Source organism: Rana temporaria, chromosome 3, assembly GCF_905171775.1.
Source record: "Rana temporaria chromosome 3, aRanTem1.1, whole genome shotgun sequence".
NCBI classification, from domain to species: Eukaryota; Metazoa; Chordata; class Amphibia; order Anura; family Ranidae; genus Rana; species Rana temporaria.
This window is the reverse complement of record NC_053491.1, coordinates 463,505,941-463,578,029: the sequence shown is the minus strand read 5'-3', so window position 1 is coordinate 463,578,029 and position 72,089 is coordinate 463,505,941. Positions and strand designations below refer to the sequence as shown.

The following is a 72,089-nucleotide window of genomic DNA, read 5'->3' as shown; positions in this document are numbered from 1 at the left end:
TGGTGGAACTGAGTTCTCCCAAGTTCCCCCTGAAGAAAAGCCCTGGTCTTTTCCATTCCATTGTGCCTTTTTGAATGTTATGCTTTTGTGATCACAGGGGAGATTTTTTTACTTTATGCAATACATCTTGGAATCTATGTAAAGCATTTTTATTCCAAATAAACCCATAACCATACGGTTTTTCACTATGTGGAGGCTTTTTTTTATGGATGCTGTTAACTATAAACCTACCAATAGGTTCTGTTGTGGAAGGAGGATTTTTACCATCTGGGACATTGCCATCCTGATCCACATTCTCACATGCCGGGTCGAGGCTGCCTGAGGTAGCTCAGCTGAGGAGGAGGAATTGCACCACTCGCTATCCAGAGTTTTGATATCATGTCCGATTGATGCCACCTTCTGGTAAGTGTATTTCATTTTCTCCCCTGTGTGGTGGATGGACACACGGTGGCGACTCCTTTAGTCCTACACTCCTGGATTCCTTCCCATCAGTATATACTAATGGATTCATGTTTTAATCACCAATGGGACTATACTACCGATGTTGATTTACAATTTGCTGGTGTAATGCCCTGTACACTAGATTGGACCTTTGTCCGACCAAATTCACATCGGAATTCTGACGGAATTCCATCGGAGGAAAACAGAACATGTTCTTTATGTAATCTCAGATGGAATTCATCGGAATTTCCGATGGAATTTCTCCGATGGGGCATACACACGGTCAGAATTTCCGATGGAAAAAGTCTGTCTTACCTTTTCTATCGGAAATTCCGATCATGTGTACGAGGCCTAATGCCGCGTACACACGACCGTTTTTCATGACAAGAGAAATGCAATTTTTTAAATTGGTCATTAAAAACGATCGTGTGTGGGCTCCAGAGCATTTTTCTCGACCTGAAAAATGGGAATTAAAAATTTAGAACATGCTCTAAATTTTCTCGTCGTTTTTCAAGTCGTTGTTTTTCACGTCGATGAAAAACAGTCGTGAGTAGGCTTTAACGACGGGAAAAAAACGTGCATGCTCAGAAGCAAGTTATGAGAAGGGAGCGCTCGTTCTGGTAAAACTAGCGTTTGTAATGGAGATAACACATTCGTCACGCTGTAACAGACTGAAAAGCACAAAGACTGAAAAGCGCGAATCGTCTCTCACCAAACTTTTACTAACACGAAATTAGAAAAAGCAGCCCAAAGGGTGGCGCCATCCGCATGGAACTTCCCCTTTATTGTGCCTTCGTACGTGTTGTACGTCACCACGCTTTTCTCGAGATTTTTTTTTTTCACGATCATGTGTATGCAAGGCAGGCTTGACAAGAATCACGTCGCGAAAAACTTTGTTTTTTTCATGACATTAAAAATGGTTGTGTGTACGCGGCATTAGAGTTTTTTATACTAATCACAATTTATTTTGTATATCACAGTATGTTGATATGTCAATACTCAGCATTTTACCATTGAAAGTACCCCTGTGAGGCCCTGTACACACGTGCCAAACACATCGAGTTCCTCGTCAAGTTCTGTGTTGAAGCCGCCGAGGATCTCGGCGGGCCAACTTTGGACAACGAGGAAATAGAGAACATGTCTCTATTTGGCCCGACGAGTTCCTCGTCGGCTTCCTCGGTGAAAAGTGTACACACGACCGAGTTTCTCGGCAAAATCCAGCTCCGATCGAGTTTCTGGCTGAATTCTGCCGAGAAACTCGGTCGTATGTACGGGGCCTGAGTGTTGAATGGTTTGTCTGAACCCTCTAGCTGCCAGTTTTGCTGGATATCTTGGTCTGTTAAAGGTTGAAAAGTTGAAGTTGAAAATCAAAAACATATGCTCTCCCCCCCCCCCCCCCACACACACACACTAAAATATGATAGGCAGCAACAGAGTTATTGCTCAAACAATAGACCCATGGCTAAAAAACATAAAATTATTCCAGTCAATAGCTGTGTGTGCTGATAAAATGGGTTAATAATGTTTGATCTATTTGAACGGAACTATAGAAAAAAAAATCTAAAGTTATCCTTGCGGTGGGGCCCTCTTGCACTGCTAGGGTTAAATTACATATTTTTTGGCTAGGGTAACATTAAAAAGCAATTAATCTTAATTTCTCTCTTGCTCCCCTGAAATCTGGAGCTCTCCTCTTCCCTCCAACGTGGTCAGCCCACCACGTCCTCACAAATCAGGACTGCTGGTCCTGCATTATATGTGATGACATCAGAGGGTCCGCAACTGATGGAGCACCAAAGAAAGCGGCTTTGGGCAACCAGTCATAGTGAGGAGGAATCAATTTAAAATTTGATAAAGTAGTGATGGTGAGTGCATTATTTAAGCTTATGAATATCAAAATGTTTCCTGGCATTTATTTTTGTTTCTCTCTGAGGCCTTGTACTCACGGCAGGACATGTCCGATGAAAACGGTCTGCAGACCGTTTCCATCGGACATGTCTGGCCGGGGACTGCCCGGGGACTTCTGTTCGATGGCTATACACACCATCGAACAGAAGCCCGCGCGTAAACATTACGCGGGGCGTGTCCGCGGTGTCGCCGCGTCGATGACGCGGTGTCGCCGCGACAATGACGCGGCGACGTGGGCGGGCCGCCTTAAATATGCTTCCACGCATGCGTCGAAGTCATTCGACGCATGCGAGGGATGCGGGCGGCAGGACATGTACGGTAGGTCTGTACAGACGACCGTACATGTCCGGGCGGACAGGTTTCCAGCGGACTGTTTTAAAACAAGTCCGGGAAACAGTTGTCCGCTGGAAACCTGTCCGATCCGTCCCAAAATGGTCCGCTCGGGCCAACACACGGCCAAACATGTCTGCTGAAACTGGTCTGCGGACCAGTTTCAGCAGACATGTTTGGTCGTGAGTACGGGGCCTTACAGGGAATACATTGCATCTTACAGAGAATACATTGTGCCTCCGCGATACATTACTTGCAGCTTATGTCGGGCTCAAAACCTTCCTAATTCTTTTATTTTCAGCACTGGTTGCCATCTATGTGTACAAAAACTGATGAAATCAACAGAGTGACCTTTAAGCGCAAGAAAGTATATCTCATCTATCTAGCCAAAAGCTTTTGACCATATAACCATCGCCCCTATGCTTGTTGGACGTCCCATTCCAAGACTATGGCTTGTTGGCCCCCCACTATGTAACCATAAAGCCCTGTACACACGATCGGATATCTGATGGAATCTAATCCGATGGATTTTTTCGACGGATATCCGATGAAGCTGACTTTCATCAGTCTTGCCTACACACCATCGGTAAAAAATCCGACCGCGTCCAACGCGGTGGCGTAAAACACTACAACGTGCTGAGAAAAATGAAGTTCAATGCTTCCGAGCATGCGTCGGCTTGATTCTGAGCATACATGGATTTTTGACCGATGGACTTCCACACAGACGGTCGTTTTTTTCTATCGCTTTTTTATCCATAGGAAAGTTTTAAAACATGTTCTATTTTTTTCACCGATGGAAAACAAACTGATGGGGCCCACACACGATCGGTTTGTCCACTGAAAACGGTCCATCGGTCTGTTTTCATCAGACGAACCGATCGTGTGTACAGGGCTTAACAGTCTTCTGGAAAGACTTTTCACAAGATCTTGAAGTGTTTTGTGGAATTGTTTCCCATTTAGCCAAAACAGTATTGTGAGCTCATGTAAACAGAAAAACAAACAAGGTGCCTCTAAGTGCAGAAGTATAACATTTTTAATATCCCCTAAAGGGGTTAAAAACACTTACAAGATGGTGGATGAAACAGGCATGTAGCAGGTAAGTGTGTCCAGAAGATGTTCCAGTGGCAGGGCAGTCCCAGTCTGATGATAAAGCTTCCAGGGAAGTCCACAAGTCCTTGTGCTGTAAGTGTTCAGGGGACACAATAGTGCTGGAGCCTGGGGATGATGTCGGAGGAAGCGAGACAAAAACCAGCATGGAACACAAACAGGAAGAGGACAGGAAGTGTGTCATAGAGGCGGGATGCGTTTCGGAACAGCTCATTGGTTCCTTCTTCAGCCATTGACGTATGATGTATGGGGGATGTAGTGGAATGGGGGGAGAGGGGGGATTCCTTGTAAATGGACCTTGTTTTTTTTTGGCTGTCTGTCTGTTTGTTTGTCTTTTTGTGGCTCGGCTGTTGTTATTGGGTTATGTATTTATGTAGACCTGTTTTGTTATTTGTTAGACGGTGGGGGTAACTTAGGAGGGGGGATAGAGACAGATACCGTATTAAGAATACGGGAATAGATTAGGACTATAGATACATGGCCAAAGGTAAACGGATACCGGGAGAAATAAATAAGGGATTTATTGTAAATACAAATAAAATGATGAGACTGTGAAGTAAAGTCTGAAATATAATTACTATTCTGATGGAGAAATAGGCCAATTATGGGACTATGGGCCAGATTTACGTAGAACTGCGGCGGCGTAACGTATCGTAGATACGTTACACCGCCGCAAGTTTTCATTGCAAGTGCCTGATTCACAAAGCACTTGCAATGAAAACCTACGCTGGCGGCCTCCGGCGTATGACCGCGTAATTTAAATGGGCGTGTGCCATTTAAATTAGGCGCGCTCCTGCGCCGGACCTACTGCGCATGCTCCGTTTCGAAATTCCCGCCGTGCTTTGCGCGAACTGACGTCATTTATTCGAACGGCGACGTGCGTATCGCAATTCCGTATTCCCGGACGTCTTACGCAAACGACGTAAATTTTTAAATTTCGACGCGGGAACGACGGCCATACTTTATACCGCACATACGTGTGCTGTGTAAAGTTAAGGCACCCAAAACGACGACTAACTTTGCGACGGAAAACTAGACTAGCAGCGACGTAGCGAACACAAAAAATCGTCGTGGATCGCCGTAACTCCTAATTTGCATACCCGACGCTGGTTTACGACGCGAACTCCCCCCAGCGGCGGCCGTGGTATTGCATCTTAAGATCCGACAGTGTAAAACAATTACACCTGTGTGTATGTCTATGTGTAACTGATTCTATGAATCCATCGCATAGATACTCTGAGAGATACGACGGAGTATCTGAGATACTCCGTCGTATCTCGGCTGTGAATCTGGCCCAATGTTACTATAATGATGTATGGGAGATTTCTTGAGACTTACCTTCCTTTTTTGTTGTCTTTTCCGTCTTGTTGAAATAAAAAATAAATAAATAAATAAATACATTATTTGCAGCTTATGTCGGGCTCAAAACCTTCCTAATTCTTTTATTTTCAGCACTGGTTGCCATCTATGTGTACAAAAACTGGTGACATCAACAGAGTGACCTTTAAGTGCAAGAAAGTATATCTCATCTATCTAGCCAAAAGCTTTTGACCATATAATCATCGCCCCTATGCTTGTTGGACGTCCCATTCCAAGACTATGGCTTGTTGCCCCCCCCCCCCCCACTATGTAACCATAACAGTCTTCTGGAAAGACTTTTCACAAGATCTTGAAGTGTTTTGTGGAATTTTTTTGTGGTGTTTTGTGAAATTTTGTATTTCCGAATTACCGAAATTCCGATTTTTGGGGGGAAATTTCCGAATTTTCGTATTTCCAAATTTGTTTTCCTTTCCGAATTATTGTATTTCCGAATTTCGGATTTTTGGATATTTGGAATTCGAAAATTCAGAATTAACGAATTTCCGAATTGCACATGTCTAGGATTAACTCTGTGTGGCAAGACTGGGCACAGATTATATGAAATCTTATACTCTACATTGTGACATAAAAAAAATGAATCAAAATTTTCGGGTTTACATCCATTAAAGAAGGCAGACCATCATTCTGTGGTGTTTTGTGGAATTTTGTATTTCCGAATTACCGAAATTCCGATTTTTTTTTTTGGAAATTTCCGAATTTTCGTATTTCCAAATTTGTTTTCCTTTCCGAATTATCGTATTTCCGAATTTCGGATTTTTGGAAATTTAGAAAATTCGGAATTTAGAAAATTCGGAATTTCAAAAATTAAAAAAATTGAATTTCAGATTTTTGGAAATTCGGAATTTCGAAAATTGGAAAATTAAAAAATTGGAAAATTAAAAATGTTTTAATTCGGAATTTGAAAATTAAAACGTTTGAAAATTAAAACATTTGAAAATTAAAACATTTGAAAATTAAAACATTTGAACATTTTAAAATTCGATATTTTGGAATTTCGTAAATTTTTCGTATTTCCAAAATTCCGAAATTCCGAATTTTGGAAGTTCCGAATTTCAAAAATCCAAATTTCCGAAAATCCAAATATCCGAAAATACGAATTTCTGAAATTCGGAAATAAAAAAATTCGGAAAAACAAAATTTCGAAAATTCGAAATTTCGGAAGTGCGAAAATTCGCAAATTTAAAAATTCGAAAGTACGAAAATTCAGAAATTCGAAATTTCGGAAATCCGAAAATTCGGAAATAAAAAATTTGGACATAGGAAAATTCGGAAATTAACGAATTTCTGAATTTTCGTTAAAAAAATAATTAGAAACTAAACGAATTGCACATGTCTAGGATTAACTCTGTGTGGCAAGACTGGGCACAGATTATATGAAATCTTATACTCTACATTGTGACATCAAAAAAATGAATCAAAATTTTCGGGTTTACATCCATTAAAGAAGGCAGACCACCATTCTGTGAGGGAGAAAAATGGAGATCTTGTGTTGCTAAGCAGAAACACGGATATCTCTTTTCCTCCGGTATCAGCATTCCCCCCACAGTTAGAAAGAACTCCCTAGGAGCACACTTAAATCGGAGTTCCACCCAAAAATGGAACTTCCACTTTTTGGAATCCTCCCCCCTCTGGTGTCACATTTGGCACCTTTCAGGGGGGGAGGAGGGAGAAGATACCTGTGTAATACACCAGGAGGATCTAATTACATTTGTAGCTGCTGACTTTAAAACATTTTTTTTTTTGGTGGAACACTGCTTAACCACTTAACGCCCGCCGCACAACTATTTACGTCCGCAAAATGGCACGGACAGGCAGATGGGCGTATATATACGTCCTTGCCTTTCCGCGGGTCGGGGGTCTGATCAGGCCCCCCCCCCCCGCTGCGTGCGGCAGGCGGCTTACCTCGGGGAGCGATCCGGGATGATGGCGCGGCTATTCGTTTATAGCCGCTCCGGCGCGATCGCTCCCCGGAGCTGAAGAACGGGGAGAGCCGTATGTAAACACGGCTTCCCCGTGCTTCACTGTGGCGGCGCATCGATCGTGTCATCCCCTTTATAGGGGAGACACAATCGATGACATCAGACCTACAGCCACACCCCCCTACTGTTGTAAACACACACTAGGTGAAGCCTAACACGTTCAGCGCCCCCTGTGGTTAACTCCCAAACTGCAACTGTCATTTTCACAATAAACAATGAAATTTAAATGCATTTTTCGCTGTGAAAATGACAATGGTCCCAAAAATGTGTCAAAATTGTCCGAAGTGTCCGCCATAATGTCGCAGTCATGAAAAAAATCGCTGATCGCCGCCATTAGTAGTAAAAAAAAAAATGCAATAAAAATATCCCCTATTTTGTAAACGCTATAAATTTTGCGCAAACCAATCGATAAACGCTTATTGCGATTTTTTTAACCAAAAATAGGTAGAAGAATACGTATCGGCTTAAACTGAGGAAAATGTTTTTTTGTATATGTTTTTGGTGGATATTTATTACAGCAAAAAGTAAAAAATATTGCATTTTTTTCAAAATTGTCGCTCTATTTTTGCTTATAGCGCAAAAAATAAAAAACGCAGAGGTGATCAAATACCACCAAAGCTCTATTTGTGGGGGAAAAAAGACGCCAATTTTGTTTGGGAGCCACGTCGCACGAGCGCGCAATTGTCTGTTAAAACGACGCAGTACCGAATTGTAAAAATGCCTTTGGGCATTTAGCAGCAGATTGGTCCGGGGCTTAAGTGGTTAAGTTGGGTTGAATCTTTATACAGCGTTGTCATTTACCCCGTAGTGCTTACATACACATAATTGGGACAATTTTTTTAGACAGGATACGATTAACCGTCTTTTACATGTCTTGGGAGGGAGGAAACCGGAGTACCGAGTGGAAACCCACGCAGGCACAGGGAGAACATGCAAACTCCAGGCAGATGGTGTTGTGGTTGGAATATGAACCAGCAACACTGTTGCTGCTAGGTGAAAGTGCTAACCACTAAACCCCTGTGCTGCCCCTGATGTTGACCCCCTTCCCTGCCAGTGTAATTTATATAGCGATAGTACTTTTTTTTCACACTGATCACTGTATTGGTGTCACTGGTGTCACTGGTCACCAAAAAGTGTCACTTAGTATCAGATATGTCCGCCGCAATGTCGAAGTCCCGCTAGAAATCGCGAAAAAAGGACCACCAGGGAAGCACCCAACATGTGGATGGCCAGGTAAGTCTCCCGAAGCCTATATACGTTCAGGAAGAAGCTGAAGACCTGGCTATTCTGCCAAGCATTTCAATCCTAGGCCAATTTTTCTTCGCTGATTTCTTGTCTTTTTCTCCCTTCTCTTTTATTTATACTCCCCTCGCCAGAACATCTGGGCTATTTTGTCACAAAGCGATTTGGCACCACCGACCGGTGGTATATGCGCGCTTCCCAAACAAATAGTAATACATAAATAAATAAGTCCCCATGGCCATCCACATGTATAAATGTATAAATAACATATGCCAATCAGTGCCCACAAATGGGCACTGACTGGCACCATCATGGCACAACAAAATTTGTGATGCCCAGCAATGCCACCCACCAGTGTCATCAGTGCCACCCACCAGTGTGCATCAGTGCCACCTATCAGTGCTCATCCGTGCCCATCTGTGCCCATCAGTTCCCACCTATCAGTGCCCGTCCATGCCACCTATCAGTGCCACCCATAAGTACCCATCAGTGCCAGCTATGAGTGCCCATCAGTGCCAGCTATGAGTTCCCATCAGTGCCACCTATGAATGCCCATCAGTGCCGCCTATGAGTGCCCATCAGTGCCGCATTCCAGTGCCCATCAGTGACGCCTTATCAGTGCCCGTCAGTCCCGCCTTATCAGTGCCCGTCATTGAAGAAGAAAAGGTACTTATTTACAAAATAAATTAACAGAAACAAAGAAAAACTTAGTTTTTTTTCAACATTTTCGCAATTTTTTTATTTGTTGCGCAAAAAATAAAAATCGCAGAGGTGATCAAATACCACCAAAAGAAAGCTCTATTTGTGGGAATAAAATGATAAAAAAATAGTGTAGCATGACCGTGCAATTGTCATTCAAATTGCGACAGCGCTGAAAGCTGAAAATTGGCTTGGGCAGGAAGGTGTATAAGTGCCCGGTATGGAAGTAGTTAAAGGAATTTTTCATTTTTTTTTCACGTTAAGCATCATTAAAACCACTGCTCCCGAAAAAACTTCAGTTTTTAAAACTTTTTTTTCCATTGATACATGTTCCCTGGGGCAGGGCCCGGGTCCTCAAACCCGTTTTAGGACAATAACTTGCATATTAGCATTTAAAATTAGCACTTTTGATTTCGAACGTTCGAGTTCCATAGACTTCAATGGGGTTCTAAAGTTCGTGCGAATGGGGGGGTGTTCGGCTCATCCCTATCCACCACTAATATGACAAACTCCACCCCTAATATTACATTATACTCCAACCCTAATATTACATTATACTCCACCCCTAATATGACATTATACTCCACCCCTAATATTACATTATACTCCACCCCTAATATTACATTATACTCCGCCCCTAATATGACATTATACTCCACCACTATTATGACATTATACTCCACCCCTAATATTACATTATACTCCACCCCTAATATTACATTATGCTCCACCCCTAATATGACATTATACTCCACCCCTAATATGACATTATAGTCCACCCCTAATATTACATTATGCTCCACCCCTAATATGACATTATGCTCCACCCCTAATATGATATTATACTCCACCCCTAATATGATATTATACTCCACCCCTAATATGACATTATACTCCACCACCAATATGATATTATACTCCACCCCTAATATGACATTATACTCCACCCCTAATATGATATTATACTCCACCACCAATATGACATTATATTCCACCCCTAATATGACATTATACTCCACCCCTAATATGACATTATACTCCACCCCCAATATTATATTATGCTCCACAAATAGCAAAGCACACCTCTGTAACACCTCAACACATCTCTGAACCCCCAGCACATCTCCAAATCCACATTTTATGCTTGTACCCCCCAGGACACCTCCATACCCCCTTGCTCATCTCTGTACCTCCCCCCACAATCCTCTGCACCCCTAATATGTATCCCCAAGTACACCTCTGTAACCTCAGCAAACCTTTGTATCCCAGCACACCTCTGCACCCCCACTCCCAGCACACTTCTGGACTGCACCCTTAAGTTTCAGCACCCCCAGCACACGGATCTGCACCCATAAGTCTCAGCACCCCCCAGCACACTTCTGCACCCATAAATCTCAGCACCCTCAGCACACTAATCTGCACCCATAAATCTCAGCACCCCCAGCACACTAATCTGCACCCATAAATCTCAGCACCCCCAGCACACTAATCTGCACCCATAAATCTCAGCACCCCCAGCACACTAATCTGCACCCATAAGTCTCAGCACCCCCAGCGAAGCTGCATATATGTGTGTGTGTACACCCCTGTTATACTCACAGTAGAGCCAGTGCAGTGCCTGTCCCGGTTAAACCCCTCCCCCTCCACTGACACACACACTATCACACCTGTTATACTCACAGTAGAACAAGTGCCTGTCCTGGTTAGATGCCCCTCCCGATCCACTGAACTGTTGCCCGGAGATGTAAACAGAAATGCCAGGCGCCACAGATCTTCTTCCCACACAACGCTGTATAGGAGGCTCCAGTCCTCTCCCGGCTATCTGCCTCCCTGCACACTGCTCGGTCTCGGTCACACACCGAGCCAAGGAGCGGAGCTGGCAGCCCGCTCCATGAAGACGGACTACTAACAAAAATATTAGAAAAATTACTGCACGGTTGGGTCTGCACCCCCCTCAATGTGTGGCACCCGGGGGCGGATCGCAACCCCGCCCCCCCTTGGTACACCTCTACTTCAAAACATGGCTTCGGACATGGCTTTTTGGCCAGTCAAAGCCTGTCACTAAATAAAATGGTCATCTTACAGTCCTGTTTACACCTTGCTTTTTCTTTGCTTTGGCTTTGCTTAAAAACTGATACCCCATGACGCTTTAGTGCTGCTTCAAAGCATCTTCATAGCCGCCTTAGAAGTCTAGGACAAAGCTCGCTTGAAGCACCTGCAGCATTTGAGAGGCTTCAGCTTCAGCTTGAATGAATGAATGAATGAAAAACTTATATAGCGCAGCACATGCAAACCAAATCGCCTCTGGGCGCTCGTTGTTCCTGTCTCCTTTGATATCAAAAGAGATGAGTTTTGATCTTTCTCCTGAACGCTAAGTGATTTTCCTCCAACCGAGGAATTTTGTTTTAGAGAAATTGCAGGTACTGTATGAGATATCAACACACACACACAGGGCATCTGACAAGCTTCATAAAAGCTTAAAAAAGCACCACTGAAGCATCATTGAAGCACCACCGAAGCATTAAAAACACATCAAAAAAGCATGTTGAAGCGGTAGGCGCTTTAATGTGTGTTGAGGTGACCGTGGAAGCAAGTGTAAATGAGCTCTTAGACCCATGGGAGATGGGGTATTGAGTTTAAAGATCCAAAAAGTCTCACGCTCACATCATTTTTTGAATCTTTCAGAAGGGTAGGTTTTAATTTACCAGACAAACAGACCATCTGTGCAACCATTATGTTTTCCTAGAAAATGTCTAGGCACACTGCGGGCCGCAGTCTATGCTTACCTCCCGCTGTGCGGTCCAGTCATCAAGAGGCCACACTTCCTAAAACATGAAGCCCAGGGACCACGGCCCACCGGGAAAACGCCAGGTGTGCCCTATGGCCAGTCCGGGCCTGGTGACAACAGTGGACCATGCTGTGTAATGTGTGTGTAATGTGTGTTGAAATGACCACATGTATCTTAAATAAACTAAAGGAGTTGGTAGTTTTCTAATGGTGTGAAAAGCAAATTCCTTTTTACTTGATCTGCACATGATGGGGTATTCATAGTTCATAATTCATGGTATTCATAGAGATCATATTCGTAATTTACTTTTCACAAGACTAGATAATTAAAGAGAATGGGCCAGATTCAGTAAGGAGATACGACGGCGTATCTCCGGATACGCCGTCGTATCTCTGAGTTGCGGGGTCGTATCTATGCGTCTGATTCATAGAATCAGTTACGCATAGATTTCCCTAAGATCCGACCGGCGTAAGTGTCTTACACCGTCGTATCTTAGGCTGCATATTTACGCTGGCCGCTAGGTGGCGCTTCCGTATATTTACGCAAGGAATATGCTAATTAGGTATATATGCCGATTCAGAAACGTACGTCCGTCCGGCGCATTTTTTTACGTCATTTACGTTAGGCTTTTTTCGGCGTATAGTTACCCCTGCTATATGAGGCGTATCCTATGTTAAGTATGGCCGTCGTTCCCGCGTCGAGTTTTGAAAATTTTACGTCGTTTGCATAAGTCGTTCGCGAATAGGGCTGGACGTAATTTACGTTCACGTTGAAAGCAATGACGATTTGCGGCAGAATTTCGAGCATGCGCACTGGGATTTTTTTCGCCGTTGGTAAAAAACGTAAAATACACGGGGTCACAGTTAATATACATAAAACACGCCCACATCATCCACATTTGAATTAGGCGGGCTTACGCCGACACAGATACGTTACGCCGCCAAAACTAAGGGCGCAAGTTGTTTCTGAATACAGAACTTGCGCCCTAAATTACGGCGGCGTAACGGATCTGAAATACGTTACGCCGGGCGGATAGATACACCATTGTATCTGAATCCAGCCCAATATTTACACAATTTAGTTAAGATTTGTAACTTCTTTAGTAAATCAGCCTAGTTGTACTCGAAAACTAGAGATGGGCCGAACACACCCCTGTTTGGTTTGCAGCAGAATTCCCGAACAGGGGAAAAGTTCTAACCCGAACAGCAAACCCCATTGAAGTCTATGAACCACATTTTGAAGGCTTATATGCAAGTAAACTGGGCATAAAAGGGGTATGGGGGTCTGGGAACTGCCCTGGGGGACATGTATCAATGTAAAAAAAAAAAAAATGCCTTTAAATATAGTGGCGGGGTGGGGGTCCCCTCAATCTGTCTGTAAAGTGGTGCATCTGTAGCATGCATAGAACATGCTGCACCAAAAATGAAATTTCTAAAGCAAAAAAAAAGGAGGCAAATCACAGCTATTGAAAAAAAAGAAAGAAAAAAATGGCATGGGGTCCCACTCCAGTCCATACCAGACCCTTCATATGGATCTTAAGTGGAACCCCATGCCAAAATTTAAAAATGGTGTGGGGTCCCCCCAAAATCCATACCCTTATCCAAGCATGCAGCCTGGCAGGTCAGGAAAAGGTCTCATGAACCATACCAGGCCACATGCCCTTAACATGGGTGGGTTCCCCCCACCCCAAAGCACCTTGTCCCCATGATGTGAACAAGGGTCTCTTCCTCACAACCCTGGCCGGTGGTTGTGGGGGTATGCGGGCAGGGAGCTTATCGGAACAAAGGGGCCCCCAGATCCTGGCTCTTTTTTTTTGTTCTTTTTCGGGTGTGGCGGCAGTGTTATTGACGATGGATTTACATCGGGGGACACTGTTTTTTTATTTATTTTTAATAAAGAAATAGTCAAAAACTGTCTGTGTTTTTATTACTTTTTGACACTTTTTTGGTGAATGGGTAGGGGCATTATGTACCTCATACTCATTCACATGGGGGGGGCGGAATCTGTGTGCTCTTTAATACTTTTTTAAACAAGCTATATTTTTTTTAATATCTCTTCCTTACATTAGGCTCTGATGGATTTTTGGAATATGAAAGTTTAGTATGTGAGTGTTGCCAGTAGGTGTCATAGTTGATCAGGTTAAGCTAAACATACATGGCATGGCATTAGTACAGGGGTATTGAATTTTTTTATTTTTTTTTCCACCTCAGAGAACTCTATCAGGAGACTTAATCAATTTTGCGTTCATTCGCTGTCTCCATCTTAGTTCATATCATTGTAGGAAATTGCTTTGTAGCATTTGTTTATTACGTGCATGTGTATAACTATAAGAAATGTAAAAATTCCTAAGGAAAAACCAAAGGAAAACACTGCGCTAATACGTGATACTAAAAAATGATGATAAGTGACAAAAGCAGCTGGTACCTATTGCTCAAAATACCCAAAGCAAAAAAACGTACATACAAAAGAAGGTACAGCGCTGATGTAAATGAAATAAATTATGAATGAACCAGATGAATTGTGAAATGTCAAAATAATCTGTGACTTGATGAACAAAACAAATTAATTAGTGAAAAAAAAACCCTTATAATGTCCAGAAGTGAAAAAATAAATATGCTGATCCTCCACCAATCAATGGTTGAATGTAGGTGATAAATAGCAATAATAGTATAAATCAGTGAAAAAAGTCCAATGGTAAAACAAACGAGATTCCTAGTCTTCCACCAAGAGGAAACACCCGTGTGATGATATTCCAATCTGCTTACCAGATTCACTGACCGTTTGTGCGGTCAGATAGAGCCCAGAGATCTTTTAAAGTCCTCTCAAGTGGACTGTATACCAGCAGGTTACACAGATCGGATCATCTACTACTTCAAAACTCCAGATGTAATGAGGATGCGCTCATGTATTCAAAGAAAAAGAACAAGAAATAGCTCCATGGTGAAGTACTGTATGTAAGGATTTTTTAATGAGGAAAAAATTTCACTTACAATTCAGTCGATATAAAAAAGCCTGTCATGGATCCCAGCGCATGCAGCGCGTGCTGACAATCAAATCCTGGTGGCTGTGCTCAGTGTGTATAGCTCTCTCCGTGCGAGCGATGACAAGGTACGCTTAGGCCACTGAAGTAGTAGATGATCCGATCTGTGTAACCTGCTGGTATACAGTCCACTTGAGAGGACTTTAAAAGATCTCTGGGCTCTATCTGACCGCACAAACGGTCAGTGAATCTGGTAAGCAGATTGGAATATCATCACACGGGTGTTTCCTCTTGGTGGAAGACTAGGAATCTCGTTTGTTTTACCATTGGACTTTTTTCACTGATTTATACTATTATTGCTATTTATCACCTACATTTAACCATTGATTGGTGGAGGATCAGCATATTTATTTTTTCACTTCTGGACATTATAAGGGTTTTTTTTCACTAATTAATTTGTTTTGTTCATCAAGTCACAGATTATTTTGACATTTCACAATTCATCTGGTTCATTCATAATTTATTTCATTTACATCAGCGCTGTACCTTCTTTTGTATATAACTATAAGAAGCCGATACCGGGCCTTAGAATAAGAGTACTAAAATTTTGAATAATCCAATAAAAATATATTGAAATAAAAAAAAAAAGAATAAGGCCCAGATTCTCGTATATGGGCGTAAAACTGTGCGGGCGTAACGTATCTGATTTACGGTACTGCGCATGTGCCGTCCGCAAAATATCCCAGAGTGCATTTTTTCAAATGACGTTGCAAGGACGTCATTGGTTTTGACGTGAACATAAATGGCGTCCAGCCCCATTCACGGACGACTTACGCAAACAACGTAAATTTTTAAATTTCGACGCGGGAACGACGGCCATACTTAACATTGGTTGCCCCTCATATTGCAGGGGCAACTTTACGCTGCGCAATTCTAACGTAAATGTCGTAACTTCACTGCGTCGACCGCGCGTACGTTCGGGAATTCGCGTATTTTGCTAATTTGCATACTCGACGGGGGAAAAAAAAATTGCATTTAAGATCCGACAGCGTAAGAGCCTTACGCCTGTCGGATCTAATGGATATCTATGCGTAACTGATTCTAAGAATCAGTCGCATAGATACGACGGCCCAGATTAGGATTTACGAAGACGTACATTGCGTTGCGCCGTCGTAAGCCCTTTGAGAATCTGGGCCCATGAGTACAAAAATAGAATAAGTGCTAGAATTACCAAGTTATAAATAGTCCCCCCCGCCCGAACCCACCTCCCAAACCACTCCCCCCCCCCCCCTACCCACACAGCCACCTCTCTCCGAACAACCATCTCTTGTCGTGTCTCCTTTTGCTTATTGCACTTCCTGCTCTATACCATTCTGTCTACATATCTCTGTGACTGCTTATATTTAACCCAATCCTGCCATTTCTGATTAAATCCCCCTTCTCCTTCCTCCCCCATAAACCTAAGCTGTTCAGTGTAACAAATATCATTTATTTTACAGAGCCAATTCCTCACCGTTGGGTTAACCACTTAGGGACCGGAAAAATTTCCCCATTAATGACCAGGCCATTTTTTGCAATTCGGCACTGCGTCGCTTTAACTGACAATTGCACGGTCCTGCGACCTAGTACCCAAATATAATTGACGTCCATTTTTCCCACAAATAGAGCTTTCTTTTGGTAGTATTTGATCACCTCTGCGGTTTTTATTTTTTGCGCTATAAACTAAAAAAGAGCGACAATTTAGAAAAAAAACAACAATATTTTATACTTTTTGCTATAATAAATATCCCCCAATTTTTTTTTAAATTGAGCGCATATTGATTGGTTTGCACAAAAGTTTTATCGTCTACAAAAATAGGGGATAGATTTATGGGATTTTTTTGCATTTTTATTATTATTATTTTTTTTTTTTACTAGTAATGGTGGTGACCTGCGATTTTTAGCTGGACTGCAACGGACAGATCAGACAGATCAGATCAGACAGATCAGACACTTTTGACACATTTTTGGGACTATTGACATTGACATCTGTGCTATACAAATGCTCTGATTACTGTGTAAATGTCACTGGTAGGGAAGGAGTTAACCACTAGGGGGCGATCAAGGGGTTAATTGTGTTCCCTCATGTGTGTTTCTAACTGTATGAGGATGGGACTGACTGGGAGAGGAGACATATTGCTGTTTGTAACTACTAGTCCCCTAAGATCAAATGATTTTATTGTACCTTACTAACTACGAGATTTTACAGTATCTAGAATTCTGGAGGAGGTTAAATTCATACCAAATTTCACACATTTGGATGGCTGTTTTCAAATAAATATTTCAGTGTTATTTTTAGTGATATACATTTTTCTCTCCTGGGAGAAAGGAAGCAAATGTTGCTCCAAAGGCTCTTCAGAATCTGGCATTTAGTGGTGGTGGTAATGTCTGTGACACTTACTGCCACACCAGACAGGAAGGTAACAGAACAGTTACAGAAAATATTGTGAAAGGTGTGTGTTCCCATTAAAACATGCCATGGTCACTACTGTTTGTGTGTGCAAAAGGGTAACTATGTAGATAACTGAGTTATGTGACAATTCCCCCCAGTCTTCTGGCATTAAAGGGTCACTAAAGGAATTTTTTTTTTAAGCTAAATAGCTTCCTTTACCTTACTGCAGTCCTGGTTTCATGTCCTCATTGTTTGTTTTTGCTCTGATGTTGCTGTAATTCTGCTCTGTTCTGGACACTTCCTGGTTGTCTGTTTCCTGATCACCACAGTACTGGGAGATTCTAGTTTCGTTTTCCTAACCATCACTCTTTATGGCTCTGTCTAGCACAGAGGCATTAAATTACATGCAAAAACTAAGCTAGCTGCAAAAACGAAAGTGAAACTGTAGGCACATTATATGATTGATTTTTATCTATTTTTAATCGTTTTTAAAAGGAATCGGTTAACTATTATGTCTCTATACCCTGTAAACAGTCATTTCAGCAAAAAAAAATTTTTCCTTCAGTGACCCTTTAAGTTTGTTATCCCATGAGCTGGAAAATCTCAGAGTGATGCCGAGAGTGCGAACAGAACATTCTGATAGCAGTGATGGGATTTTAGACTGCATTCTACACATACTGTATTCAGTGGTGGGCAGGGGCGTATCATAAAATGAGTGGGCCCGTTTGCAAGATAAAAAGTGGGCCCTAAGCAATTGTAAAAACAAAACAAACGTGGCATGCATAGCGTGGGCATGGCTTAAATTGTGCTACATATTGGGTGTGGCTTAAAGGGGGTGTGGTTTAATAGAGTCTGAGATGACTTACATATTGCAGAATGCAGTAATGTTAAATAAGGAATGTACAGTGTGGAGTGTATGGTGGTGGGCGCTAACCTGCACAAGTTTACTCTGCTCAGTTATCAGAGGACACAGGAGTGATCGTTAGCTCTCTGTGTACAATTCAAAAAAGAAAGGGGCCAGTAAATGACATATTTACCGCTCCCTTCCTCCACTCTCCATCCTGACACATCCCCCGACAGCATCCAGTCGGGGAGGAGAGGAGGCAAGCCGGCCGCGAGGCACGAGAGGGGGTGGAGGAGGAGGACAGGGAGCCACAGGAGGAGGACACCGAGGGGGACCAGAGGGGGAGGACATGAAGGGGAACCAGAGGTACGACCAGAGGAGCACATAGGGGACAGAGGGGGAGGACATGAAGGGGAACCAGAGGTACGACCAGAGGAGCACATAGGGGACAGAGGGGGAGGACATGGAGGGGGACCAGAGGTAAGACCAGAGGAGCACATAGGGGACAGAGGGGGAGGACACGGAGGGGACCAGAGGTATGACCAGAGGAGCACATAGGGGGCAGAGGGGGAGGACATGGAGGGCGACCAGAGGTATGACCAGAGGAGCACATAGGGGGCAGAGGGGGAGGACATGGAGGGGGACCAGAGGTATGACTAGAGGAGCACATAGGGGGCAGAGGGGGAGGACACGGAGGGGGACCAGAGGTACGACCAGAGGAGCACATAGGGGGCAGAGGGGGAGGACACGGAGGGGGACCAAAGGTACGACCGGAGGAGCACATAGGGGGCAGAGGGGGAGGACACAGAGGGGGGCTGTAGGAAGAGGACACAGGGAACAGCCGGGATGATCAGTGAGGCAGAGGGACAGCTGTGAGCACCGATCTCCCTGCATGGCTTTTCAGCTGACAGCCACAGGAGGGAGAGGAGGAGAATCAGTTGTCAGCTGGAAAGCCTTGCGCTCAGATTGGTGCTTGCAGCTGTCCCTCCCGATCATCCCTGGCTGTGAACCAGGGGACCATCCATGTGTGCAGGGTGGGTCACAGTGCCCCCCTGGGGGTCCGTGTGCAGTGAACACTCTGCACACATGGATGATATGTCACTGCTAGTGGGATTTGAAACTGCTGCTGTCACAATATATACACTTTAGTAAAGCATAAAGAGACCATATTGCAATTGCAATTTTCTTATTATTTGACATTATTGTGAGTAATCTACTTCAAATTTCCAAATTTCTAGAGAAATTAACACTAAAAGAGGAAGTTTTCTGGTATTAAGTCTTCCTGTGCATGATGAAGATATATAAATATATATAAAAAAGTAAGTTCCTCTTTATACAGTATATCTTGTAATCTGCGCAGCTTGTCTTTAGTTTAGCTACAAATCATGATTTCACCTATGCTGGTCCTGCTCATGCTGTGTCTATGGGGTATGTAGTATATATACAGTCTGTAGTATTATTATATACAGTGTACTGGTCAGGCTCATGCTGTGTCTATGGGGTATATAGTATATATACAGTCTGTAGTATTATTATATACAGTGTACTGGTCCTGCTCATGCTGTGTCTATGGGGTATGTAGTATATACAGTTGTATTCAAAATTATTCAACCCCCACTGAAATTGATTGTTTTGGCCAGTTTGACATTGATTTTGATCATCCTGTCATCCTGCTTACAATTAAATCAAAGAGGCACATGTAGGTCAGACAAATATAACATAACATTTATAATGAAATAACCACAAATGTCTTTTCTGTGCTCACATCATTATCAGTTTTATTCAACCCCCAATTGACATTCAATCTTAGTACTTAGTACAACATTCTTTTACAGTTATAACAGCTTTTAAACTTGAAGCATAGCTTGACACAAGTGTCTTGCAGCGATTTACGGGTATCTTCGCCCATTCGTCATGGGCAAAAGCCTCCAGTTCAGTCACATTCTTAGGCTTGCGCACTGCAACTGCTTTCTTTAAGTCCCACCAGAGGTTCTCAATCGGATTCAAGTCTGGTGACTGCGATGGCCACTCCAAAATGTTCCAGCCTTTAATCTGCAACCATGCTCTAGTGGACTTGGAGGTATGTTTGGGATCATTGTCCTGTTGAAAGGTCCAACGTCTCCCAAGCCTCAGGTTTGTGACGGACTGCATCACATTGCTATCCACTATCTCCTGATACTGAAGAGAATTCATGGTACCTTGCACACGCTGAAGCTTCCCTGTACCTGCTGAAGCAAAACAGCCCCAAAGCATGATTGACCCCCCACCATGCTTCACAGTAGGCAAGGTGTTCTTTTCATCATAGGCCTTGTTCTTCCTCCTCCAAACATAGCGTTGATCCATGGGCCCAAACACTTCTAATTTTTTTTCATCAGTCCACAGAACACAATCCCAAAACTTCTGTGGTTTGTCCACATGATTTTTGCATACTGCAGTCAACTCTTCTTATTCTTTGGAGACAGCAAGGGGGTGCGCCTGGGAGTTCTGGCATGGAGGCCTTCATTACGCAGTGTGCGCCGTATTGTCTGAGCAGAAACTTCAGTACCCACATCTGACAAATCTTTTGTCAGTTCCTCAGCAGTCACAAGGGGACTTTTCTCCACTATACGCTTCAGGTAGCGCTCAGCAGTCGAAGTCAGCATCTTCTTTCTGCCACGACCAGGTAGCGTTTCAACAAGTGCCCTTTGGCTTGAATTTGCGAATGATGCTTCCTATGGTGTCTCTTGGTATGTTTAACATCTTTGCAATCTTCTTATAGCCATTGCCCTTCCTGTGAAGAGTAATCACCTCTTCTCTTGTCTTCCCGGACCATTCTCTTGACTTCACTATGTTTGTAACCACACCAGTAAATGTCTAGAAGGAGCTGAGTATCAGTCATTTTAAAGCTGCCTGATTGGTGCTTATTAGGCTTTATTGCTGCTCCCTGACATCCACAGGTGTTTTCAATACCTGATTGAAAACACTTCAATGAACCTCTGTTCTTCAGAGTGGTAGTCTTTAAGGGGTTGAATAATTGTGTAAATGAAGAATTCACAAAATAAACATTTACTACTGTATTACAAAACCAATTGATGTCATTTTAGTTGCATATGGTTCTTTAAGAAGTCCTTGTAGGATTTCATTCTGAATACAATTACAAATGTACACTAAATTCCCTAAAACCCTTTACAGCATTGGGGGTTGAATAATTTTGAACACAACTGTATATACAGTCTGTAGTATTATTATATACCATGTACTGGTTCTGCTCACATTTTGTCATGTTACAACCAAAAACGTAAATGTATTTTATTCAGATTTTATGTAATAGACCAACACAAAGTGGCACATATTTGTGAAGTAGAAGGAAAATTATAAATGAGTCAATACTTTGTAGAACCGCCTTTCACTGCAATTGCAGCTGCAAGTCTTTAGGGGGATGTCTCTACCAGCTTTGCACATCTATAGAGGGACTTTTTTTCCCATTCTTCTGTGCAAAATATCTCAAGCTCTGTCAGACTGGATGGAGAGCGTCTGTGATCAGCAATTTTCAAGTCTTGCCACAGATTTTCAATTGGATTTAGGTCTGGACTTTGGGCTATTCTAATGCCGCGTACACACGACAGTTTTTCATGACGTGAAAATTGTGTGTGGGCTCCAGAGCATTTTTCTCAACATGAAAAATGGGCATTAAAAATTTAGAACATGCTCTAATTTTTCTCGTTGTCGTTGCCGTTGTCGTATGTAGGCTTTAACAACGGGAAAAAAACTAGCATGCTCAGAAGTAAGTTATGAGATGGGAGCACTCGTTCTGGTAAAACTAGCATCTGTAATGGAGATAGTCTATAGGGATGAGCTCCGCGTTCGATTCGAACGTATGTTCGAATCGAACATCGGTCGTTCGATCGTTCGTCGAAAATCGAACAAAACGGGTCGTTCGCGCCAAATTCGAATGACACAAAACGTCCCATAATTCACTGGGGCGTTGAGCGCTGATGATTGGCCAAGCATGCTGTATGTCCCGCATGCTTGGCCAATCACAGCGCTCAAAAAACGAAGAGCCATAATTGGCCAAAGCCAGGGTGGCTTTGGCCAATTATGGCTCAGGGGGATTAGTACACGCCCCCCACTATAAAAGGCAGCCTGCACGGCTGCCTAGTGTAGTGTGTTGGCGGTTCTAGAGAAGATCAGTCAGTCAGACAGAGAGAGATAGAGAGATAGAGACACAGTGTCTTAACCAGATAGATAGATAGATAGATAGATAGATAGAGTAGGAAGTGTAGTCAGTATAGTTAAAAGTACAGTTTGTAGAGAATATATTCACATCCTTAGGTGTTGTCAATATATTTATAAACTGTACAGCTCAGCTAGTTTATCTATTATTATCTGTCAGGCAGGAGATTGTTCTACATGCAGCGCTCTAACGTGTTGTATTGCCTGCATTAGGGATTTACTTTAAATATAATTATTCTGTGTTATTTAACGTGTGCTAGTTAATTGCACACACAGACGCATTACCTGTTACTGCACGTGTGCAATTTATTTGCACAGAAGCGCAGTCGCTGTTAATGCAACTGGGCTATTGAATTGCACAGAAACGCAGTCGCTATTACTGCGTGCGTGCTGTTTAATAGCAACTAAAGGCAGTTGGTGTCACTGCGTGCGTGCTGTTAAATCGCATTTGACCGCAGTCGCTATTACTGCGTGCGTGCTGTTTAATAGCAACTAAAGGCAGTTGGTGTCACTGAGTGCGTGCTGTTAAATCGCATTTGACCGCAGTCGCTATTACTGCGTGCGTGCTGTTTAATAGCAACTAAAGGCAGTTGGTGTCACTGCGTGCGTGCTGTTAAATCGCATTTGACCGCAGTCGCTATTACTGCGTGCGTGCTGTTTAATAGCAACTAAAGGCAGTTGGTGTCACTGCGTGCGTGCTGTTAAATCGCATTTGACCGCAGTCGCTATTACTGCGTGCTGTTTAATAGCAACTAAAGGCAGTTGGTGTCACTGAGTGCGTGCTGTTAAATCGCATTTGACCGCAGTCGCTATTACTGCGTGCGTGCTGTTTAATAGCAACTTAAGGCAGTTGGTGTCACTGAGTGCGTGCTGTTAAATCGCATTTGACCGCAGTCGCTATTACTGCGTGCGTGCTGTTTAATAGCAACTAAAGGCAGTTGGTGTCACTGCGTGCGTGCTGTTAAATCGCATTTGACCGCAGTCGCTATTACTGCGTGCGTGCTGTTTAATAGCAACTAAAGGCAGTTGGTGTCACTGCGTGCGTGCTGTTAAATCGCATTTGACCGCAGTCGCTATTACTGCGTGCTGTTTAATAGCAACTAAAGGCAGTTGGTGTCACTGCGTGCATGCTGTTAAATCGCATTTGACCGCAGTCGCTATTACTGCGTGCGTGCTGTTTAATAGCAACTAAAGGCAGTTGGTGTCACTGAGTGCGTGCTGTTAAATCGCATTTGACCGCAGTCGCTATTACTGCGTGCGTGCTGTTTAATAGCAACTAAAGGCAGTTGGTGTCACTGCGTGCGTGCTGTTAAATCGCATTTGACCGCAGTCGCTATTACTGCGTGCGTGCTGTTTAATAGCAACTAAAGGCAGTTGGTGTCACAGAGTGCGTGCTGTTAAATCGCATTTGACCGCAGTCGCTATTACTGCGTGCGTGCTGTTTAATAGCAACTAAAGGCAGTTGGTGTCACTGCGTGCGTGCTGTTAAATCGCATTTGACCGCAGTCGCTATTACTGCGTGCGTGCTGTTTAATAGCAACTAAAGGCAGTTGGTGTCACAGAGTGCGTGCTGTTAAATCGCATTTGACCGCAGTCGCTATTACTGCGTGCGTGCTGTTTAATAGCAACTAAAGGCAGTTGGTGTCACTGCGTGCGTGCTGTTAAATCGCATTTGACCGCAGTCGCTATTACTGCGTGCGTGCTGTTTAATAACAACTAAAGGCAGTTGGTGTCACAGAGTGCGTGCTGTTAAATCGCATTTGACCGCAGTCGCTATTACTGCGTGCGTGCTGTTTAATAGCAACTAAAGGCAGTTGGTGTCACTGCGTGCGTGCTGTTAAATCGCATTTGACCGCAGTCGCTATTACTGCGTGCGTGCTGCTTAATAGCAACTAAAGGCAGTTGGTGTGACTGCGACTATTTTGTTACTTTACACTTGAGCCAAGTCGCTCTTACTGTGTGGTTGCTGTTTAATACCATCTGAACGCAGTTGGTGTGACTGCGACTATTTTGTTACTTTACACTTGAGCCAAGTCGCTCTTACTGTGTGGTTGCTGTTTAATACCATCTGAACGCAGTTGGTGTGACAGCGACTATTTTGTTACTTTACACTTGAGCCAAGTCGCTCTTACTGTGTGGTTGCTGTTTAATACCATCTGAACGCAGTTGGTGTGACTGCGACTATTTTGTTACTTTACACTTGAGCCAAGTCGCTCTTACTGTGTGGTTGCTGTTTAATACCATCTGAACGCAGTTGGTGTGACAGCGACTATTTTGTTACTTTACACTTGAGCCAAGTCGCTCTTACTGTGTGGTTGCTGTTTAATACCATCTGAACGCAGTTGGTGTGACAGCGACTATTTTGTTACTTTACACTTGAGCCAAGTCGCTATTACTGCGTGCGTGCTGCTTAATAGCAACTAAAGGCAGTTGGTGTGACTGCGACTATTTTGTTACTTTACACTTGAGCCAAGTCGCTCTTACTGTGTGGTTGCTGTTTAATACCATCTGAACGCAGTTGGTGTGACAGCGACTATTTTGTTACTTTACACTTGAGCCAAGTCGCTATTACTGCGTGCGTGCTGCTTAATAGCAACTAAAGGCAGTTGGTGTGACTGCCACTATTTTGTTACTTTACACTTGAGCCAAGTCGCTCTTACTGTGTGGTTGCTGTTTAATACCATCTGAACGCAGTTGGTGTGACTGCGACTATTTTGTTACTTTACACTTGAGCCAAGTCGCTCTTACTGTGTGGTTGCTGTTTAATACCATCTGAACGCAGTTGGTGTGACAGCGACTATTTTGTTACTTTACACTTGAGCCAAGTCGCTCTTACTGTGTGGTTGCTGTTTAATACCATCTGAACGCAGTTGGTGTGACTGCGACTATTTTGTTACTTTACACTTGAGCCAAGTCGCTCTTACTGTGTGGTTGCTGTTTAATACCATCTGAACGCAGTTGGTGTGACAGCGACTATTTTGTTACTTTACACTTGAGCCAAGTCGCTCTTACTGTGTGGTTGCTGTTTAATACCATCTGAACGCAGTTGGTGTGACAGCGACTATTTTGTTACTTTACACTTGAGCCAAGTCGCTATTACTGCGTGTGTGCTGCTTAATAGCAACTAAAGGCAGTTGGTGTGACTGCGACTATTTTGTTACTTTACACTTGAGCCAAGTCGCTCTTACTGTGTGGTTGCTGTTTAATACCATCTGAACGCAGTTGGTGTGACAGCGACTATTTTGTTACTTTACACTTGAGCCAAGTCGCTATTACTGCGTGCGTGCTGCTTAATAGCAACTAAAGGCAGTTGGTGTGACTGCGACTATTTTGTTACTTTACACTTGAGCCAAGTCGCTCTTACTGTGTGGTTGCTGTTTAATACCATCTGAACGCAGTTGGTGTGACTGCGACTATTTTGTTACTTTACACTTGAGCCAAGTCGCTCTTACTGTGTGGTTGCTGTTTAATACCATCTGAACGCAGTTGGTGTGACAGCGACTATTTTGTTACTTTACACTTGAGCCAAGTCGCTCTTACTGTGTGGTTGCTGTTTAATACCATCTGAACGCAGTTGGTGTGACAGCGACTATTTTGTTACTTTACACTTGAGCCAAGTCGCTATTACTGCGTGCGTGCTGCTTAATAGCAACTAAAGGCAGTTGGTGGGACTGCGACTATTGTGTTACTTTACACTTGAGCCAAGTCGCTCTTACTGTGTGGTTGCTGTTTAATACCATCTGAATGCAGTTGGTGTGACAGCGACTATTTTGTTACTTTACACTTGAGCCAAGTCGCTATCACTGCGTGCGTGCTGCTTAATAGCAACTAAAGGCAGTTGGTGTGACTGCGACTATTTTGTTACTTTACACTTGAGCCAAGTCGCTCTTACTGTGTGGTTGCTGTTTAATACCATCTGAACGCAGTTGGTGTGACAGCGACTATTTTGTTACTTTACACTTGAGCCAAGTCGCTATTACTGCGTGCGTGCTGCTTAATAGCAACTAAAGGCAGTTGGTGTGACTGCGACTATTTTGTTACTTTACACTTGAGCCAAGTCGCTCTTACTGTGTGGTTGCTGTTTAATACCATCTGAACGCAGTTGGTGTGACTGCGACTATTTTGTTACTTTACACTTGAGCCAAGTCGCTCTTACTGTGTGGTTGCTGTTTAATACCATCTGAACGCAGTTGGTGTGACAGCGACTATTTTGTTACTTTACACTTGAGCCAAGTCGCTCTTACTGTGTGGTTGCTGTTTAATACCATCTGAACGCAGTTGGTGTGACAGCGACTATTTTGTTACTTTACACTTGAGCCAAGTCGCTATTACTGCGTGCGTGCTGCTTAATAGCAACTAAAGGCAGTTGGTGGGACTGCGACTATTTTGTTACTTTACACTTGAGCCAAGTCGCTCTTACTGTGTGGTTGCTGTTTAATACCATCTGAACGCAGTTGGTGTGACTGCAACTATTTTGTTACTTTACACTTGAGCCAAGTCGCTCTTACTGTGTGGTTGCTGTTTAATACCATCTGAACGCAGTTGGTGTGACAGCGACTATTTTGTTACTTTACACTTGAGCCAAGTCACTATTACTGCGTGCGTGCTGCTTAATAGCAACTAAAGGCAGTTGGTGTGACTGCGACTATTTTGTTACTTTACACTTGAGCCAAGTCGCTCTTACTGTGTGGTTGCTGTTTAATACCATCTGAACGCAGTTGGTGTGACAGCGACTATTTTGTTACTTTACACTTGAGCCAAGTCGCTATTACTGCGTGCGTGCTGCTTAATAGCAACTAAAGGCAGTTGGTGTGACTGCGACTATTTTGTTACTTTACACTTGAGCCAAGTCGCTCTTACTCTGTGGTTGCTGTTTAATACCATCTGAACGCAGTTGGTGTGACTGCGACTATTTTGTTACTTTACACTTGAGCCAAGTCGCTCTTACTGTGTGGTTGCTGTTTAATACCATCTGAACGCAGTTGGTGTGACAGCGACTATTTTGTTACTTTACACTTGAGCCAAGTCGCTCTTACTGTGTGGTTGCTGTTTAATACCATCTGAACGCAGTTGGTGTGACAGCGACTATTTTGTTACTTTACACTTGAGCCAAGTCGCTATTACTGCGTGCGTGCTGCTTAATAGCAACTAAAGGCAGTTGGTGTGACTGCGACTATTTTGTTACTTTACACTTGAGCCAAGTCGCTCTTACTGTGTGGTTGCTGTTTAATACCATCTGAACGCAGTTGGTGTGACAGCGACTATTTTGTTACATAACACCTGAACGCATAACTATGGCTGGAAGGACAAAGAGAGGCAGAGAGTCACGAGGGCAAGCAGGCTCTGCATCTAGAGGTAACGCTGGTGATGGATGTGGTGCATCCTCTTCAGCACGTGGCCGTGGCCGCTCGTCCTTCTTTTCGGGAGCTGGCCGTGTTGAGCCTCAACATGCTGAGAAATTAGTTGAGTGGATGACCAAGCCGTCCTCATCCTCCTCATCCTCTCTCACACAGACTGATTATAGTTTGTCTGGCAAAGCAGCTGCCAAGGCGTCCTCTACCCTCTGCACAATGGGATCACACAATCCTTCCCTAGTCCCACCGTGTCCTCCTGAGGAGTCCCCCGAACTGTTTCAACACAGTGTTGGGTACATGCTAGCTGAAGATGCACAGCGTTTTGAAGACTCCGATGACGGAACACTGATAGAGGAAGGCATTGATGTGAGCCCAGGGAGAGGGGGTGGCCGAGAGGGACAACAATCTGGGAGTGATGTTCCCCCAGCTGGAGCATACTGCCAGGTTGTCGCCAGTGATGATGAGGAGGGAGGGGATGATGAGGTCATTGACTCTACCTGGGTGCCTGGTAGGAGAGAGGAGGAGGAGGAAGAGGACGAGGCACAGGCACATCTTCAAAGAGGCAGGAAGCCCTCCAGGGGTCAGCTTAAGGGCAGTACACCAACTGCATTACGTGGCGCTGCTGTGTCTCAACGGTACAGCAAAAGTTCTTTGGTGTGGGCCTTTTTTGAAACCTGTCCATCAGATGCTACCTTTGCTGTTTGCAACATATGTCTCAAGCGTATCTCGCGTGGCCAAAACATCACCCGCTTGGGCACCACATGCTTGTCCAGACATATGTCGACCTGCCATGCAGCTCGTTGGCAGGCATACCAGAAAGACCCACACCAAAGACCAAAGCGGTCCTCCCCTTGCCCTTCTGTGACCTCAAACCCCACTAGACCCCTAGTCCTCTCTGCAGCCTGCACCGAAGGTGTAGAAATAGGTGTGTCACAACGTAGTAGTGGTAGTACATCCGGCCAATCTACTGATATTACCAGACAAATTTCCCTGCCCCAGCTGCTGCAGCGCCGAAAGAAGTATGCTCCCAGCCATCCACATGCCCAGCGGTTGAATGCTAGCTTAGCAAAATTGCTAGCACTTCAACTGCTACCTTTTCAGTTGGTAGATTCTGCCCCCTTCCGTGAGTTTGTGGAATGTGCAGTACCTCAGTGGCAAGTACCCAAACGCCACTTTTTTTCACGGAAGGCGATTCCGGCTCTCTACCGGCATGTGGAAGGCAATGTCCATACCTCGCTGGACAGGGCGGTCAGTGGTAAGGTGCATCTTACCGCTGACTCATGGTCCAGCAGGCATGGACAGGGACGTTACCTGTCTTTTACGGCCCATTGGGTGACTCTGCTGGCAGCTGGGAAGGACGCAGGTCAAGGCACAGTAGTTTTGGAGGTTGTTCCACCACCACGCCTCCAAAACACTACAACTGCTTGTGACACACCTCTCTCCTCCACCCCCTCCTCTTCTTCTTCCTCTGTGGCCTCTTCCTGTGGTGATGTTGGCTCAGAACCAGCCGTGCTCCGTAGGCGTACGACGGGCTACGCAGGAATGCAGGCCAAGAGATGCCATGCGGTCCTAGAGCTGGTGTGCTTGGGAGACAGGAGCCACACTGGGGAAGAGGTTCTTTCAGCTCTGCAGGGGCAGGCTCAGAGGTGGTTGACGCCACGCCAGCTGAAGCCTGGAATGGTGGTCAGCGATAATGGCACCAACCTCCTCTCTGCCCTGCGACGTGGAAAACTCACCCATGTGCCCTGTTTTGCGCATGTTCTCAATTTGGTGGTGCAGCGGTTCTTGGGCAGGTACCCTGGCTTACAGGATGTCCTGAGGCAGGCCAGGAAAGTCTGTGTGCATTTCCGGAGGTCATATAATGCCACTGCTCGGCTGACAGACCTCCAGAGGGAATACAACCTGCCCAAGAACCGCCTAATCTGTGACATGCCCACCAGATGGAACTCTACGTTGGCCATGCTGCAGCGGCTGCACACGCAGCAGAGGGCCATCAATGAGTACCTGTGCCAATATGGCAGCAGAACTGGCTCAGGGGAGCTTGGGTTTTTTTCACCACGCCAGTGGGCCTTGATCAGGGATGCATGCACTGTCCTGTCACCATTTGAGGAGGCCACGAGGATGGTGAGCAGTGACAGTGCATGCATCAGTGAGACTGTCCCGCTTATTCACATGTTGGAGCACACCCTACGTGGAATAATGGACAGGGCCCTTGAGGCAGAACAGAGGGAGGAAGAGGAGGACTTCCTTACCTCTCAAGGCCCCCTTTATCCAGACACTGTTCCTGCTTGCCCACCTGGAACACAGGAAGAGGAGGAGGAGGATGAGGAAGAGGAGGAGGAGGAGGAGGATTGTATCAGCAGCATGGAGGTGGAGCCTAGCACTCAGCATCAACAGCAGCAGTCTTCAAGGGATCATTTACAGTCCCAAGGAACACGTGGACTTTTACGTGGCTGGGATGAGGTGGCTGAGGATCCTGTCGTCCTCAGTGACCCAGAGGACTGTGCCCCGAATGCCTCTGCAAACCTACGCTGCATGGCCTCCCTGATTCTGCAAAGCCTGCGTAAGGATCCTCGTGTACGTGCTATCAAGGAGAGGGATCATTACTGGCTGGCAACTCTCCTTGATCCACGCTACAAGAGTAAGGTAACGGATCTTATGTTGCCATCGCAGAGGGAGCAGAAAATGAAACTACTGCGGGAGGCCTTGCAGAAGGGTCTGTGCAATGCGTTCCCAGAACCGGGGGGATTACCAAAACCTGGCCCTGGACAACGTCTTGCTGAGGCTTCGGTGAGTCAGAGAAGGAGCGGTGGAGAAGGTGGCCGTCTGAGCGATGCGTTCAGACAATTTTTTAGTCCGCAGGCCCAAGGTCTGACCGGTTCCAGCAACCATCGCCAGCGTCTGGTTTACATGGTCCGGGAATACCTAGCGGCAAGATCCGACTTGGACACCTTCCCCACGAAAAATCCTCTGGCTTACTGGGTCTTGAGGATGGATCACTGGCCAGAGCTTGCACAGTACGCAATTGAGCTACTGGCTTGCCCTGCATCCAGTGTTCTTTCAGAACGTACATTCAGTGCTGCTGGAGGCTTTGTGACCGATCACAGGGTACGCCTCTCCACCGACTCTGTTGATCGACTGACCTTCATCAAAATGAATCAGGCTTGGATCAACACCGGCTACCAAGCACCTGATGCTGATGTTACTGAATAAGAATTTTGTGTTGAAATATCAGATCCCTTTGAGACTGCTGATGCTGAGTGACTGTCCTGTTGTGCTGCTGATGGAATATCCTTCTCCTCCTCACTTTTCATGCTGTTAGCTAGTAAGAAATTTTGTTTTTCTGTGCTCCGCCACCAGTGCCTAAGGCCTAATTTTTCTGCCCCTGTTTAACAGGGGCGCCTAATAACAATTTTTGATGCAATACTTTGCACGTGGCCTAAGGCCTAATTTTTGTGCCCCTGTGTAACGGGCGTCTAATAACAATTTTTGATGCAATACTTTGCATGTGGCCTAAGGCACAATTTTTGTGCCCCTGTGTAACAGGGGCGTCTAATAACAATTTTTGATGCAATACTTTGCACGTGGCTCCTTGTTGCGCTCCAATTACAGATATTGGGAGGGGTTGCAGTGTTATGTTGCGCCTAATAACAATTTTGGATGCAATACTTTGCACGTGGCCTAAGGCCTAAGGCCTAATTTTTCTGCCCCTGTGTAACAGGGGTGTCTAATAACAATTTTTGATGCAATACTTTGCATGTGGCCTAAGGCACAATTTTTGTGCCCCTGTGTAACAGGGGCGTCTAATAACAATTTTTGATGCAATACTTTGCACGTGGCCTAAGGCACAATTTTTGTGCCCCTGTGTAACAGGGGCGCCTAATAACAATTTTTGATGCAATACTTTGCACGTGGCTCCTTGTTGCGCTCCAATTACAGATATTGGGAGGGGTTGCAGTGTTATGTTGCGCCTACGGACACATTTTTATGCCCCTGTGTAACAAGGGCGCCTAATAACAATTTTTGATGCAATACTTTGCACGTGGCTCCTTGTTGCGCTCCAATTACAGATATTGGGAGGGGTTGCAGTGTTATGTTGCGCCTAATATCAATTTTGGATGCAATACTTTGCACGTGGCCTAAGGCCTAAGGCCTAATTTTTCTGCCCCTGTGTAACAGGGGTGTCTAATAACAATTTTTGATGCAATACTTTGCATGTGGCCTAAGGCCTAAGGCACAATTTTTGTGCCCCTGTGTAACAGGGGCGTCTAATAACAATTTTTGATGCAATACTTTGCACGTGGCCTAAGGCACAATTTTTGTGCCCCTGTGTAACAGGGGCGCCTAATAACAATTTTTGATGCAATACTTTGCACGTGGCTCCTTGTTGCGCTCCAATTACAGATATTGGGAGGGGTTGCAGTGTTATGTTGCGCCTACGGACACATTTTTATGCCCCTGTGTAACAAGGGCGCCTAATAACAATTTTTGATGCAATACTTTGCACGTGGCTCCTTGTTGCGCTCCAATTACAGATATTGGGAGGGGTTGCAGTGTTATGTTGCGCCTACGGACACATTTTTATGCCCCTTTGTAACAAGGGCGCCTAATAACAATTTTTGATGCAATACTTTGCACGTGGCTCTTTGTTGCGCTACAATTACAGTATGTTTGAGGGGTGCCCTTTTTTCTACAATTTTGCTTTCCCAAAAAGATAATGCCACCCCCCCACCACCCCTAAAATAATCGAGATATTGTTCCCAGACAGCACGTGCGCAACCAGTATTAAATTACTTTGTTCTTATAATAATTTAATGTTGTGCAGGGACATTTCTAAACATGTGCCACTACTAGAGACACACAGCAGGTGTGATATTTGAAGGAATTTTTCATTTTTTTTTTTTTCACTTTAAACATCATTAAAATCGCTGCTCCGCAAAAACGTCCGTTTTTAAAATATTTTTTTCGATTGATACATGTTCCCTGGGGCAAGACCCGGGTTCTGAAAGACGTTTACCAACATTAAATTGAATATTGGTCTTTAAAATTATCGTTTTTGAATTCGAACGTTCGAGTCCCATAGACTTCAATGGGGTTCTAAATGTTCGCGCGAACCCGCGGTCTGTTCGAACGTTCTGATGCGAACCGAACCCGGGTATGTTCGGCTCATCCCTAATAGTCTAGTCAATATTCCAAACGCACACTTTCCTGGAGAAACGGCTCATAACTGCAAAATGGCTTCTGAAGCGATCACCAGCTGGGTACTGGAACAATCAACCACATGAACATATTCGCCAGCACACCATGGATTGTATATGACGTCCAAAAGCTTTAATGTGAAGAAAGCATCACAAGAAGTGCAATGTTTCGAGGCCAAGCAGGACCTCTTCGTCAAGCAAGTGATATAATGTAATGGAGATAGCACATTCATCACGCTGTAACAGACTGAAAAGCACGAAGACTGAAAAGCACGAATCGTCTCACACCAAACTTTTACTAATATGAAATCAGCAAAAGCAGCCCGAAGGGTGGCGCCATCTGAATGGAACTTCCCCTTTATAGTGCCGTCGTACGTGTTGTACGTCACTGCGCTTTGCTAGAGCATTTATTTTTCAACGATCGTGTGTAGGCAAAGCAGGCTTGACAAGAATCACGTTGAGAAAAACTATGTTTTTTCTGGCACATTAAAAACGGACGTGTGTACGCGGCATAACACATAAAAAAGGGTTTGATCTAAACCATTCCACTGTAGCTCTGGCTGTATGTTTAGGGTCGTTGTCCTGCTGGAAGGTGAACCTCCGCCCCAGTCTCAAGTCTTTTGCAGATTCTAACAGGTTTTCCTCTAAGATTTCCCTGTATTTGGCTCCATCCATCTTCCCATCAACTCTGACCAGGTACCCTGCCCCTACTGAAAAAGAGCATCCCCACAACATGATGCTGCCACCACCATGTTTCACAGTGGGGATGGTGTGCTCAGGGTGATGTGCAGTGTTAGTTTTCTGCCACACATAGCGTTTTGCTTTTTGGCCAAAAAGTTCAATTTTGGTCTCATCTGACCAGAGCACCTTCTTCCACATATTTGCTGTGTCCCCATGTGGCTTCTCGCAAACTGTAAACAGGACTTCTTATGGCTTTCTTTCAACAATGTCTTTCTTCTTGTCACTCTTCCATAAAGGTCAGATTTGTGGAGTGCACGACTAATAGGTGTCCTGTGGACAGATTCTCCCCCCTGAGCTGTGGATCTCTCCAGCTTCTCCAAAGTTACCATGGGCCTCTTGGCCGCTTCTCTGATGAATGCTCTCCTTGCCCGGCCTGTCAGTTTAGGTGGACGGCCATGTCTTGGTAGGTTTGCAGTTGTGCCATACTCTTTCCATTTTTGGATGACGGATTGAACAGAGCTCAGTGAGATGTTCAAAGCTTGGGAGATTTTTTTTTTAACCTAACCCTGCTTTACACTTCTCCACAACTTTATCCCTGACCTGTCTGGTGTGTTCCTTGGCCTTCATGATGCTGTATGTTCACTAAGGTTCTCTAACAAACCACTGAGAGCTTCACAGAACAGTTGTATTTATACTGAGATTAAATTGCACACAGGTGGACTCTATTTACTAATTAGGTGACTTATGAAGGCAATTGGTTCCACTAGATTTTAGTTAGGGGTATCAGAGTAAAGGGGGCTGAATACAAATGCACGCCCAATTTTTCAGATATTTATTTGTAAAAAAAATGTAAAACTATTTATAATTTCACTTTGGGTTGGTCTATCACATAAAATCCCAATAAAATAAATTTACGTTTTCGGCTGTAACATGACAAAATGTGGAAAATGTCAAAGGGTGTGAATACTTTTTCAAAGGGACTATATACAATATGTAGTGATTATTATATACTGGTCCTGCTCATGCTTTGTCTATAGGGTATGTAGTATATATACAGTCTGTAGTATTATTATATACAGTGTACTGTTCCATCTCATGCTGTGTCTATGGGGTATGTAGTATATATACAGTCTATAGTATTATTATATACAGTGTACTGGTCCTGCCCATGCTGTGTCTATGGGGTATGTAGTATATATACAGTCTGTAGTATTATTATATACAGTGTACTGGTCCTGCTCATGCTGTGTCTATGGGGTATGTAGTATATATACAGTCTGTAGTATTATTATATACAGTGTACTGGTCCTGCTCATGCCCTGTCTATGGGGTATGTAGTATATATACAGTCTGTAGTATTATTATATACAGTGTACTGGTCCTCCTCATGCTGTGTCTATGGGGTATGTAGTATATATACAGTCTGTAGTATTATATACAGTGTACTGGTCCTCCTCATGCTGTGTCTATGGGGTATGTAGTATATACATATATGCAATATGTAGGGATTATTATTATTTTTATTATTATTAATTTATAATACCTCTCAATATCAGAAGTTGAGAAAGAAACACAGCCTGCATAGAAGAAAACATAAGTATCTGTGGCTAAATCATTCCAGATATTGGGTGTGGCCTAAAGGAACATGGTTAAAGCGGAACTTCACCTCAAAAAAGAGAAGTTCTGATCATCCTCCTTTTACTTACCACTTTTTACCGATTTTTTTTCTAAGAGCAGCTACCCATTTTTGACAGGTACATGCTCCTACTTCTGCTCTCCTCCCTGGGGGAACAGAGCTGAAGTCTTGCCCTCCCTCCCCACCTGTAACCTCCTGGGACATGTGACTGTGGAACCAATCAGAAAGTGCAGTGCATATCGCACATGTGCAGTGGGAAACTGGCTGTGAAACACAAGCTTTCCACAAGCAAGAAGGTGGTAAGGGGGATCCAAAGATCATTGAAAAATCGGCCCGGGTGATGACAGAACTGGATCACTAGGCTGGTAAATGTCTGAATAGTAAAAGTCAGCAGCTACAGTATTTGTTTGCTGCTGACATAAAAAAAATGTTGTTACTGACCGTAGCTCCTCTTTAACTACCTATAGTAAAATGACGGTGGGCGGGATCCCCTCTCATTCTGGGGCAACATCCAGGGGCGGCACTGCCCGAGGGCCCCATGCCACTAGGGGGCCCCATCAGGGTTGCCAGCCTCAGTAAAACCAGGGATAAAAATCTGTGTTTTTTTAAAAATCCCAAGATTATAGACTCCCCGCCTCTCCAGTACCTTTTCAGTGTGTGTATGTGTATTCTGTGTGTATGTATACTGTGTGAGTATACTGTGTATGTATACTATGGGGCAGATCCACAAAGAAAGTACGCCGGCGTATCTATTGATACGCCGGCGTACTTTCAAATTTTCTGCGGCGTATCTTTGTTTTGAATCCTCAAAACAAGATACAACGGCATCTGGGTTAGATCCGACAGGCGTACGTCTTCGTACGCCTTCGGATCTTAGATGCAATTCTTCGGCGTCCGCTGGGTGGCGTTCCCATCGTATTCCGCGTCGAGTATGCAAATTAGCTATTTCCGACGATCCACGAACGTACGAGCGGCCGTCGCATTCTTTTACGTCGTTTCCGTTCGGCTTTTTTCGGCGTATAGTTAAAGCTGCTATCTGGTGTATGCAATGTTAAGTATGGCCGTCGTTCCCGCGTCGAATTTTAAAATGCTTTATTTCATTTTCGTTAGTCGTCCGTTAATCGGGCTGGACGTAATTTCCGTCCACGTCAAAACCAATGACGTCCTTGCAACGTCATTTAGCGCAATGCAGGGTGGGAAATTTAGGGACGGCGCATGCACAGTTCTTTCGGCGCGGGGACGCGCTTCATTTAAATGAAACACGCCCCCTACTCGCCGATTTGAATTACGCGCCGTTACGCCGCGAGAGATACACTACGCCGCCGTAACTTACGGCGCAAATTCTTTCTGGATTCAAAGCTTTGAAAAGTAAGTTACAGCGGCGTAGCGTATCTCACATACGCTGCGCCCATGCAAATGTACGTGAATCTGCCCCTATATGTGTGTGTGTGTGTATACTGTGTGGCCCCATAATCTATTGCCTGGGGGGCCCCATAATCTCCTATTGCCCAGGGGCCCCTTAATGTTGTATTGCCCAGGGGCCCCATGAGTTGTCAGTCCTCCCCTGGCAATGTCATATGACTTTGCCCCAGTTTCACCGCTCTTGCGCCCACAGTGGCGGCCATCACGGCCCATCAGTGCCACCTATCAGTGCTGCATATTAGTGCCTCCTCATCAGTGCCCTTCAGTGCAGCCTATCTGTGCCCATAAGGGCAGCCTCATCAGCACACATCAGTGAAGGAGAAAAATAACTTATTTACAAAATTTACTGACAGTTTTTCAGCAAAAAATAATAAACCCAGTGGCGATTAAATACCACCAAAAGAAAGCTAAATTTATGGGAAGAAAATGATCCCATAAAATGAGTCCCTGCCCTCAAAGAGCTTACAATCTAAGGTCCCTATCTCACATTCATACATACGCATTTTAGGGTCAATTTCGACAGGATCCAATTAACCTACCAGCATGTCTTTAGATCAGTGTTTCTCAACTCCAGCCCTCAAAGGCGCCCCAAACAGGTCATGTTTTCAGGATTTCCCTCAGATGAAACATCTGTGGTAATTACTAAGTCAGTGAAACTGATCAAATGATCTGTGCAAAATAATAGAATGCCTAAAAACATGACCTGTTGGGGCGCCTTGAGGACTGGAGTTGAGAAACACTGTTCTAGAATGTGGAAGGAAGCCAGAGCACCTGAATGAAACTCACACAAGCAAGGGGAGAACATGCAAACTTATTGCAGGTATCCCCTGATGAGCCCTTGATGAAGTCACGTGACCGTGACGCTACGCGTTGGGACAGACAGGCACTGGAAGTGACGTCGGCGTGCAAGCTCGCCGCTCGTGGTGTTTAGCATTTACCTTTTGTTTGAGATGTGAGTATCACAGCTGTTTTTAGAAATAAATTATTTTGGTTTTACATACTACACCATCTGGAATCCCTCTTCCTTCCTTCATATTGCACACTGAATAACCTGGAGAGGGATACTATTTCCGCTACTGACTTCAGGGGAGTAGACACACAGCACCACAATAAGAATGATCTATCAGGACAAGGAGGCTCCCTAGATGTTTACCCAAAAGAAGCCGCTAGCGTGACCCATTTCACCATCCAGGATGTTCATTACTATTTACACACGCTGTTACCCACCTTTTGGGGGGGCGTAAACAAAAAAAAATTGCAGCCTCACTGTGCCCATCAAATGCAGCCACTGTGCCATCAATTGTCACCACTGTGCCATGCCATAAAAGGCAGCCACTGTGCCATCAATTCGCACCACTGTCCCATGCCATCAAATGCAGTCACTATGCCATGCCATCAATTCGCACCACTGTGCCATCAATTCGCACCACTGTGCCATGCCATCAAACAAAGTCACTGTGCCATGCCATCAAACACAGTCACTGTGCCATGCCATCAAACACAGCCACTGTGCCATGCCATCAAACACAGTCACTGTGCCATCAATTGTCACCACTGTGCCATGCCATCAAAGGCAGCCACTGTGCCATGCCATCAAACACAGCCACTGTGCCATCGATTGTCATCACTGTACCAATTGTCACCACTGTGCCCTTTAATTGTCGCCACTGTGCCCATTGTCGCCACTGTGCCCATTGATGTCGCTGTGCCTTTTAATTGTCGCCACTGTGCCCATTCATGCCGCTGTGACAATTGTCCCCACTGTGCCCATCGTCCCCACTGTGCCTATTGGCGCCACTGTGCCCATTGATGTCACTGTGCCCCCCCCCTCCCGCACTTACCTTTACTGGAGTCAGCCATCCACGTCCCTCGATGTCTTCTCCCGCCCTCGATGACGCTTCAGCCAATCAGGTTACCGGTAGCCAGAATCGGTCAACCTGATTGGCTGAGACGCCTGTCAGTCTTATCCAAGGAACGCGCCCCCGTACGTTCCCTGGATAAGTTTCCGGAAGGCTGAGGGCTGTACTCGGAAAGCCTATCAGAGCTGCTGGCTCTGATAGGCACTTCCGTACGGCCAACCAGCTGCCGTTATTCAGGTGGTCGGCGATCAAGGTCCCGCCATCTGAATAGACCAGCGTCAGCGGCAACAATAACATCGATTCATGCAATGCATGAATCTATGTTATTAGACTCAGTGGCGGTGCGAGAGCCAGAGGGTGCTGTGCTCCAGCGCCCTCTATGGACGAACCGCCACTACACTTGACACATTGCTTCTGACACTGCTATTTGCACAAAGTATCAGAGGGAATCCAGCACTTGCTTTCACTTTCCCTCCACTATACATCCATTGCTTGAAGACTTTGCTTATTTAAAAAAAAAAAAAATTAAAAGTCAGCAGCTAGAAACACTGTAGCTGCTGACTTTTGATAAGGACACCTACCTGTGCAGGGTCCCCACGAATTCGGCAGCCAAAGCCGAGCAAACGCTCGGGTCTCGGCTGCCCCGCCGCCATCCTCGGTGAGGGAATCAGGAAGTGAAGCGTTGCGGCTTCACTGCACGATTCCCTACTGCGCAAGTCACACGGCGCTATGTGAATGGGCGGATGTCTCCTGGGACACACACAAGGTCCCAGAAGACAACGCTCCCCATTTCCCAGGAGGCAGCGCGAGAGGAGAAGAAAGAAGACCACCGCAGACGAGGAAGAGGCAGAGTAGGACGATCTGCCTAGTAACAGCCACTTCTGGTAAGTATAAAAAAAAGAGAGTGTTACACGGAACTTTAGCAAAGTCTCTGCCACAGACCTTCCCAAAGATGGAGATATTCTCGGTCCAGAATCCTTTCTCAACTCGCGCATGCGCCGTAGGGAACCAGGTAGTGAAGCCGGAGCGCTTCACTTCCTGGTTCCCTCACTGAGGATGGCGGGGGAGCAGCAGAGTGACGAGCGATCGCTCATCCTCTGCTGCGGACCGCGCTGGACTCCAGGACAGGTAAGTGTCCTAATATTAAAAGTCAGCAGCTGCAGTATTTGTAGCTGCTGGCTTTTAATATTTTTTTTTCATGGCACATCCGCTTTAAATAAAAAGTGCAATTCAAGGACATGTAAATAACTTAATAAATATTTTTCTTACAAAATGTCTTTAAAATGTTTTGACAGTCCATATAGAGCTGCCTATACAAGAGATTTTAACCACTTCCTTACTGGGCACTTAAACCCCCTTCCTGCCCAGAGGACTTTTTGCGATTCGGCACTGCGTGGCTTTAACTGACAATTGCGCGGTCGTGCGATGTGGCTCCCAAACAAAATTGACATCCTTTTTTTCCCACAAATAGAGCTTTCTTTTGGTGGTATTTGATCACCTCTGCGGTTTTTATTTTTTGCGCTATAAAAAAAAATAGAGCGACAATTTTGAAAAAAAAAAAAAAAAATTTTTACTTGTTGCTATAATAAATAGCTCAATTTTTTTTTTTTATCCTCAGTCTAGGCCCATACGTATTCTACATATTTTTAGTAAAAAAAAAAATTGCAATAAGCGACTGGTTTGCGCAAAAGTTATAGCGCCTACAAAATAAGGGACAGAATTATTATTTTTTATTTATTTTTTACTAGTAATGGCGGCGATCTGCGATTTTTATTGCGACTGCGACATTATGGCGGACACATCGGACACTTTTGACACATTTTTGGCACCATTCACATTTATACTGCAATCAGTGCTACAAATATGCACTAATTACTGTATAAATGTGACTGGCAGGGAAGGGGTTAACACTAGGGGGTGAGAAAGGGGTTAAATGCATTCCCTATATAGTGTTCTAACTGTGGGGGAAGGGGAGTGACTGGGGGAGGTGACCGATCTGTGTCTCTATGTACAAGAGACACAGATCGGTCTATCGGTCTCCTCTCTCCCTGACAGCACCGCTGTCTGTGAGAGCCGGCAATGAGAAATGATCTCATATGTAAACATATGAGATCATCTCTCATTGGCCGCACAGATCGCCTAGCAAACGGCCACTCCGATTGGCTGTTCACGGCGATCTGTGATTGGCTGTGTCCAAGGGACACGGCCAGCACAGCAGTTCCCCGCTGCGTGCTCGGGGAACGCGGAAAGGGGCGGACGTCAAATGACGGCGCCCCAGAGATGTAGAACCACCCTGCGGCCGTATATAGTCGTACAGCCTTCGGGAAGTGGTTAAGTACAGTGGGGTAAAGATCTACGTAAATGTTGTTTATGCAGTTAGTGGTAAACTTTTCTCTTATACAGTATGTATTTCTTCTGAGTATTTACTGTTTGTCTTGAATTCAGCTTTTAATAAGTTCCACGTGTTTTGTTCTCAGACAGACTTCATGAAACCTCTGGACAGCTATGTGTTGATCAGCCTGCAAGGACTGAAGTGATAGAAGGGATGTCGGTCACCATCCCGTGCCAATTTTCATTTCCAAGAAATAAGAACATCATTGAGTCTCCAACTTTCATTGTGAAAGCATATGATCACGATTATTGTGGAGGGGATAATAGGATCATTTATGACTCCAGTATAGGATTCTTCTCCCCCAACTATCGGGGAAGGCTAAATGTGACATACGATCTAAGACACAAAAAGGCCTCAATAACCATAAACAATGTAATGAAGGAGGACGCTACACAATATTGCTGCGGCTGTCGCTTAGAACTGGGTTTTCCCAATGGGGGCAACAGGAAATGGGCAAGCCTTGGTGGTACGAGGCTTACAGTGAAAGGTAAGCCAAGGTCAGACTTTGCAAAATCCAACTTTCTCATTATACTGTATATAAAAGTCAATTGATATGTTTTTTTTTTCTTTTCTTTTTTCTTTTCTTTTTTTACTACGGTAATACAGGCTGATAAAAATGTGCAAAATGCTGTCCATGGCTGGGAGTCATGTAATCTGTTAACAGCTTACTCTGTAATTGACAATGGGATATGCTTCCAACTTTAGGCCATTTTCACTCTACTGTATACATGTCTGGGGGGGGGGGGCTATGCAGACTCCATCACTTTATCATGAATGGGTCAAGGGCAGAGGCGTATCAAGTGAAAATGGCGCCTATGGCAAGCACTGAAACTGTGCCCCTGTCAAAACAAAAAAACTACTTGGCTGGGGCCACAATAGCATACATAAACATGCAATGGTAATGCAATAATATTGTTACCTCTTCCAGTTGGCGGCTCCCAAGAGTAAACACACCTCTAATCAAACCAAAAGAAAAGCTTTACTTTGCATATGGAAAAGAAGGCAAAGGGGTTTAAACACAGGTTAAATATGCACAATATACACAAACATTAGCAATAAAATGACTCTGCAAGAGCTCTTTGCAAGAGTCAACAAATAAAGAAAGGAAAACCCAAACTAAGAGGGTAATGTTGTTAAGTATCAGTTACTATAGGCAGTCTTTGCTCCCCCTAGCGGGCAGTCCTGCAGAACAGCTAATGTGAAACTCTTTGCCAGGCCTGGCTCTAACAGCTCCCAAATGTCTCCCAAGAACAAAGGCCCAGATTCTCAAAGGGCTTACGACGGCGCAACGCCATTTGCGCCGTCGTAAGTCCTAATCTGGGCCGTCGTATCTATGCGACTGATTCTTAGAATCAGTTACGCATAGATATCCCTTAGATCTGACAGGCGTAAGGCTCTTACGCTGTCAGATCTTAAATGCTATTTTTTTTCCCGCCGCTAGGTGTCGCCTCGTCGTTTTCCCCGTCGTCTATGCAAATTAGCTATTTACGCGAGATTCCCGAACGTACGCGCGGACGACGCAGTGAATTTACGACGTTTACGTAAGCGTAAACTTGCCCCTGCTATATGAGGGGTAAGTTTACGTAGGTCCGTCGTATGTCATGTTAAGTATGGCGTCGGGTCAGCGTCGTCTTTTTCCGTAGTTTACGTTGTTTTCCTAAGTCGTCCGCGAATACGACTTTACGTCAATGACGCTCACGTCGGCGTCATTGACGTTTTCCGTCGTGAGCTGGAGCATGCGCACTGGGCTCTTTTTCCACCGGGCGCATGCGCAGTTCGATCGCCGCGCCACGCTTAATTTGAATACAAGCCGCCCCCTTTGAATTACGCGGCCATACGCCGGGCCATTTACACTACGCCGCCGCAAATTACGGAGCAAGTGCTTGGAGAATACGGCACTTGCTCCAGTAAGTTGCGGTGGCGTGGTGTAAATGGCTTACACTACGCCAACGCATAATCTTAGAGAATCTGGCCCAAAGTCTATGTTGCAGCCGTTGGTGCACTTTTAAACTGTAATCCAAAGGGGTAAAAGAGGGAATAAACTCAGTCAAACAGAGTATGACGAACACCAATGATGATGAACTGATTTCTAGTCAGCGTCAGTCAACTCTGCGGGTATAACTCTCAACTTGTTAGGCCTCTCTGATTCAGTCAAAGATCAAACATGTGGCTCCGGTTTATGGAGTAACACTAAGTTATCAGCTGTCCTTCACAAAGACGTGCCGATCAGTCACCGCTCCGCAACACACGGTCTCCGGTATCAGGCTCTCCACTGTTACGATCGTCAGCTGGCGAGCTTCTCCGGTCCCTTGGAACACGAGCTGGGCACCTTTCGGTCTTCCGGTGGATGCAGGCCCAGGCTTCAGGCCTAGCAGCTCGGCTGTGTTCCTCTCCACAGCTCCGCAGAGGAGAAGATGCAGGTCCCGAGAGAGCGAAGTTAGCTCCTCCTCTCCTTTAAGTAACCTCGCCCATAAGTCTGTGCGGAGGTGTCATGTGCTCCAAGAAGGCAGGGCATTGTGGGAAATGTAGTCTCTTTCTACTAAGTGTCAATGGAGTCCATATCTCCCGGTACTTCCGATCCCACAATGCATGGCTTCTGAAAAGATATCAACATGTATATACAAATATAACTAGAGCTCTAGTGGGGATTCAGGATATCGTAGTCCATGATAGTGTGACCCCGCTACACAAGTCAAGCTCTTTAATCTTTCAATTAACACATTATGGATTGGCACTGCATAAACTGCCCAAGTGCCCGATGGGTCAGTCCGCCCCTGCTCACTAAACAGTCTACATTCAGTTCCGCCGAAAAAAAACTATATTAAAAGTCATCATCTACAAATACTGCAGCTGCTGACTTTTAATATATGGACACTTACCTGTCCACCGCACCCACAGTGTCCGGTCCCGAAGTCAATTTGTCCCTCAAGTTCTCGGGTGGAGGCGCCGCCATCTTCAGTAAGGAAGCCTTGTGGCTTCACTTCCTGGTTCCCTACTTGGCATGCACGAGTTGCACTGTGCGATCCCACTGGTCCCTACTGTCTTCTGGGACCTGTGTGTCTCCCAGAAGACATTTCCCTGGTCTGCCTAGTGACATGTCACTGATCTACTGTAACTGGTAGCTCCTCCCCCTAATAGTTAGAATCACTTCCTAGGAAACACTTAACCCTTTCACTGCACTGCCATTTTCACAGTATCAGTGCATTTTTATAGCACTGATCGCTGTATAAATGCCAATGGTCTAAAAATGTGTCAAAAGTGTCCGATGTGTCCGCAATAAAGTCGCTGTCATGATAAAAATCATAAATTGCCGCCATTACTAGAGGGACATCAATTTTGTTTGGGAGCCACGTTGCACGACCACGCAATTGTCAGTTAAAGTGACACAGTGCCAAATCGCAAAAAGTGGCCTGGTCTTTGGCCAGCAAAATGGTCCGGGGCTGAAGTGGTTAAAGTTCATATACTGCAAAGTTTGCAGTACATGAATTTTCACTGAATGTGGAATGTTTAATGAGCTTGTTGCACAAATCACTGTATTACACTTTATTTATGATATCTATAGACATACAGATTTATTGAAACCATATTAAGCACTATATTTGATTTGCTGCTTCTGCTTGGCACACATGCACAATGGCACATGATGATGACCATCATGTGCGATTGTGCGTGTGTGCCAGGCACAAGCAGAAGCAAGCAGACAATCAAATATAGTTCTCAACATGGATTCAATAAATCTGCATATCTATAGATATCATAAATAAAGTGTAATACAGTGATTTGTGCAGTGCAACAGCAGATACTACTTTAAAGTAGACTGTGGATGCGACTACAAAAAATATCCAGAGACTGCGAATGCGACTGCAGAAGATGACCAGACTGTGGATGCGACTACAGAAGATGACCAGACTGCGGATGCGACTATAAAAAATAACCAGAGACTGCGGGTGCAACTACAAAAAATAACCAGAGACTGCGAATGCGACTACAGAAGATGCCCAGACTGCGACTACAGAAGATGACCAGACTGTGGGTGCGACTACAAAAAATAACCAGAGACTGCGAGTGCGACTACAGAAGATGACCAGACTATACGACATATATCATAGTTCTGGAATTTTGCTTCCTGTTCATACAAGTTGGAATGTAACCAGTTAAAATCAAAGCTTTGTAGCACATCAGAAATACGTGTGATTACAGGCTTCAAAAATAATAAGGGCTAGCTAAGACGACGCAGGGCTCGTAGAGATGGAAAATGCTGCCCCTAGAGGCCAATATGATATATTACAAGGACTACCGCATGGTAAAATCAGGAGGCAAGTGGGGGTGGCTATGAGTGGGAGTGAATGAATGTAAAAAGCACACAGGAGGGAAATAGTTCCTTTTCCTTTTTCCTTTGGATCCTGGCTTTGGCCTGAGCCATGGGGCTCAGGCCCTCTTTTGCCATCCAGAGCCTAGCCGAATAGACTATGGGCCAGATTCAGGTAGCTCGGCGTTTCTTTGAGCGGGCATAGCGCATCTCATATGCGCTACGCCAACGTAACATAGAGAGGCAAGACCAGTATTCACAAAGCACTTGCTCCCTAAGTTACGGCGGCGTAGCGTAAATGGGAAGGCGTAAGCCCGCCTAATTCAAATTTGGAAGGTAGTGGGCGTGTTGTATTAAAATTAACCGTGACCCCATGTAAATGAATGGCCGAACGAACGGCGCATGCGCGCGCATGCTCAGAGTCATGTCGCATATACTCCCTAAGATACAACGGCTCAATGCGTACGACGTGAACGTAACCTACGCACAGCCCCATTCACGTACGACTTACGCAAACAACGTAAAATCCGACGGCTGTTCTGACGTCCATACCCTAACATGACTTACCCCTGCTTTATGAGGGATAACTTTAAGCCGGACGTACGCCTTACGTAAACGGCGTAGCTTACTGCGACGGGCGCAAGTACGTTTGTGAATCGGCGTATCTAGGTCATTTACATATTCGATGCGTAAATCAATGGAAGCGCCCCTAGCGGCCAGCGTAAATATGCACCCAAGATACGATGGCGTAGGAAACTTACGTCGGTCGGATGGAGCCAGAATTCAGGCATATCTGGTTTTAAGAATATGGCGCATAGATACGACGGCGCATCCTAGAACTTACGCAGCATATAAGATACGTCGGCAAAAGTCGTTCGTGAATCTGGGCCCATGTCTCTAGGATTGTGATAAGTATTTTTGATATTCTGCTGTTTAGTGTTTGACGTTAGTATATTCCTATTTTCTTGGGAAATAAATGAAATGTATTGTTTTACTAAGTAGTGTGTTTACTTTCATAGATAACCTTATATCATTGTGCTTATCAGAGTCCTAATAGACTAGCTAATTATAGGCTTAGAGAAGTTAATACATTCATGCAATAGATAGAGGGAATCCGTAAACACCTTTAGGAAGAATAGTTACTGTATATAGCTTATATTAGATTGTATATTATTGCATCATTTACTTCAATTCATGCTGCAGTACCTAGGCAAAGATTCTAAGAATTGGGACATCAATGCATGGGACTATTACTGGTTTGCCACAAATTTGAATCCATGTTACAGGGGGAAATGCCTGAGCTCCCCCTGCCATCACATACTGAGAAAAAATAGCCACCTGTAAGAGGTGTTGCAGCCGGCAGGAGTGTGTGTAAAACCCCCTGTTGCAACCGACATAAGGTATACATTGTGACATTGGCTTTTGGAGAGGACTGCAGGGTAGCCTCTTGTCTACTAACTATGGGTCCTGGCTTTTCAGGGGGGCACTATTCTTGGGAGGTGTGTGCCTGGAGGACCCGTCAAGTGGTCTTGCTTTGGATTCGGGATTGTCTCCCGAAACAGACTCTGGAAAGTTAGGCCTGAGATATATATTTGGGTCCTTGGTGTCCAAACCAGCAATGATTGCTTTAGGCTGTGATCATATGATCATCTCAAACCAACCTGATACTGGGGTCTCCTGCTATAGTCTCATGGTGTGAATCCCCTATGTTAATTGAGTCAACTATTGTTTCTGTCTGTTGGCTTTACTTTGTTAACGAGCCATTGTGCAATGTTATGTGTTTTTCTACCATGTGTAATGTACTTTGTGTATCCACAAATTGTGGCAGACTGTTGCTAGAGAGCCTGAGATGAGGTTGGACCCCTGATTAATCAAAGAACGGTCTGTGCACCTAGGCTTCTTTACAATGCATCCGGAAAGTATTCACAGCTCTTCACTTTTTCCACATTTTGCTATGTTACAGCCTTAGTCCAAAAAGGATTACATTCATTATTTTCCTCAAAATTCTGCAAACAATACCCCATATTGACAACATGAAAGAAGTTTGTTTGAAACCTTTGCACATTTATTAAAAATCAAAACAAAAAAATCACATGTACATACGTAATTACAACCTTTGCCATGACTCACAAAATTGAGCTCAGGTGCATCCTGTTTACACTGATCATCCTTGAGATGTTTCTACAACTTGATTGGAGTCCACCAATTTTTTACTGTGGTAAATTCAATTGATTGGACATGATTTGGAAAGACACACACCTGTCTATATAAGGTCCCACAGTTAACAGTGCATGTCAGAGCACAAACCAAGCCATGAAGTCCAAGAAATTGTCTGTAGACCTCCGAGACAGGATTGTATTGAGAAATAAATCTGGGGAAGGGTACAGAAAAATGTCTGCAGTATTGAAGGTCCCAATGAGCACAGTGGCCCCCATCATCCATAAATGGAAGAAGTTTGGAAACTCCAGGACTCTTCCTAGAGCAGCTCAGCCAAACTGAGCGATCGGTGGAGAATGGCTTTAGTCAGGGAGGTGACCAAAAACCTGATGGTCAGCTCCAGTGTTTAACTCCTCAGTAAAAGGCACATGACAGCCCACCAGGAGTTTGCCAAAAGGCACCTGAAGGACTCTCAGACCATGAGAAACAAAATTCTCTGGTCTGATGAAACAAAGATTGAACCCTTTGGCTTGAATGACAAGCGTCATGTCTGGAGGAAACCAGGCACCGCTCATCACCTGGCCAATACCATCCCTACAGTGAAGCATGGTGGTGGCAGCATCATGCTGTGGGGATGTTTTCAGTGGCAGGTACTGGGAGACTAGTCAGGATTGAGGGAAAGATGAATGCAGGAATGTGTAGAGACATCCTTGATGAAAGCCTGCTCCAGAGCGCTCTGGACCTCAGACTGTGGCGAAGGTTCATCTTCAAACAGGACAACGACCCTGAGCACACAGCCAAGATAACAAAGGAGTGACTATAGAACAACTCTGTGAATGTCCTTGAGTGGCCCAGCCAGAGCCCAGACTTGAACCTGATTGAACATCTTCGGAGAGATCTGAAAATGGCTGTGCACCGACGCGCCACATCCAACCTGATGGAGCTTGTAACGGAACGTCCCACACTCCGAATCGAGTGCTTCTGTCATATACCGCTTCCTATCAGTCTGGCTAATAATTACATAATAATCCCATCTCAGGTATTCCAAGATCTCATTTCTCATTTCTCCCTAGTGGACATAGGATGATTTTAGACATAAGAGGGTTCAGGGATGTCCTGGGTGAGTCTGTCATATTTCTCCCGCATTAAAAGTCGACTAACAAGGTCCCAGACCTTCACCTAGTCTGGACATGCGTTAGTCGGGCAAAGTGAACTCACATAGTCTGTCCGCATGACCTCCAATCTTGGCTGCAAGGAGTAGTTGACACCAGTAGGTGTGAAGCAGAGGTCATTGACTCTCTGTCCGGCTGCCAGCGCTTCAGCTGGGTGGTTTTTAACATTCTGGGACTTGGTCTGCTGCTGGGCAGAGGGGCTGACCGCTCCAGCTAACCGTTGGGGAAGGAGGCTGGATTCCACCACACCAAAACTGTGTAGCTGCCATTGCAGGTGAGTTGGCTGCTTCCTTTTCCGTTCCCTCATCTGGCTGCTGGGACATGTCTGTGGTACTGTCTCCCAGATGCACGGATCCTTGCTGGGGAGGAAAGACCACGTTCTCCACCCTGGCCAACTGTTGGGGAGGGACGATGAACATCTCCTCTACCTTCTCCCCCTGTATCTGCTGCTGGGAAGTGATCGCCACCTTCTCACTCTGAGCCTCTGGAACTGCCACAGGGGTGGGGCAGAGGTCTTGAACCCTCTGTCCGGTGACCAACGCTTTAGCTAGGGAAGTTCCTTGCAACTCCACAGATACTGCTGTTGGTGATGGGCAGAGCATAGTGAAGTGTGGCCCTGATACCAGCTCTTCTGCTGGAGGCTCCTCGGGTTGTTCTTCCTCAGCAGAAAAGTCTATCAAATCCCCTGTCTCTGCAACTGGTGTCTGGGGATAGAGGTTCACCATCTCCTGTCCGTGGAACCCAGAAGATGCTATCGGTGCTGGGCAGAGGTTAGCAGTACTCTGCCCTGCTGTCAGCACTTCATCTTTGGGGATGGCAATATCCAGATTTTCCACTGCCGCTTCTCTGGCATACTGCTGGACAGGCACATTCCTCCATCCAAGATCATCCCATGCAGAAACAGGATCATCAAGGTCAGTCAGCACTTGCTGCATCCGCCATAAGACCTCCGCGTCCATAGCTGCGGGGGCGGGTTGGCAAAGCACACTGTTACTCTGCCACATTGCCAACTCGTCAGCCAGGATTTCAGCATTGTCCACTGGTATTTCCTAATAGTCCCAGGCAAAGGGAGCCCAGCCCTGGTGCTGAGCAGAGTCTAGCAGCCATCTGTAGGCGATCTCCAGCTCCCATTCCTGAACTGCCAGAAACTCCAAATCTTCCAGTGCCCAGTTCACTTCCGAGACGTTCAGTAGCCCTTCTCTGAAATCCATGATTTCTTCCAACCACCACTGCAAATCACTCCCAAAGTTAGAGTCCCCTGTCAGCTTCACATACAACAGTCCCAGGCCGCCGTAGCTTAAGCCTTCCTTGGGCTGTCATCTGCTATCCAGGGACATGCTTTTGATACATGCCACCGGAGGGCTCTGTAGCTCTCATCCAGCCGCATCTCTGCCCAGACCAGCCTGCTTAATTCAGCTGTCTGTTCCTTGTGCGGTTTTTCTCCCAACAACAGCACCCGCAATCCATACTGCGACCAGTACCTTTCCTGGTTGGAGGGGAGAACTTTTCCCTGGTGTTGCTGCTCACGGGCTAGCGCTTCCTTCCAGAGTTCGCAGCAAATAGAATCAAACCATTCCAGCAGGACCTGCTCTGATACTGGTCCTCTGTGCTGTATCTGCTTCTCTCGCAACCTCCTTCCGAATTCCTCTTCCATGGCGGCTGGTATCTGTACCTCTCCTCTCCTGCTATCCGAACTTTGGATCCAAGTGAAGGTTGGATGTCCCCGACTGCAGGAAGCGTCCCGCTGCTAGCCACCAATGTAACGTAACGTCCCACACTCCGCTTGAGTGCTTCCGTCATATACCGCTTCCTATCAGTCTGGCTAATAATTACATAATAATCCCATCTCAGGTAGTCCAAGATATCATTTCTTAGTCATCCTATGCCCCTAGTGGACATAGGATGCTTTTAGACATACGAGGGTTCGGGGATGTCCTGGGTGAGTCTGTCACAGAGCTTAAGAGGTCCTGCAAAGAAGAATGGGAGAAACTACCCAAAAATAGGTGTGCCAAGCTTGTAGCATCATACCCAAAAAGACTTGAGACTGTGATTGGCGCCAAAGTATTGCGAAAAAAGGCTGTGATACTTATGTAAATGTTTTTGTTTTCTATTTTTAATAAATTTACTAAGATTTCAAACAAATTTCTTTCACGTTGCCATTATGGGGTATTGTTTGTAGAATTTTGAGGAAAAGAATGATTATATCCGTTTTGGAATAAGGCTGTAACATAACAAAATGTGGAAAAAGTGAAGCGCTGTGAACACTTTCCGTATGCACTGTAGATGACTAGTTGTTAATTAGATCACTGTCGGCTATTAGGTGCTAGATGTGTATTAGCATTATGTTTATGTTAGCTGTTCCTTAGCCATAGTGTTAACTACTTCCCGCCTGCCATATAGCAATATGACATGCACAAAGTGGTTCAGTTATCCTGACTGGACATTATGACTTGAATCAGGATAATTTGCGATCGTGCGCCTGTGGGGGCACGCAGCATGCAATCAGTGGTGTGGTGTGTCAGTCTGACATATCTCTTCTTGGATTTGGGTAAAGAGCCTCTGACGGAGACTCTTTACCAAGTGATCAGCTGTGTCCAATCACAGCTGATCACAGTGTAAGTAGGAAGAGCCGTTAATTGGCTTTTCCTCCTTTCGCATCTGACAGATGCGAGTAGAGGAGAGCCGAATGGCTGCTCTCCTGACAGGGGGGTCTGCGCTAATTAATTATCAGTGCAGCCCCCCAAGGATGCCCACCCAGGACCACCATGGATTCCCACCCAGGGCCAACAGGGATATCACCCAGGACCACCAGGTATGACATTAGAGGTGCCAATCAGTGTCCAGCAGTAATACCTGTCAGTGCCTTCTCATCAGTGCTGCCTATCAGAGCCATCTATCAGTGCCCATCATTGCCACCTATCAGTGCCCATCAGTGCCACCTATGAGGGCCCATCAGTGCTGCCTATCAATGGCCATAAGTGCTGCATAGCAGTGCCACCTATCAGTGCCCATCAGTGCTGCATATTAGTGCCTCCAAATCAGTGCCCCCTCATTAGTGCCACCTCACCAGTGCACATCAGTGCCACCTTATCAGTGTCTGTCAGTGCAGCCTCATCAGCGCCCATCAGTAAAGGAGAAAACTTACTTATTTACAAAATTGTATATTAAAAACAAAGAAAAACTATTTTTTTTTCAAAATTTTCGGTATTTGTTTAGCAAAAAAAAAAACCAGTGGTGATCAAATACCACCAAAAGAAAGCTCTATTTGTGGGAACAAGATTATAAAAATGTTGTTTGTGTACAGTGTTGCATGACCGCGCAATTGTCATTCAAAGTGCGACAGCGCTGAAAATTGGCATGGGCAGGAAAGTGTTCATAGGCCCAGATTCACAAAAGAGATACGACGGCGTATCTCCTGATACGCCGTCGTATCTCTGTTTTAGGGTCTTCCTAACTATGCGACTGATTCATAGAATCAGTTACGCATAGTTAGCCCTAAGATCCGACAGGTGTAATTGAATTACACTGTCGGATCTTAGGATGCAATACCTACGTCGCTGCTAGTCTAGTTTCCCGTCGCAAAGTTAGTCGTCGTTTTTGCTGCCCTAACTTTACACAGCCCACGTATGTGCTGTATAAAGTATGGCCGTCGTTCCCGCGTCGAAATGTAAAACATTTTTGTTCTTGCGTAACACGTCCGGGAATACGAAAGTACGCTACGCAAGTCGCCGTTCGAAAAAATGACGTCACTTCACGCAAAGCACGGCGGGAATTTCAAAATGGAGCATGCGCAGTAGGTCCGGCGCGGGAGCGCGCCTAATTTAAATGGCACACGCCCCTTTGAATTACGCGGGCTTACGCCGGAGGCCGCCAGCGTAAGTTTTCATGCAAGTGCTTTGAGAATCAGGCACTTGCGATGAAAACTTGTGGCGGTGTAACGTATCTACGATACGTTACGCCGCCGCGATTCTACGTGAATCTGGGCCATAGTTTCTATAAACTCTTATCTGATCTTTTATGGTAAATATTCTATGTGAATTTACAATAAAGAGATACAGTTCCAGTTGGCACCTAAGCTAGTGTCGTCTAGTATCTTGGGTGCAACATTCAGCTATAATACCTGGTTCCTGGGTCCAGACTGGAGTAAGCTGTATCTTGGCAGAAGCACCCAATCTGGGTGCTGGACGGTTCCATCACATACATGTTGTATGGACCGTAGAGTTACATAATTGCAGGAGAGAGAAACCAGAACCAGGTCTTCAGGTCTATCAGGCAGGGCTGTGCTATTAGTCGAGGTGTGCAAATTTCAGGATTGGATGGGCAGAATACATTTGTCTATAATAATATTTTATTCTATATCAGATAGGAATGAACCCGGTCTGGAGACAATACCTCTGATCTTTGCTGCTCCTGGAGAAAATGTGACACTTCTGGGTCACTTCACAAATAATAATGTAAAATCTGCAAGTGACGTCACCTGTCATGTATGGAGGACCGCAGACAGAGGTACTGGATGTGGCCGCGGCACAAATATCGGAGAATGCACCTATAAGAATAATGCTTTATATTTCCAAATCAATCAAGTTACCAGTGAGGATAATGCCTTTTATTGCTATGAAATGAAAATGTCTACTAATAATGAAGAGGAAAACACGTATTACTATCTTGGACCACAACTTCTTATTATAGGTGGGTGTTTTTTTGTGTTCTTCAACAATTATCAATGTTCAGAGGAAAATCTCTAAAATCTGTATAGCTGTCCTCAGGGCTTTTTTTCTCAGAGAATAGGTGCAGGAACTCCTCTCTTCTAAGTCACCCTTGACTACACCCCCTACCCACCTCTGAGCACCGTTCCTTAGTTCCACCCCTTACCCACCTCCCCAGTACCACCCATTTTAGAGAATGCAGAAACAAGTATTATTTTGTGTGCCAAGTATTTTGTATAGAATTTGTTAATGAAAACAAGACAATGGACACCCCAGCGACATTAGATCCTCCCCAGCAACAATGGACTCCCAACAGCCAGCATCAAAAGACCCTCCAGCAGCCAGCATATCCCTCTCAGCAACGATTGACCCCCAGCAACAATAGACCCCCCTGCAACATAAGACCCACCCCCAACAACAATAGATACCCCACCTGCAACAATAGACCCCCCTGAAAAAATAGATCCCCTCCAGCAACTATAGATTCCCCAGTAGCCAGCATCAATAGACCCTCCAGTAGCAAGCAACAAAGACCCCTCTCTCAACAGTACATCCCTCCTAGCAATGACTGACCCCCCAGCAACAATAGATTCACAGAGAGCAACAGAAGAACTCCCCAGTAACAATAGACCCCCTTCCTTTGCAAAATAGATCCTCTCCAGCAACAATAGATCCCCCAGCAGACAGCATCAATAGACAGATCATCCAGCACACCCCAGAACCTCTTTGTATTACATACATTCAGTACAGGAGGTGCCGGAACTGCATTCCCCCGCGTTCCCACTGAAAAAAAGCAGTGGCTGTCCTAATCCAATCTTTACAACTGGTAACAGGTCAAAGTGCAAATGAAAGGGGTATTAAAACCCCCAAAAATAGTGCCTGCAAACCGCTCCAGTGTGAAAGGGGTCTTATTGTCTGCATGCGCAGTCTAATGGGACTCGCCCCATTAGATTGGGCCCGCCTTGCGCCGGACAGATTTAAGTTACACCGCTGAAAATTTCTAGGTAAGTGCTTTGTGGATCGGGCACTTAGGTAGAGATTTTGCGGCGGTGTAACTTAAATAGGAAAAGTTTAGTTACGGCCGCTCGTTGTGAAAAGGGCCCAGTGTTCTGAATACAAGGCCTTGCAATTATCTTCACCAGCAGTTGGAGCTCAGAGAAGCAAAGAATTCTAATGCCGCGTACACACCATCACTTTATGTGATGAAAAAAAACGACACTTTCTGTGAAGTAAAAAATTAAGTTTTTGAAACTTAAATTTTCAAAGACGAAGTTGCCTACACACCATCGTTTTCTCACAAGGATCTTGCAAAGTGAGGTTACGTTCCACCACGTTTTACCATTGAAGCTTGCTTCATAAGTAGCTTCTGGGCATGCGTGGATGAAAAAACGTCTTAGAAAACGACGTTTTTTGCTACACACGGTCAATTTCTGTGAAGTAAAAAGTGCACTTTTGAAAAACGACACATAAAATTGAAGCATGCTTCAATTTTTTTTGGTCGTTTTTTACAAGACATAAAACGACGTTTTCCCCCACACACAGTCAATTAAAGTGACGTTTTTAAAAACGTCATTTTTTTTCATCACATAAAGTGATGGTGTGTACGCGGCATTAGGTATGGCAAAGAGCTCAATGATCAATGTAGACACTTGGGCCCGGATTCACATACATTGGCGCATATTTATGCCGGCGTAGCGTATCGAATATACGCTACGCCGACTCAGCGCAGAGAGGCAAGCATAGTATTCACAAAGCACTTTCTCCCACTCCCTCTTAAAGATACGCTGGGTTTCCGCGGCGTAAGCCAGCGTAGGTGGAAGTGGGCGTGAGCCATGCTAATGAGGCGTGACCCCATGCAAATGATGGGCCAAGCGTCATTGAAGTACCTAAAACGAACGGCGCATGCGCCGTCCCGTGGCCGCATCCCAGTGTGCATGCTCAGAATCACGTCAAAACAACTGCCTAAGATATGTCGAATCACTGCCTACGACGTGAACGTAACCTACGCCTAGCCATATTCACGTACTACGTAAATGATGTAAAATACGACGGCTGTGTTCCCTGGTCCATACCTTTGCATGAGTTGCGCCTCCTATATGGGGAATAACTTTACGCCGGATGTACGACTTGCGTAAACAGCGTATATTATGCGCCGAGCGCAAGTACGTTCGTGAATCGGTGTATCTCCCTCATTTGCATATGTGCATAGAAAATCCATGGGAGCGGCAAATGCGTCCATCGTAAATATGCGCCTTCGATACGACGGCATAGGCAAGTTACGTCGGTCGTAGGAAGCCTATTTTCAGGCGTATCTAGTTTTGTGGGCACAGCGCATAGATAAGACGGCGCATATTTACACTTACGCGGCGTATCTCGAGATACGTCGGCGTAAGTGCTTTGTGAATCCGGGCCTTGGTTTGACTAATGACAAATCCTCTTAGTAATCAGAGTCTAAGGCCGCGTACACACGATCGGTCAAAACCGATGAAAACGGACTGAAGGTCCGTTTCATCGGTCCAAACCGATCGTGTGTACGCCCCATCAGTCAGTTATCCTTTGGTCAAAAAAAAGAGAACTTGCTTTAAAATTGAACCGATGGACACCTGACCGATGGGTCAAAACCGATCGTTAGTATGCAAAGGCATAGGTCAAAGGGCCGCGCATGCTCAGAATCAAGTCGACGCATGCTTGGAATCATTGAACTTCGTTTTTTTCAGCACGTCGTGTGTTTTACGTCACCGCGTTCTGACACGATCGGTTTTTTAACCGATGGTGTGTAGGCACATCAGACCATCAGTCAGCTTCATCGGTTAACCGATGAAACGGTCCTTCAGGCCGTTTTCATCGGTTTTGACCGATCGTGTGTACGCGGCCTTAGATGTCTGTATACAGTGTTTAAAGAGATGTACTAGTGGCTGGCAACTGGATTTTGGGCATGTGCCTGCCCACCAATCCTGATGACCACAATTGTTATCCGCTAAGCGATACAAGTCTGTCCTTCTTCTAACGAGCAGGGTGAGGTGGCTGTTCAGTCTGATGATTCAGTTGACAGCCTGACACCTCTTCTGTCAGTGATGCTGTTGGGGTACCCCTGTAGTAGCACAGCAGAGTCTGTCACGCCTGGGCTGAATCTGCAGGGACATTGAGTAGCAAGGTAGGCCTCAATCCTGCAAACAAAGTGGCGGATCGGTACTCACTCGATGGATCCTGGGATGCAAGAGACCTGGGCCCGGTCGGCAGATCCCTTTTAACCATTTCCCACCTCCTCGAGGGTCGCTTGGTATGGTATGTTCTTCTCTGAAGACTTGACCCTGTGAACTTTCCAGCCTTCCTGACACTCTAGGTTCAGACATGATGTATATACAAACCTCCAAAGTCCCCTCTTACTCTCCAGTCAAGGACAGATCATGCTTTATTAGCTGCTTCCCTAGACACAGTAGCGGGGGAATGACCGATCTGAACCCAGAAGTGACAAAATTATTGTTATTTCAATGTTTGTTGGTCACAGAGGAGATCAAGGAATGAATGTTCCCCAAACTCCTCCCACTCGATATCCTGATGTAATTTACCATAACAAAAAATTAGATTTAGGGGGGATCTGAGGGAGGTGAAAGGCCTCCAAGGACTATCATTACTGTCCCTCTGAAAAACAATCCATAGCAGACCAGTTTCCAGAGTGCATTTCTGCCCTTTACATGCCCCTTATGCCCCCCCCCCCTGGGCCCTGGCTGTAGGGCTATGTTTACACTTACGGTTGGGGGGGGGGCAGTTAAAACACAAAGTTGAGCTACATTTTTACAGCTCCTCCTTAGACTGCAAAGGCAGTGGATGGAGTATATGCATGTGTAGCGATATCCCCGTAGGGACTGCATTCACTTTCAGTCACTTTTCAGACAATGAACAGTCCATCAAATTTGTTTTTGTATTTTTATTGAGGGATTAGAACATGGATGGGGTAAGGGGGATGGGATGTCCAGAATCAATAGCAGAAATCAATATGATGATCAATTGGAACCTCTATTTACATCTTCTAGAGCTCCAGCCTCCTCCACCACAATGCTTATTCACAGACTGCTTCTCTCTCTATATATATACTTGTTTCCCTAGCACAGCTAGCACATGGTAGGCCCAACTCTAACACTGTCAGACCTAGAAACTGCCATTTCCTGACAGGGACTGCTGGCCCCTCTGGTGAAAGGAAAGTCTTTAAGTACTAGCTGTAATAAGGTGGACTACTGATCCCAGTCAGTCCTGTGCAGACTCTGACAGCCCTCCTGGCTTCAGCCGCCTGACTTCAATGCCAGTAACATCACAGTCTCTCCCGCTGGCTCTACATCCATTACCTGGCATGCCTCTCCCAGCTCTCCCAACTGTGTATGTCACTCATCAACACCTGGTGGATCCCTCCTGAAGACTTGCCCAGCAGTGTTCCCCGCTGTCCTCTCCTTCTCCTGTTAAATACACCCCTTGGGTTGTGTGGGGTTCGTTCACAGCTCTGAGCCCCTGGTCCAATGTCACCCCCTCCCCCGACAGCCTAATACTCCATCTCTCAGTTCTTTCACCCGAACAACTCCTCCCCAGCTGGGATGACCCAGGTATTTAAGGAGGCCTGGCCCCTGCCTATCCAGGTTGGGGATTGGTCAGGGCTCCTTAACACACCCTAGACAGTTCCACCTCTCTTCCCCTCCTCTGCTTCCAGAATCTTCTGGAGGCCAAAAGGGAGGTAACCAAGAAGTGACTGCTGCCTCTGAGTCACCAGCCTACTCTAGGCCACTCCCAGCCCACATATCAAAACAAACAGACCTATATCTAGCACCTACCTAGGTAGAGGGTGCTACGCATGTTGTGGTCATGATGTAAAACAAAAGCAAAGCACAGCAAAAATGATCTCCCCATCACATTCGGCTGGCAACACTGCCCACTGAGTATGATCTATTCAACTGAATAGGGCAGCCCTGCAACCATGTGCAATTCTTTTTAGGGGTTAAAACAGGCAATAAGGAGGTGGCATAACACCTCTTCACTGCTTGTCAAATTCCCCCTGAAAAGCAATCCAATGTGGATTGCTCCTCAGAGGTTAAAGCTCATGTAAAAGATCCCTAAAAGTGACAGTGATCAGTTTAATTTAAAAATTAGATTTCCAGCAGAAAAAAAGCAAGACCAAGATCACCTGAGCTTGTTTTAAAGGGTTAGTTCACCTTTACAGAAAAAATGTAAAGATGAACTAACATCAGGCACCCTTACTTCCTCCCCCCCTTCCCCCGGTCCCGCTGTACTTACCTCTGGGGTTGCCTACAGGGGCGGACTGACCATTGAGGCACTCGGGCACTGCCAGAGGGCCCCATGCCACTAGGGGGCCCCATCAGGGTTGCCAGACTCAGTAAAACCAGGGACAGTATGTAAAAATCTGTGTTTTTTTTACATCTGTCCCTGATATGTCCGAAACCGACATTTTGATGTGAAAATCTCGAGATTTTAGCTGCCCCGTCTCTGCACTGCCTCCTGGCATGGTGGCCATCTGTAAGCCCAGGGGCCCAATAATCTTCTATTGCCCGGGGGCCCCAGGAGTTGTCAGTCCGCCCCTGGTTGCCTAGCTGTCAGCACCCCGGGGAAGCTGCTCTAGTAGTCTGGTGACTTAAAATCCCTGCTCTTCTCCATTAACACTTACTTGATGGAACAAAAATGGGGAGTATAGCCTCTGGTATTAAAGGTAATATTGATAAAAACGTACCATCATCCAAATTGATATAGAAAAAGGGGGGGGGGTAAGGGCAAAAAGAATAGTTGCTGAGACTAGACTTGGGGACATGCCCACCCTAGAGTTTGTGGACTATCTCAGTACATGTAAAAAACAGTGAAGGTTGTTGAATAAAAAAGATTTATTACAAAATAAGAGATATACAGAACAATCATACAAATCAGAGATTGGCGAAGTCTCTACTAGTTTCGAGGGCTTGCCGCTTCTTCAGGAGAGCCAATCTATAAAATACATAACAGCATAAAGACATATACAAAACAGTTCAGCAAACTTACTTGATGGACCAGAGATGAATTCTGATTGGTCAGTGCTATTAATGTGACAATGCTGACCAATCTTAATAAATCTGGTCCGTGTCAACACGCTTCACAGAGGTCTGTTTTAATTGTTTCTTTGTTCGTCTTTAAGGTAAAACAAGCACCTTAAACATCATTCAGCCAAAGGAAGTGAAATTCCATCAACCTGTTACAATAAACTGCAGCTTCGCTCTACAACAGACCAATGATATCTTAGGAACAGAAGTCTATTGGATTTTTGGGGATGCTAGAGAGAGCTACGTCTACCATCCAAACCCGGACTACATACACCCGGATTACAAGGGCAAATCCAGGTTAGTCGATGGGTCCAACCTTCACCTGGAAGACCTCCATGGGCCAGTTAACACCACCTTCTACTGCCGAGTGATCTTTAGAAAATGCTTTGGGGTACCAGAAAGTCCAAGCAGCATAGATACAATCTTAGAAGATGGTCCTGGAACACGATTAATAGTTAAAGGTAAGTAGTGACCATCAAAAATGTCTAAAAGTATTATTCAAAACAAGCTGTAATTAGAGTTAATGCTACCACAGTCACATGTTGTAGGCAAAGGAACTCCTAAGGACCTTCCCCTTATGGCTCTGGTTCGAGTACCCCTGAGTGTGGAACAGGGGCGCAGGACACAAAGAAGCACAGATGCCAGTAATCAGGTAGCAGACAGTGGCTGCCCCGCTATCCATGCGCCCCTTTTAGGACGCTGGACGCATGGACTCCTATGGTGGGGGTGTTTTTTTTTAAGCACCTAATTAGAGCCAGAGGCTCTAATAGACTTATAAAAAGGATGGGCTCGGTGCTGTTAGTGTGCCGCGGGAACCGTGCCGGGGGGGGGGGGGTGTGTGCTGTCAGTGTGCTGCGAGTCCCGTGCGCAGGGGGGTGGGGGTGCTGTCAGTGCCACGAGACCCGTGAGCGGGGGGCAGGGTTGCCAACTTTCAATACATTTACAAACAATTTGTAAAATCCGTAATGTTTGCATCTGTCCATTAATTTGTCCTGTCAGGGAACTCCTGTGAGACGTTTTGCACATAGACGTAAGCAAGCACATAGCCTTTGCCATAGAATGGCGCACAGTCACGCGCACACGTACAAGCCTAATTCCCCTTGGCACCAGACAGCCTATTTAAAGGGAGTCTGGGCTCTTGTGCTTTGCTGACTGATCTTCAGCTGTGTTCCTGAATCCTGCTCTGATCCTGTGTGTCCTCCCAGTATTTAGACCCGGCTTGCTCTTGACCTTGGCTCTGTGTTCTGCTCCTGTACTGTTGCCCATCTCTGACCCGGCTTCGTTCCTGACTCTGGCTCTGTCTATGATTTGGTACCTCACTGCCCCCCTGCTGACGAACCTGGCTATCCCTGAGACCTTGCTCCTGTCTGTATGTTCCTGGTTGCTGTTAACTCTCGGTTACCTGTCTGGCTGTTTCCTGCTCCTGCTCAGCACAGTCTACTCCAGGCCGCTGAACCCTGCCAAGCTGTTCTTCCGGGACCACCTGCTCCAGGCACTCGTGTCCCTCTTGTCCTTCGGTCTCCTCTGTCTCACCTTCAGCGGAGCCAGGACAGGAGATATAAGAGAGGCCTTGTCAAATCAGTCTCCCATCCGATCCCTGACATGTCCATTATGGACGTGTAGTCTGTATGTCCGAAATGGACATTTATGGACAGATGCAAAAATTACAGATGTTACAAACTGTTTCTAAATTTACTGACGGTTGGCAACACTGGCGCGCGCGGGGGGGGGGGGTGTTTAGTAATGTTATGTGATGCTGATCTCTATATACCCTATCTCTGGTGCTGACTTGTATGCCCTATCTGTGATGCTGACCTGTATGCCCTATCTGTGATTTTAATTAAAGGAGGAGTTTTTTTGGAGTGCAGCTGTCCCAGCTTTTTTCCTTCATCCTAACCTGCATTTTGATTGCACTGCCTGCACCCTTGGCTCGGACCACAGGAATCAGATTACCTGGTTCTCTTTGAGCGGTTACCCACTCTCTCATCGCCCTATCTGTGATGCTGACCTGTATGCCCTATCTGTAATGCTGACCTATATACCCTATCTGTGATGCTAAGCTGTATACTCTGTGCTGTGAGGCGGAGCTGTATACTCTGTCCTGTGATGCTGAGCTATATACTTCTGACACTATGGGTGGAAGCAAGTGGAATACAGTGGACGGAGTGGGTTTATTCTATAAAGGGTGGGGCTTATGGGAAGTGGGATAGGTCAAAAAGTAAGTGTGGGGTCTGACGCCCCCTCATCCTAAAACTTCACTAGCCACCACTCGTCATCACAGATAGACAGTAAGGACATAGTCAGTAGCCAAGACAGAGTAATACACAAAGAGCAGGAGAAGCGTAGTCAGGCAGGATGCCGCGGTCGTTACCTAAAAAGACAGCAGAGCAAAGTCAGAGGCAAGCTGAGTAGCAGGCTGGGTCAGCAATGAGAGGTCAGACAGCAAGAGCAAGAACACAGGAATGTACGTCATGGGTAGATAAAGAACATCCACCAATGACCACACATCTGGGTAGGCATCCTGGTACTATTCCCAGAATTGGACATGCACTGGTGTGCTCCAATGCGCGTAGAGGTGTGTGCTGATGCGCATTGGCGCGCACAGATGTACTGATGTGTCAGTGCATGTTGGTTACTGGACGGGGCTCGTCTGTATGCTGGAACATGTGCACGAGCATTAGCTGCAAGAAAATGAGCATTAGCATTAGCTGTACTAGTATTGGTCCCCTGACATGCACACTCTATGATCAACTTTATTAGACACTTGAACGCTATTCTTTGTTCTGAACAAGTTAAAGTCCCAGGTAAGGACATCCCTATGGAAGTAGAGGGTTTGTGGTCATTGAAGAGTCTTAGGTAGATTCAGGTAGCAGAGCCTATAGTTACGGCGGCGTAGCTTAGCGTGTTTAGGCTACGCCGCCGTAAGTAAGCTAGGCAAGTACATGATTCTCAATGTACTTGCCTGCTAAGTTACGACGGCGTAGCCTAAATCGGCGGGCGTAAGGGCGCCTAATTCAAATGTGTTGGGGGGGGCGTGTTTAATGGTAATGAGGCTTGACCTCACGTTTTTAATTTTTTTTTCAAACTGTGCATGCGCCGGGGCGCCTACATTTCCCAGTGTGCATTGCGGCTAAGTACGCCGCACAGGCCTATTGATTTCGACGTGGAGGTAAACAACGTAAATCCCGATTCGCGGACGACTTACGCAAACAACAGAAACATTTCGAATTTCGCGGCGGGAACGGCGGCCATACTTAACATTACTATTCCACTAGGGCCTAGCTCTAACTTTACGCGGCCTATCTCTTACGCAAACGGCGTAAAAGTACTGCGTCGGCCGGGCGTACGTTCGTGAATCAGCGTATCTCCTCATTTAGATATTCTACGCCGACCGCAATGGAAGCGCCACCTAGCGGCCATCCAAAATATTGCGCCGTCCTATCTTAGATATGTTTAAGCATATCTCTGTTTGAGCATACGCTTAAACATAAGTCGGCGTAGATTCTGAGTTAGGTCGGCTTATCTACTGATAAGTCGGCCTAACTCTACCTGAATCTACCTATTGGTCTCTACAGGGAGAGGAGGGCAACCATGTTGGATAGTGATCCAAACCTACTAAGAAATGTCAAATAAAATCATGTCCATTTGACCCCTATATCTCCACTCAAGGGCATCCAAACCTAAAAACAATTTGCAGCTTGTCAATCCTTAGAAGTGTTAGCTACATTCAGTAATTTTTAAGTATTTTTTTCCTTTATTTTCACCTGGTGATCTAGCCAGTAACACATTTCATGTATTTAGAATGTATTTAGAATGGCTACACTTAATCCTCCACTTCATATATAGAGGAGCAATGAATCCTCCCTTGGACCAACATTGGCCATCTAGTATTAATTGGACATGGACATAAATCTACTAGTCCATCACTTTACATAAGTGATTAACAAAGTAAAGCCAAACTCCAGCTAGCACTGGGAAAACTTTTTACCCTTTTGGGATAAAAGTTTTAACTAAATGAATAAAAAGTGATAATTGTAAAAGGATTTGTCTGAACCCACTAGCTGCCAGTTTTGCTGGATAGCTTGGTTAGTTAAAGAAAGTTGAAAATCAAGAACTTACGTTATTGAATTATTGACCAAACAAAACAATATGGTTGAAAAATCATAAAAATTATTCCAGTCCATAGCTATGTGTGTTGATAAAATGGGTAAATAATGTTTGATTTGTTTGAACTGAACTGAAAAAAATTTAAAGTTATCCTTGCGGTGGGGCCCTCTTGCATTGCTAGGGTTAAATTTTCATATTTTTTTTGGTCTAGGGTAACATTAGAAAACAATTAAAGGGGTTGTAAAGGTACATGTTTTTTAACCTTAATGCATTCTATGCATTAAGGTGAAAACACATCCCACAATTAGCGGCCCCCCAGCCCTCCCATTTCCTTAACCCAGAGGCGATTAAGTTCGCATGTGCTGCGCTATATAAGTTTTTCATTCATTCATTCATTCTTAACTGAGCCCTGGAAAGTCCCGCGTCACGAACACGCTCGATCGTTGCCCGGGCTTCTCAGCTATTCTCGGCTCTTCATTGGATAGATTAATAGCAGCGCAGCCTTTGGCTTGCGCTGCTGTCAATCAAATGCAATGATGCAGCGTGTCGGGGGCGGGGCTGAGTCATACACTTGGCGGCTATGGCCGCTGAGTGTATCACATGGAAACGCCCCCGCAAGGTAACCCCCTCGGGAGAGAGCTTCCCAGAGGGGGTTAGCTCTTGCAGGGAGGAGCCGCCGTGGGACCCCAGAAGTGGATGTTCGGGGCCACTCTGTGCAAAACGAAGTGCACAGTGGAGGTAAGTATGATATGTTTGTTATTTTATTTATTTTTTTAACCATGAAGCTTTAGTACCATTTTAATCTTAATTTCTCCCTTGCTCCCCTGAAATCTTGAGCTCTCCTCTTCCCCCTAACGTGGTCAGCCCACCATGTCCTCACATACAATGCAGGACTGCTGGTCCTGCATTGTATGTGATGACATCAGAGTGTCTGCAACTAACGGAGCACCAAAGAAATCAGTTTTGGGGAACCAGTCATAGTGAGGAGAAATCAATTTAAAATGTGATAACGTAGTAATGTTAAATTATTTAGGCTTATGAATATCAAAATGCTTCCTGACATTTTTTTTGTGTCTGTCTTACAGGGAATACATTGCACCTTACAGAGAATACATTGTGCCTCTGTGTTACATTATTAGCAGCTTTTGTCGGGCTCAAAACCTTCCTAATTCTTTTATTTTCAGCACTGGCTGCCATCTATGTGTACAAAAACTGATGAAATCAACAGAGTGACCTTTAAGTGCAAGAAAGTATATCTCATCTATCTAGCCAAAAGCTTTTGACCATATAACCATCGCCCTATGCTTGTTGGACGTTCTATTCCAAGACCATGGCTATTACAGGGTTGGCTGCCACTATGTAACCATAACAGTTTTCACTCTTCTGGAAAGACTTTTCACAAGATCTTGAAGTGTTTTGTGGATTTTTTCCCATTTAGCCAAAAGAGTATTGTGAGCTCATGTAATAATGATGTTGGACAAGAAGACCTGGCTTACGTGTTCCAATTCACCCTGAAGGTGTTCAGTAGTGATGGGCCGATTAATGCTTAAAGTGTAATAATAACAATGAAATATTCCCTTAAATATCATGCCTGGGGGGGCGCTTAGTCTGCCTGTAAAGTAGTGCATCTTTCCCATGTTTAGACAAGTACCACAGCAAAATGAAATTTTGAAAGGAAAAAATGTCAGTTAAAATTGCTCTTGGCTGTAATGTATTGCCAGATCCCGGCAATTAACATTAAAAAATCATTTAAAAAACAGCGTGGGTCCCCCCCAGTCCATACCAGGCCTTTGGGGTAGGGTATGGATATTAAGGTGAACTCAGTGCCAATTTTTTTTGTATTAATTGGCGTGGGGGTCCCCCCCAAAATCCATAATATACGAAGAAAGAGGATGGATAGCCGCAATCCAATGACCAAACGGTTGTCTTTTATTAGAAAAAGCACAGCAAGCAGGGCCATCTTTTCCATTGGGCACGCTGGGAAGTTGCCCGGGGGCCCTGCTTGCCTGGGGGCCCCACCGGCTGCCCAGCAACTCCAGTAAAAAATTGTGGAGAGTGACGGGTTAGAACTGCTAATGCCCAGTTTGCGGAAATCACAGAGAAGATCCGGTCCTCCATGAGTGTGGGGGGTTGCTGATGTAAGGGAGGAGTGAATGCAAAAATGTAAGGGGGCACTGATATAAAGGTTCCCCCTCCTATATTAGTGACCCCTCTTACCTTAGTGTATTTACTCTACGGAAGGTGGTCTCTGGTCACCAGAGTGCCCCCCACATCAGAGTTCCCCTTTACATCAGAGTCTGCAGGATTCCCCCTTACAATGCAAGGGGGAACTCAGTCTGCGGACCCTGATGTAAGTGGGAAAGAGAAAGCAGTGGACTATTATATAAGGTGGTCTCTGGTCACCAGAGCCCCCTCTCCACATCAGAGTGCGCTCCTTAGATCATGATCTGCAGCGTTCCCCTTTACATAAGAGTTCCCTTTCACTGTAAGGGGGATCCCTGCAGACTCTGATGTAAGAGGAAACTCTGTGCTGGCTGGGTTATAGTAACCTGACCTTCATGTCAATGAAGACATTTTATAGTTTAAATACTGACATTTGCATTGTTCGGCACTGAAAACTGTAATTTATGTACTTTTTTTTGCACTGGCAGTAAAAGATGTGGTTCTGCCAGTAAATTTTATGATTTTTGTCAGTAAATTCTCGTGCGTGATTGTGTAGACAGGGCCCCAGTGTACTGTATTGCCCGGGGGCCTATAATGCTCTTAAGATGACACTGACAGCAAGAACATCACTTCACAGGTGCAACAAAGGAACAGGTAGATAGCCGACGCGTTTCGCACTGAGCTAGTGCTTAATCATGGCTTCAGACCCAAAAGGTCCTGGTATGGAAGGGGGGGAACCCATGACGTTTTTTTCTTAATTCTGTCATATGGCTCCCCTTAACCATTTCAATATATTATATATTGTACACTGCACTATATACCCTGCACTGTATTGTATATACACTACGCTGAGGGCACTATATACTCTGGACTGCAGTATATATACTATATGGACTGCACTATATACTCTGCTGAAAAATTGGGCCTTAGGTGTTGGTGGTGCCAGAACACGGTAACCCCTCACAGTTACTCTTGTTGGGTTCAGGAAAAATCATTGCTGTTAAATATTATTTCAGAAGCTGTGTGCCCTCTTTTAGTGGCCACTGTGAGCGTCTGCCTCTCCTTGGAGGCCTTCTGGGCATCATGGGTATTTTTTTTTTAACACCGCACTACACTGTATTATATCCTGTGTACACCACCTCAAGTGTATTTGAAACTGTACACACTGTATTATACTGTATACTGTGTACACCGCCTGCACTATATTAGCAACACAGTACACTGCCGAATGAACTGTATATATTGGCTACGCTGAATGTAGAGTGTGTAGCGTGTGTATGTATATATACACACTACTATATACTACTCTGACTGTATTATATATATATATATATATATATATATTAGTGCTGTCAAACGATTAAAATTTTTAATCACGATTAATCGCATTAATGTCTTAGTTAACTCACGATTAATCTATCTAATTTATGACGAATTTCCCCACAAATATCGCACAATTCTGCAAGTGATTATAATTTATGATCGCTGTTTTCTAGCTGATCTAAAACCATTTTTGACATAAAGGGACACTTTTGGACAATCTACAGTTTTTCAGGCAGAAAGAATAGTTTTTATTTTATAAAAGTACATGTAGGACACTGGGCAGACCACTAGGAACAAGGGGGGTGTGTATTTTTTACATACAGTACTGTAATCTATAAGATTACAGTATACTGTGTGTATTGTGTTTGTTTACTTTTTTGAATTTGCCGCCGTTCTCCGCTCCCGTGCGTCGTAACGTCGCAGGGAACGGAGATCGGCGGCACACAGGCACTGTGAATCGAGCGAGGAGGACCCGCCAAGCGAGGAGGACCCGCTCGATCACACAGCGGGGTGGCATCGCTGGATCCAGGGACAAGGTGAGTAACTTGCCTGTGAATCCAGCGAGAAGGTAAGCCGCGCCGCGCCGCTGCACACTCTGCACGTCCCCCCCGAGGGCTCCTGCGTTAATCGCGCGATAAAAATATTGACGGCGTTAACATGTGTTTGCGTTAGCGCTGTTAATATCGCGTTTAACGCACAGCCCTAATATATATATATAGAGCAAATACACTGCCACTAACTGACTAACCTGCCTGCCTAATTTAGCTCAATCTCTCTATCTCCGTCCACTTTAACACACTATACGGGCGCTTATATAGTGTGGTGAGTGGACTTAGTCCCCCTGAGCAATGATTGGCCAATTATGTCTCTCGCTAAGGAGCGTGCTGTGATTGGCCAAAGCATACAAATCAGGTGTATGCTTTGGCCAATCATCATACAGCAATGCACTACGGTCTTGGAGTGCATTATAGGGCACTCGAATTTGCAGCGAATGCCCCATAAAATTCGCTGTTCGGCGAAGGGGCAAACACCCAATATTCAAAGCTCATTCCTAGTGTTCATTAGGGTTCGAGGTCTGGGCTCTGTACAGGCTACTGAAGAGTCCGCGGTACCCGCAGCTGGGCTCTCGATGTAAACAATCACAGAAGAAGCAGGTTGCCGATGGTGTGCATGCGCGCCCTGGACCTGGAAGTGTCTGATCACTTGCTAGGTACATAATCCTGAGCAGAAAGGCTGCCCTGCCGCCTTTAAATCTACGGCGGGGGGTCTGACATCCACAGCCCCCTCCTAAGCATTAAAAAGCAGGGAGAGCATTTAACCACTTAAAGACCACCCCACGTACATGTACTGCAGCAGGGCGGCTCTTAAGCGCATAATCACGTACTTGTATGTCATCGCTGTCGTCAGCCGGAGCCACGCTGCCGCTGTGATTGGACACAGTGGGAGCCAATCAGCGGGTCCGGCAGCCGCCATGGCCAACGGCCATCTGTGATTGTTCAGAGGAGAGACAGAACGGTGGTCTGCCTATATCTTTAACCACTTCCATACCAGGTACTTCCGCAGCTTCCCGCCCAAGCCAATTTTCAGCTTTCAGCACTGTCGCACTTTGAATGGCAATTGCGCGGTCATGCTACACTGTACCCAAACAAAATTGGCGTCCTTTTTTCCCCACAAATAGAGCTTTCTTTTGGTGGTATTTGATCACCTCTGCGATTTTTTTTTTTTTGCGCAACAACTAAAAAAAGGCTGAAAATTTGGAAAAAAAATTACGTTTTTATTTTTTTCTGTTAATTTTTTTGTAAATAAGTTTTCTCTTTCAATTACGGGCACTGATATGGCGGCACTAATGGGCACCGATGAGATGGCACTGATGGACATCGATGAGGTAGTACTGACGGGCACAAATGAGGTGGCACTGATTGGCGGCGCTGGTATGCGACACTGATGGGCACACATAGGCGTCACTGATGGGCACACATAGGTGTCACTGATGGGCACACATAGGCGGCACTGATGGGCACACATAGGCGGCACTGATGGGCACACATAGGCGGCACTGGGCACTCATAGGCGGCACAGATGGGCACTCATGGGCGGCACTGATGGATACTTATGGGTGGCACAGATGGGCACTGCTAGGTGGGCACTGGGCATGGATGGGCACTGTGGGGTGGCACTGATGGACACTGGGGTGGCGCTGATGGACACTGGGGTGGCGCTGATGGACACTGGGGTGACAGCACTGATTGTTGCCAGTCAGTGCCCATTTGTGGGCACTGACTGGCATCTTTTTTCTTTATGCTTTTTTTTTTAGACTTTTTTTTTTTTTGGCTTTTTTTTTTTTGCCCACCCTGGTGCTCCAGGGTGGGCATCCCTGGTGGTCCAGTGTGGCGATCCGAGGGGGGGCTGCGCTGATAAACAATCAGCGCGAACCCCCCCTGTCAGGAGAGCCGCCGATCGGCTATCCTCTACTCGCGTCTTTCAGACGCGAGTGAGGAAGAGCCATCAACGTCTCTTCCTGTTTACATCGTGATCAGCCGTGGTTGGACACGGCTGATCACGTGGTAAAGAGTCTCCGCCGGAGGCTCTTTACCGAGATCGGAGATGCAGGGTGTCAGACTGACACCCCGCATCACCGATCGCCGCGATGCGCGCCCCCACGGGCGCGTGCGGCATGAAATCCTGCAGGACGTTCTAGAACGTCCTGTCAGGATTTCATAACCACTTCCCGGACGTAAATCGGCCATAGGCCGGGCGGGAAGTGGTTAAGACAGACTGCTGTTCTGTGAGGGAGGGAAATGGAGATCTTGTGTTTCTGCTAAGCAGAATCACGGATATCTATTTTCCTCCTGTATCAGCATTCCCCCCACAGATAGGCTCCATGCACACTGGGCTTAAAAAACGTTCATATAGAGAGTTTTTTGAACAAAGTTTAGACGAGTTTAGGAGAGTTTTACGTTTTTTCTGCCAGTGAGCTCCAATCAAAGAGCTTGCGCCGTCCTATCTTAGATTGCAATATTTCGGATGGCCGCTAGGTGGCGCTTCCATTGCGGTCGGCGTATAATATGTAAATGAGGAGATACGCCGATTCACGAACGTACGCCCGGCCGACGCAGTACTTTTACGCCGTTTAGGTAAGAGATAGGCAGCATAAAGTTAGAGCTGGGCCCTAGTTGGAATAGTAATGTCAAGTATGGCCGCCGTTCCCGCCGCGAAATTCGAAATTTTTACGTAGTTTGCGTAAGTCGTCCACGAATCGGGATTTACGTAGTTTACGTCCATGTCAAAATCAATAGGCCCGTACGGCGTACTTAGCCGCAATGCACACTGGGAAATGTAGGCGCCCGGCGCATGCGCAGTACCAAAAAAACTTCAAAAACGTAAGGTCAAGCCTCATTACCATTAAACACGCCCCCCTAACACACATTTGAATTCGGCGCCCTTACGCCCGCCCGCTTTAGGCTACCCCGCCGTATATTAGCAGGCAAGTACATTGAGAATCATTACTTGCCTAGCTAACTTACGGCGGCGTAGCCTAAACACGCTAAGCTACGCCGCCGTAACTTTAGTCCATTGTACCGGAATCTAGCTATATGCCTAAATAATTATTTCCATGGACTATGGCTTGATTTGAATGAAGCATCCAGTGATTATTGGGAGATCCTCCTGGTCAAAAAAACACCTCACAGAAATAGGTACATGAGGCTCATCCAGTGTAGTCGAGATATGGGAGGCGGCAAGATCCTGCAAGTAATGTTGGATCCTCCTGGTGCTTTCTTCAGTTTTCTCTTCATTCTCCAGTACTAAAATGAATCATTAGTGCTTCTTATCCATAATATTTATATAATGATATTATAACAGACTCACTATAAAAAGTCTTATAAGCTGGGCTGATCCTAGGCAGGTGCGTGGGGTGCAGTGCACCCAGGCGCCACAAAGGTGGGGGCACTGAAGCACCAGAGTGCCCCCCTTCGTTTGAGTTGTTGCCATAGAAACATGTGTAAAGGGGAGGAGTTGGTAAGATTACCACGCCCATGTGGGGGCGCCAGAAATATTTCTGCACCCAGGCATCTGTGACCCTAGGATTGGCCCTGCTTATAAGGTATGTAAATGTGCTGCAATATATATTTAGAGGATGTGCTTTTTATTTTGTAATCTTTGTTTTAAAGTGATGTATTCTAATGTATTACGCTGTGATTGCAAAGGAAAAAATGTATTAAAAAATAATAAACATGTCATGCTCACCTGCTCTGTGTAGTGGTTTTGGACAGAGCAGCCCCCGATCCTCCTCTTCTCAGGTCCCCCACTAGCGCTCTGGGTCCCTTCCCATTGTTGAGTGCCCCCATAGAAAGCCATTTGCTGTGGGGGCACTTGTGCATGCTTGTTCCTGAGCCGACTCTCTGTGTTCATAAGATATAGAGAGAGCTGCTCAGCCCCGCCCCTGCGGGTCGAGGGGGAGGCTGCACACTGAAGGTTTTTTTGTACCTTCATGCATAGAATGCCTTTATAACTTGTATTCAGTATTTTACTGTAAGTTTGTTACAATATAATAATAAAAGACCGGCAACAGTGGAGATTCTGAGGAAGTGTTTGTGGTGTCTGTAACTATAAAGATATAAGTGAGACTGAGTCACTGCAGCTTCTTGCCCCTGATAAAGTCTTTTGATGTAATGTGTAGGGCTGAGCTGTAGGTGATCATCTGAGAAGCTTGACTATTATATTGATAAGTGGGTGCACACTGGAGTGTACATTAAAATGTAAGTGCTTTTAATTGTTTTAAATAAAAAAAATTATACAAAGTACATTACGGTCTGATTTTTTTTTATATTGTGCTTTTGTGAAGGAGAGAAAGGAGGAGAGAGCCGAGAGAGCCGAGGCTTAGTTTAGTTCCAGGTGCTGGGGAAAGCATGTTAAACCTTAAAGCAGTGGTTCTCAATCTTTCTAGTGACCCCCTGGTAAAATTTCCTAAGTTGTGGGGACCCCTAACAGTAAAATTATTTTCATAGCGTGGGTTGTCAACACCCAAGACAAGACAAGTAATTTGCGCCCCTAACCCACGGACATTTAACGCTCCCTGAGTCCTTTCCACTCTTACAGTATTGAAACCCCTTCTGGTACATTTTAGGATCTACCACTCTTTCTCTTTGTTCTCCTTTGCCTCTCTATCCTAATGTCTTGTTTTTTCTCCCCCATCCCTCTCT

At 45.3% G+C, this 72,089-nt stretch overlaps 1 protein-coding gene across 1 annotated transcript; it reads left to right on the top strand.

Moving 5' to 3' along the window:
* Positions 1-19,470: 19,470 nt before the first annotated feature.
* Positions 19,471-65,015, top strand: LOC120933550. Its single transcript, XM_040346808.1, has 5 exons — positions 19,471-19,554; positions 40,966-41,367; positions 52,881-53,207; positions 59,391-59,756; positions 64,488-65,015. Exons 1-5 carry the CDS (start codon positions 19,512-19,514, stop codon positions 64,616-64,618), a joined length of 1,269 nt encoding a protein of 422 aa, XP_040202742.1. The 5' UTR covers positions 19,471-19,511; the 3' UTR covers positions 64,619-65,015.
* Positions 65,016-72,089: the final 7,074 nt, after the last annotated feature.

Excerpts from the sequence above, each read along its gene's own strand:
- LOC120933550 (XM_040346808.1), top strand. The coding sequence starts at position 19,512 with ATGATTTCACCTATGCTGGTCCTGCTCATGCTGTGTCTATGGG. Across the intron at positions 19,555-40,965 it reads GCTCATGCTGTGTCTATGGG|ACAGACTTCATGAAACCTCT; the intron begins GTATGTAGTATA and ends TTTTGTTCTCAG. Across the intron at positions 59,757-64,487 it reads AACACGATTAATAGTTAAAG|GGAATACATTGCACCTTACA; the intron begins GTAAGTAGTGAC and ends TCTGTCTTACAG.